Below are 72,089 nucleotides of genomic sequence, written 5' to 3'. Positions count from 1 at the left end.
GGGGGAGCACATTTGGAGATTTCAGCAGGTACTCAGGGGGAGTATGTACAACAGAAGGTATACCAAAGAAGAAAATATCTTGGTCCGCCCTTTGCCCTTGATGTCAAAGGGGGAGAGTGACTTGGTGTGGTGGTTGCCATCAAGTCCAAAGGGGGAGATTGTTGGCATTATGATTCAAGTGTTGTCCTTGATGGCAACTCACTCAGAGGTTGGTACAGGTGATGGCAACTTAATCAGAGGACATATCTTAGTACAGCAGGCCAAGATAGTTCATACACGCAGGTTCATTAAGCCCAAGTCGCGTATACACGCTGGTTCACTATATACCAAGTTGCGTGTACGCAGGTTCGCTATATACCAAGTAGGGTATACACGCAGTTTCATGAACGGAAAAGAGCGTACATGTCGGAAAGCTTACTTTTGGTCTGTGGTAGTTAGTCCTTGGAATTTGTGCATATGGTTTTGGACCATGGAGTCTCGACAGACGTGTTGATCCCTAGTATTGAGTTGATGGTATTGGGTTACTATGTTTTTGGACCGTGGTATTGTGAAGGGCCTAAAGCTATATAAGGAAAAAGATCATTAGGCCAGAGGTTGGAGCAAGAGTGCGTGAGTGATGAAGATCTGAGGAAGTGTGAGATCCAAGTGCTGGTTATGGGTTGGTGATCTAAACCAAGGTTTCACTCATGTGGAGGATGATGAATGATGGAACGAGATCTCAAGGCTTGGAATGATTATCTTCATATGGTTTGACTGTGAATAGACTAGATCTATTGACGCATGTTTATTGTTATGATCTGGGTATGTTTTGATGTCTGATATAGCTGCGGAGCTTTAAGTTTGAATTTACAGATCTGTACGCGGGTTGTCTTTGGTAAAAGAGCGTATACACGCAGGTTGGGTTCGTTGAAGTAGCGTATACAATGTGAAGTATGAAGATGGAGTTGGATCTGGTTGTTGTTATGTTGTCTGTGTTCTTGACAGGGTTTCAGTGATTCAGTATTGGGTGTTTCAGTGATTGATGATGCAGGTTGTACTACAATGGTGATTGTCTTATGGATCCAGTATGAAAATGTATGAAACGTGGTCCCGGGAAGATCGTAGGCTGGCACCTACGTACTGGTAAACATATCAGCCAGTACAAGAGCCAGGGGGTTGTAGCTCCCTTCCAGGAGCAGCTGGAAAACGAGTGAAGGTTGTAGCCTTTTGTAGGGTTGGCACCTACGTACTAGTAAATGGATCGGCTAGTACAAGAGCTATGAGGGTTGTAGCCCTCTGTAGGTTGTAGCCTGCGTGCTGGTAAAGGACTGCACCAGTACATTGTAAAAGAGGTTTCTTATTAAAGGAATATAGAAACAAATAGCAGCAGGTGGTTTTCACCCACATTGGGTTTCCACCTTATATCATGGTGTTCATGTGTGTGCCTTATGTGTGATGATCTGTTATGTTATACTGCACCTGTTTACTGTTAATGTGGTTAATAATGTTCTGATGCATTTACTGAAGATAAACTAACTGAATCATAAGATTTCTGGTTATACGCTGGTTGCTTTAGACACAGTAGCGTGTACACGCAGGTTCACTTAACTGAAGTAGCATATATGTTTCTGAGTATTGAAAAAGTTTTATTGATCTGATAATACTAATTCACCCCCCCCCCCCCCGCTCAGTATTATTTCCAACACATAGTGACCGACTCTACCAAAAGCAAAGAATTTGAAAGGTAGCTTACCTTTGAACCTTCCAGAACCCCCTTGAAGCTTCTTGACAAACTTTACCTCATCTTCTTCTTCTGAAATGTGTTCTGATTCATTATGTTCTTCCTTTTCTTTTCCTTTTGCTGAAGCTTTAAATGCGGCTTCTCTCATATCTGATGGACCTCATTTTCTCATCTCAAAAGCAGTTAGGATTCTGTGAAGCTGTGTCATAGTGATATTCTGCAGGTCCTGTTTTTCTTCTATGGCAAACACTTTTAATTCAAATTTAGCAGACAAGGATCTCAAAATTTTCTCAACTAAGGTAACTCCCTTTATTTCTTCACCCAGATTCTTCATACAATGAACAACCTCATATATACGTAAGAAGTAACTAGATATACTCTCATCACTATGCATCTTAAGAGTTTCATATTGAATTCTGAGAGTTTGAAGCCTAGCACGTTTTACCTGAGAGTCTCCTTCATAGCTCTGAACGATTTTGTCCCATATCTCTTTGGCTGATTTGAGCTGCATGACTTTGACAAACTTTGATTGTGACAAACTTCCCAATAAAGTATTGATAGCTTTGGCATCGGTTTCATATTGCTTTTTACCTACCATGTCTGTAGGAATTGCTGTTGGAAATTTATATCCTTCTTCCACAATTTCCCAGACATTTGTTCCAAGAGAGTGTAGATAGGTTGTGGTTCTTATTTTCCAATAAACAAAGTTTCTGCCATCAAAGATTAGCGGTCTGATAGATCCCATGCTTTCGTGATTACTCATCTTGATGGATCTTCCTTCAAGCGATCAAGCTTCTTCTGAAGGACCTGCTCTGATACTAATTGTTGGAAATAACACTAAGAGGGGGGTGAATCAGTATTATCATATCAATAATATTATTTCTCAAACATATTTATATACGCTACTTCAATGAAGTGAACTAGCATGTACACGCAATTGTGATTAAAGAAACCAGTGTATATCAATAGAACTTGTGATTTAGACAATTTATCATGTGTTGATCTTAAACTAGTGCATCAGAACTTATTAGACAATGCAATAAAAGTAGAATAAAGCATCACACATAAGCAACACACATGAACACCAAGATTTAAGGTGGAAACCCAATGTGGGTGAAAACCACCTGTGGTTGTCGTCTCTGTCTTCTTTTAATAATAAGAAAATCTATTTACAATCTTGTACTGGTGCAGAGTCATACCAGTATGCAAGCACCCTCCTGCAGAAGGCTACAACCTTCTCTCATTTTCCAGCTTCTACTGGAAGGGAGCTGCAACCCCCTAGATTTTGTATAAGCCAATTTGTTTACTAGTACGTAGGCGCCAACCTACATAAGGCTATGACCTTCTTACTTCCTCCAGGGACCACGTTTCATGAATTTTCAAACTAGATACTCTTGGATCACAACACCACAATCTGAAGGCCACATTTCATCCAATTTTCATGTTGGACCCATCAAAAACTTAAACTGCATCAACCAACATTCAGTTAATCTGAAAAATCAGATCACTGGCACCAAAACACTATGTTGAACCTAGAAACCTGCATCATCATTCAGAAATAGTTGTAACCTCAAAAACCATGCATCAGAGTGTAGACGCTACTTGGTTGAACCCAAACTGCGTGTATACGCTACTTCTGTTAATCAAACCTGCGTATACCTTTAAAACTACTGCAAACATAAAATTTTGAATCAAATCTATACCAACCAGCAATATACTGAATATATACTGTCAACTTACAGAGATTTACATAGGCAGCGACAAAGATCACTTACTCTTGCTTATATAATCAATCAATCAAATACCAGCCTCCTTGTGCATTCAGTTTTACATTCAGATCTAAGAAGACTTCATTGACAGACAACAGTAAAACAATAGTACTGATTTGATAGATTAATCATCCTTGAACATCAAGCTTTTATTCTGCATATGCTACTTGGAAGAGTCGAACCAGCATGTATACGCGCTTTTACCAAAGCGAACCAGCGTATAGATCTGCAAATACTAACTTAAAACATCACAACTATTTCAGATTTCAGTCATATCCAGATCAGAACATTTTTTAGTGTAAATCACACATTAGCATTTAGATATAGACAATCCATGATCAAACCATATAATAATAATTCATGTCAGATCCTGATCCATCATTAGATCTCATCCCTCATCAACCGCATAGGTGCATCCTTAATTCAGATCAAGCAAAACCTCAGAAACCCATAGCCTGCATATTTTTTCTAACACTTCATAAGATATTCGATTTATTTCACCTTAGCCCTCTGATCTTCTCCTCCTTATATACTTAGATCCTTTATCAATACCTCAGACCAAAACCACTTAGGACCAATACTTTGGACCAAAACCTTGGTTTTCCAACATATACGTGCTTTTCCTCCTAAGAGAGTGTGTGTATACGTATACGCTCTTTTTGTTCTGTGGACCAGCGTGTATACGTTGTTTTGACTAAATGGACCTGTGTATACTTCTTAAATTGTTTTACATCAACCTTTTCCTTTACATTCTTTATTCTGATCAGTAGACCTAAGTTCCATCTTCTTGTTCTTCTGTACCAATGTCCTGTTACTTCTAAATATACCTATTGTACTGTGAGTTGCCTTTTACCAAAATTGAATTGACCTGTGAGTGAGTTTCCATCAAATACAACACTTGTATCATAATGCCAATAGTGAGAACTTTTGCTCAATTTTCGGATCGTTCTCCCAATTCTCTTATCCATTTCAAAAAAAATCGAAAGTTTTTTCGATTCTCATGACTAGTTTCATTGCTACATTTAGTCTTACGAGAGATATCCTCGTGAAAATTTACTAAATCTGCAAGGCTCACGAAAATTGTATGAAAATAACTTGTTTTCAAATATTTAGTTTCTTTAATCTTTGCAATGTCCTCGTCACACGTGAGCTTCCATGTTTATTATTATTATACCTGCCTATGGAAAATTATATTCTTTTATAGTCAAAATGGTTAGACTTTCAATTAGTTCTAAAAAATTTAAAAATATTTTATAAAATTTATTAAAGTTTTGAAAAAATTAACTATTAAACTCAATATTTTGAAAATTAAAAATAATTTTTGAAATTTTTGAAATTTGAATTTATATTTTCTTATTGCTTCATATAGATGAAATGACTAATTTTATGGGGTTATAAATAAAATTTATTTTAAAAATAAAAATTATATATGTCACCAAGTGCCATAATTGTACACACATCAAATCTCAATATTTATGAAAAATAATACATACATCAAATCTTAATATTTATGTAAATTTCATTATACACACACACACACATCAAATATCAATATTTATGAAAATATCATTATTTATAAAATTTTCATTTTTAAGTAAGTGTGTCAAACTCATGTTTGACTTTTATTTTTTTGTTAAAGCAAGAGACGGTTCTTCTATTATCTTAGGAAAAAGAATGATTTACACAAGTTACACAAACACACAAAGGCGCAAACTCCAACAAAGGGAGAGAGAAAATACTCAAAGTACCTAAACAACCCTCCAAAAAACAAACAAAAACAATGACAAGACAGCCCTGGAACCGAAAGCGGGCAAGTGAATCAAAGTCCACTTCCCAAACCCACCATTGATTTGACTCCTAACAAACCGGTAGTCAAAAATCACCCCACGCGGAGGCGAAGCTGCACAATCAACATTGACCGTCGATCTCTTCATTTTGATCCAACGGCTGGTGTCCATATCACGCGGCTTAAAAGCCCGCTGTTTATCACGCGATGAAGGCGGTTTTCTTTTCCATTCCTCCGCCACGTGGTGCTTCCTGAGTGGAATCGCTGGCTTTTCATAAAAACCGCCTTTGGTTTGGATGGCGCCCGATGAAGGTGGTAAACCATTAGTGGTTTTATCCTTTCAGGCCCACCAACTAGCATGCCAAATGTTGGCTATTGATCTTCCTCCTCCGGATCTGACAGCCACAGAACCAATCGGACCACACATCCACTCACTGCTTACCCAGCGATGAAGGCGGTTATCCCTGTTCATCCCCTTCCCTGCACCACTAGCTGAATGACATCTCTTGTCATCCAAGGACATCTCGAGCAGTGTTTTCCCCCGGTAATTTCTTCCTATGGCCTTCCCCGCATTGCACGAGGAAGACATAGCCGGAAGGGTGGCCTCCTGCCTGGAATGCATTAAGTGTGCCAAACTCATGTTTGACTTTTAATTAATGTGTAACTTTTGAAAATAATTTACAAAGTTTACTCAAGTTTTTGAAAAAATTTAACAATCACATTTTTATTTTATGATTTATTTTGGTAGTTTAAAAAGTATATATATAGATATATATATATATATATAGATATATATATATATATATGATATTTTAAATGTGAAATCACTTTATATATAGATTCACCTTTATATATAATATTGACATATATAATCTACTTAATATAAGAAAAACATCTAAAATTATTATGTCACTACTTAAATAAAATATTTCTAAATTATAATGTGAATCTTTAACAAAATCCTTTTTAAGCCTTACTACTAAGACTCCAATATTATTGCAACAATTACAAAAAAATCCAACAAACACATGATATTTTATCACTTCCTATATCAATATAGAGATATTTTTGAAAATGCAATCTAAGTTCTTCCTCTAAACTCTTGTTGCATTTGAGTCATTCTTACATTAATACAACCTTCATAAATTGATTTCTAATTGGAACTGATATTATAGTCTCAATTTTACATGTATTGTATGTTTAATCTATTAATAACTTAAAGTCTCTCAATACTTATAAATATTTTTCTATTGTTTTTTTCATAAAAATATAAAATGCCTATAACTTAACTATTCCTTTACTAACAACATATTTCAAAATAATATAATGTATTGATAAGAAAAAACAATGTCCCCTCCATTACAACTTTTTATAGCTCTTTAGTATGCCGCTAAGTCAACATGTCTTTTCATAATTAATTATGTGTTCCTTTAATATTATATAATGGTTTTTCTTTCAAACATTTATACCTACCTTTAATAGCTAGCTTGATTTTATGATATTAAATGTTTTTATTTTAAACATTTTTACCTGCCTTTAATAACTTGCTTGATTTTATGGGCAACTTGTGTAGGAGTCATATAAGGCCTTAAAATATTAAGTTGTCAAATAATGCAAGATAAATACTTATAAGTATTTGTAGGTGCATTAGTTATTTAAGAATATACAGAGCAAATCAAAGCTAATTGATGCCATTTGTTGTGGAAATTTTTGTTATAAATGATTTTAATGCAAAATATAAATTTTATTATTGAGTCGAGAGACTCATTCTACAACCCAGTATGAGGGGATTTATAAGTTTGTTCGTCCGTTCGTGCCCTTTTAAAATAAAAATAAAAACCAACACCAATATATTCGAAGAACCAATATAGCAAATAAGCTAATAGCCCATTGTGCAGGCCTCCTGGGGATGGAGGCCTCAATATATCCAAAATAGCAGAAGAGCAACCCTAACTGTTGTTTTTTGCCACCCCATGTCCCTGCCTAGGTGGCAACATGGGGAGGCAAATGGGAGATGGGATTCTATCAACTTGTTCTAACCTGGGATGATAAGCTCATGGTTTCACTTCACTATCGAGACCCGAAAGAATACTTCCATCTACGAGCTTGACTCAGATGTGCTTCCTTCCGGAAGCAGTGTCAAACGAAGAAGCACAAAAAGCATTAGCTCTCCCTGAAAAGGAGGTGATCCAACCGCACCTTCCAGTACGACTACCTTGTTACGACTTCACTCCAGTCATTATCCCAGCATTCGACATCCCCCTCCTTGCGGTTAAGGTAACGACTTGGGGCATGGCCAGCTCCCATAGGGTGACGGGCGGTGTGTACAAGGCTCGAGAACGGATTCACTACCGTATGGCTGACCGATGATTACTAGCGATTCTAGCTTCATGCAGGCGAGTTGCAGCCTGCAATCCCAACTGAGGTCAGGTTTGAGGTTAGCTTGCCCTCGTGGGGTCACGACCCTTTGTCCCAGTCATTGTAGCACATGTGTCACCTAAGGCATAATGGGCATGATGACTTGACGTCATCCTCACCTTCCTCTGGCTTATCTTCGGCAGTCTGTTCAGGGTTCCAAACTAAATGTTGGCAACTAAACACGAGGGTTGCGCTCGTTGCGGGACTTAACCCAACACCTTACGACACGAGCTGACGACAACCATGCACCACCTGTGTTCGTGTTCCCGAAGGCACTCCTCTCTTTTGGGAGGATTCACAGCATGTCAATCCCTGGTAACGTTCTTCACTTTGCATCGAATTGAGCCACATGCTCCACTGCTTGTGTGGGCCCCCGTCAATTCCTTTGAGTTTCATTCTTGCGAACATACTCCCCATGCGAGATACTTAATGTGTTAGCTACAACACTGCGCAGGTTGATACGCACAGCACTTAGTATCCATTGTTTACGGCTAGAACTACTGGTGTATCTAATCCCATTTGCTCCCCTAGCTTTCGTCTCTCAGTGTCAGTGTCGGCCCAATAGAGTGCTTTCGCCGTTGGTGTTCTTTCTGATCTCAACGCATTTCACCACTTCACCGAAAATTCCATCTGCCCCTAGCGTACTCTAGCTTGATAGTTTCCACTGCATGTCCAGGGTTGAGCCCTTCCTCATCTCTGGGTGTCTAGGTATCCACCGTAAGCCCTTCCTCGTTTGAACCTCGTCATTCAAGGGTATGCCATTCTAAGGTGCTACCAAATGGAAAAATATTATCAACATCCATGAACAAGAAATCATAAATCAAACCATCGATCTGAATAATATCGTGGTATCATATGCCATTTACCATTTAGGATCACAGACTGGAGATAAGCAAACTCGAACCGCTGACATCCGCCACAGGGTAAACCACTGTCTCTTAGGCCTCCCCGACTAGATTCTACCATAGAGGCCGATGATAGACAATAACTCCCCCCCCCCCCCAAACACAGCTCACAACTTTCATTGTATTGTGCTCTCCAAAGAGAAACTCTTCCAAACAGGCGCTGAGTTGAAATCCCATTTTATGGATTCTTGTAGTTTTGGGCTATCCAGCGACAAGAGAACCAGGAATCCAGAGCTCTCCCCTTTTTCCACCCGACTCTTTGGTCCTAAGAATGATTGCCCTTCTCCGACCCTTCCTGTCCAACTGGAGCAGACAGCTAATGCGTTCCATTGTGGGTATATGGTCGGTCTATGACACCTGGATGTCTTTGGCACCCTTGGGGTGATCTCGTAGTTCCTACGGGGTGGAGACGATGGGGTCGGTCCATGGAATGGATTTTCCTTTTACCACATTTTTCTCAAAGGGTTTAAGGGAGATAGTACATCAAGTTGTTCGCAAGGGCCAACTTGATCCTCTTCCCAGGGATCCCAGATGAAGTAACCCTAGAAGAGCCGCAGACTCCAACTATTGCCCATTTACGATCTATATTAGATCTAACCAACTACCCACTCTACCTTCTCTACGTTCTTGACAGCCCATCTTTCTTTGTCTCTGTAGAGATTTTCAGTGGCATGTTTGGTCCTATTCTCCGTTACTGAGAAAAACTAAGCCACATGTTCGAGTAAAAGGTACTATCATTACCACCTAGACAATTAGACATACAACCCGTAATCACAACGACCCAATTGCAAGAGCGGAGCTCTACCAACTAAGTTATATCCCCCGTACTTGGACCAAGTGGAGCATACATGAAAAAAAAATCAAATGCTTTTGCTTTTTCTTCCTATGATTTTCCCTGGCGCAGCTGACCTATCTTGGACTTGAACCAGAGACCTCGCCCGTGAAATAAATCCTCGCACCTGCGATACTATCCAATCAACTAATTGGAAGAGAATCAATAGATTCTTTTTCAGGAGTGATTCATCCTTCCCTAACACAACATACAACTTCCTCTCCGTTGTATTGCACTCTCCCCCATCCACGAAGATTTATGGGGGATAAAAGACATACAAATTCTTTGAATGTTCTCATACTTACAAGGAGAAATATCCGCTCGTTAATAGGCTCTCCAAAGTAACTTTGACTATGGAACAAGCTCTTTCACACATATAGGAGCAACGTGAAAAATCCTCCTATGGGTTCTATCATAGGCCAGAGATAGAACATAGTAATGAAGCTGAAAGGACCTAGTCTTTTTGTTGAACACTTCACATAAAATGATACACTAATCATGACAATTTATTTCAAAGAAGGGTGAAAACAATGGTTTCACCATTTTTTGTTGTATGAACAATGTGTATTTTTTGAATATCTCATGGCTCACTTGGAACATGTATTAGACATAAATATGCTAGCTTTCAACACAGACTCTCAAATCTATTTTTTCTTGGAATGCACCCAAGGGTGCATATCATTTCATAAATGAATGGAAATTAAGATTTTTTTTCCAAGAATATATATAGATATATATATATATATTGGTTAACATTTTTTTTTGTTACATTATAAGTCTTCCTCATATTCAAATATGAAAATATAATATTTTTTTACATGTAATTTTTTTTTGTAAGCAAATTTATTTACATTATATTAACATGGCAAAAAAATACATAGTTTGCATCCATAATAGCATCCTTGACCTATGTATCCATGAGAGCATCCTCGACCTATGTGCAAGGAAACCAAAGATAAGAGTTGTAAGTCTTTGCCCCTGGAAGAGGAAACGAGAGCTCAAATTGTTTGCACATGACCAAACAATTATCAAAATAGAAAACAAGAAGCTTAGAATCTGTGTGTCGTGTATCTGTTTACATGTAATTACTTTATATTTAAAGTTAATAAATTATGTTATTTCACATCAATATACCATATATCCTTCATTGTGCATTTTAAGATCAACAATGAACTTAGCTATGGAAATTCAAGTGGATTATTGAAATTTTATAATGTTTTTAATTAAAATTAACCAAACATGTATTTTTTTTATTTAGATAATATTTTATTTTTATTTTAAAAAAGACACGTGTCAACTTGCGATTGAGCCAAATGACATATCTTCCTTGTGCTATGCTGCAAAATGCACTTATTGGGACAATTTTTTTTTTAACTTTCACTATCCTTTGTAAAGCAAGCCCTGATGATGAGTCTTGGTCTAGACTCGAAACGTCGAAAAAGCAAAGATGAAAACTGTGGAATATCCGAGTTCAGATTCTAAAAAACCTAACCACAGAAATCTACAATCCATTAATATATACATAATTGACATTGAAATATCTTATTTATTATTCACATTTTCCACATTAAAATGTTAATGCATGCCCCCTCATATTCGAAAGTAGAAAACATATCCATAAGATATGATCTCTCGTATATAATTTTTAATTTAAATTATTTTATTTTTCTTTATATAAAGTTAGATATAAAATTATGTTATTTAATATTACATTAAAACATTATATTATATCAATAATATTATGTTTACATGATATCTCTCAAACCCATATTAATATATTAATATTAAGGAAAGAAGGAATTATATATATATATATATATATATATATATATATATTAAAAACTAAATTACTTTTTTCTTTTACTTTCGATATAAAAGTAGACGTAAAATTAAAGAGGAAATTGAAATATTTTATTTATGGTCAATATTGATTTTTTTTGTTATTACTATTTTTTAATTTGTTAATATAAGTATTATTTTATTATTTCTAAATATAATGTTATGGGACATCTCCCTCGTATTGTTCTGTAGAGTTTTTTTAGCACAATTTTTTTTTAAATAATGGTTGTTTTTCTGTTAACGAAACAGGATTTTGACCAAAACCAATACATTCATAAGCAACATCATGTTCAACTCCCTGCAATATTGCAATGGCCATAGGAAGAACATATTCTAAGATTTCTTACATATTTCTTCTACTACATTATTCTTACATAGTCGCCAAAAAGTCCCATTAAACATTACATACTTGCATTGCATTAAAAAACAAAATGATATCACTGACTAGTTTGCATCATTTGAAACTAATTGCCCTACTTCGTCCATCTTTGTTGCCTCAGGTTCTGCTGGCATTCCTACCTCTGCTTGGAGCTGTGATCTTTCCTCCACTACTCCACGAGGTTTCCAAGAGTACCATCCAAGTGAATATCCAGGTGTACCGTATTCTCCTTAGCAGGGGTGTCATTGTCGTTCTCATTATCACCATCTTCCCCAAGCCCAAACATCTCCTTCAAGATGGGACAACTAATGTTTCCACATTTTCCTCTGTGTTTTCTACCCTTCAATCCAGGGTCTCAATTTTGGTCATAATTACATTCGAGGCAACCTGCACAATTTCCATATCTTTCCTCATACTTTCTAATTAGCTCATTACAATAGAGAAATGGGATCTAGCTTCAGAAATGATTTTCCCTCCTATGCGTGATATCATTTTCTATATTTCACGCTTGAATGCCCTCGAAGAGTTCTCAAATGAACCTCCTGCACCATTTCCTAACAAAGAAGCCATTTCTTTGTTTTTAAGAGGATGAGCAACTAACCATAAAGTAAAGACCCTGGCCATCCACCTCCTTATAGCGGAGATCAACTCCAAGTTGGCGACCCCAATGGTCACTTCAAAATCAATGCCTCCCTTTAATGCTTTTCCTACAAACAATATCTTTTCCATTGCTTCCTTCTCCAAGAAAAATTCTTGCACATTCGACTGATAACAACCCTCCTCGGATTTTGTATGTTTATGTCATTCACCTCCCCTTCGCATTAAATCAAGGTCGCCTACCTTCCAGTTGTTTGAGATCCTATCAAACAATACCATACTTATCCACTTGGGGGATGATTTATCAATCCTTTATTTCCTTCTTCTGCATGCCATCTAAATTAGGTAGTTAAGACAACAATAATTCCCTCTGACATTTGTTTCACCCTTCTCTAGGCCACTCCTGCATATTGAGGAGATGCATTTATTTCGTATCATGGAACTTGAAATATAGTTGTGGGACCTTCATCTACCGTCAATTCGCCTTGGGTGGCGACCTTGTTGGCTTGTTCATCCACCATTTTGTTAAACTCCCTTTTTATATGGAAAAATTCAATAAATTTAAATTTTTCCAACATACGAATTGTTCTTTGCATAGTTGGACTTAGCTCAAATTCTTGATGTTTGGACCATTTGATACATTTTTGAATAGTTATAAGGGAGTCACCAAACACAGATAAGTGAGTGATGCCATCGTCAAGAGCCTGTCTCAATCCTTGCCATAAGTTGAGTTCTTCCGCTCTATTATTTGTGGCTACTCCCAACCCTCGTGCATACTTTTTCCAAAACATTTCATCAAGGCATAGAATTACCCCTCCCACTCCAGCCTCCCCTTAGCACAATTATTATTATTATAAGTTAAATATATATAAATTTAAAAGAAAAACATATTCATTCTTATTTTATTATGGAGATTCTTACTCTGGAAATAGAATTTGTTACAATACCATGGCTTAGTAATACCACATGCCCGAAAAACCATAACTCATGTTAATATGGCAATTCTTTTAAAATAATCAAATTAATTAAAATGACAGAAAAAAGATATAACTACTTCGGAAATTTTTTATTTGTTAATACTACTAAAAATATTTTAAAATAGTTTGTAGAGATTAAATGTCAAAGATCCACCTAATAAATATAATAATTATTAATAATTAAATTAGAATTATATTTCAAAACAAACACATGTCAACGTAAAAACTTAATACATACTATATTTCACTATCTTTCATTCACACACAAATATCAAAGAAAAATGCCAAATACAAAAATATATATTTATATTGATTAGAAAAAACTTATTTAATAAATCCATTATCCTTAACCCCTCGCTTAAAAAACCCCTCGCTTAAAAAAGTGCCAAATACAAAAATATATAACTATATTGATTAGAAAAAGCTTATTTAACAAGTCCATGCTTATCCTGCATCCTTAACCCCTTGCTAAAAAAAACTTATTTAATAAGTCCATGTTTATCCTTAACCCCTTCCTAAAAAAGTGCCAAAATACAAAAATATACAACTATATTAATTACTTAACCCCTTCCCCTTCCTGAAGAAAAGTGCCAAATACAAAAATATATAACTATATTGATCAGAAAAAAACCTATTTACCCAGTCCAGGCTTATCCTGCATCCTTAACCCCTTGCTAAGGGGATAAGGACCACTCAAAAGCTATAATAATAGTCCATGCTAAGAGGATAAGGACCACTCAAAATCTATAATAATAGTCTTTGCATAATGACCACTTAGAAGTTATAATAGTAATGTTTGAAATAGTTATCATAGTAATGTTTGAAATAAACCCATGTCAAGTTAGATACAAGATAAGCGCAATTGGCATTACTGTAATCAAATTGAATTTAATAAATATAAAAATAATTAAATTTCTTAACGTACAATTTTTTTCAATTTAAATGATAATAAACGATATTAATATATTATTTAAATAATTTATACCATAAAGATAAATATAACTTCAGCGAATTTAACAAATAATAACCGCAATTAAAAGAGTCGCTATACAAATTCTAAAACAACTTAAAATAAGTGATTAAATTCGTAATATAATAATCAAATCTTTTTCTTTTTACCTTCCATAAATACAAATGCAATGAATTTAACAAATAAAATGTTTTTCTTCCGAAGGTCATTTTTCCCTAGTGAATTTCACAAATAAAGTGAATAAAGTGTTCTTTCTTTCTAAAGGTCAAGTGTGATATAATAGGTATATTTTCCTAAATTTATCACTCTATATAAAGGAGTCATTTTGCAAGCAAATTTTATACACAGATTAGTGTTAGTTTAGGCTATGACTTTATTTTGGATAAAATTAAATTATTGCTATTATTTAAATTAAAATAACAAAATGCCTCATTAGGGAAATTGTTGTCAACAATTAAATAAACACTCGATGACTATACTATACATGAGTATAGTATATATAATACTCATCTGTAAATACATTTTACAAAAATTAATTCAACATAAATAATTTTTTTTATATAAATTTAATATATTGAAATTATTTGTACACACTTAAATACTCTGAAAATCATATATATTAATATTAGTCCATGGCAATTTCCCTCGTTAAAATCATATCAATATGAGTCTATGGGGATTTGCCTTGTTAAGACAAGGCTAAATTATTAATCATATATATTAATATTAGTCCAAATTATTAATCATGAGTTTATGAAGATTTGGGAATTTGTCCAATTAAAATATTATTAAAATATTAATATGAGCCTATGAAGATTTGCTTGTTAAGACAAAGCTAGATTATTAAGTACTCCTAGATTATTAAGTCATCACTTCTAGATTATTAAGTCATCAGCTCGTCCTATAGGGATGGGGATTTAGTACTCCTAGATTATAAGTCATTACTCTTAGATTATTAAGTCATCAGCTTGGCTTATTGGGATGGGGATTTGCCTCATTAAGGCAAATCTAGATTGGGTTGGGGGTTTGCGACAAATCTAGATTATTGAGTGATTAAATCATCACTCCTAGATTATTAGGTCATCAGCTCGCCCTACCAGGAGGGAGCTATTGAGATATTATTCTTAGAAATGACAAAGTCATCACTCCTAGATTATTAAGTCATTATTGGGATGGGGATTTAGTACTCCTATATTATTAAGTCATCACTCCTAGATTATTAAAGTCATCAGCTCGCCCTATTGGGATGGGGATTTGTCTTGTTAAGACAAATCTAGATTGGGATGGGGATTTGCCTGGTTAAGACAAATCTAGATTGGGATGGGGATTTGCGACAAATCTAGATTATTAAGTGATTAAGTCATCACTCCTAGATTATTAAGTCATCAGCTCGCCTTATTGGGAGGAAGCTATTGGGATATTATTCTTAGAAATGACTTTTGGAATATTATTCTTAGACATGACTGTAATGTAGTCTCACCAAACCAATGCTTAACTTACCCAAAAAAATTTAAAAAGAAAAATAATTAAACTAATATTAAGAAATAATTTTACCAAATTCTAAATACTGTTAGATTATTGAGTCAACTTGCCCTCTTCCTCTTGGGAGAGAGCTATTGGGATATTATTCTTAGAAATGACTATTGGGATATTATACCAAATTTCACACTAAATACTATCGTTAGATTATTAAGTCATCAACTCACCCTATTGGGATGGGGATTTATTACTCCTAAATTATTAAGTCGATCACTCCTATATTATTAAGTCATCAGCTCGCCCTATTGGAATGGGGATTTGCCTTGTTAAAACAAATCTAGATTGGGATGGGGATTTGCGACAAATCTAGATTATTGAGTGATTAAGTCATCGCTCTAGATTATTAAGTCATTAGCTCGCCCTATTGGGAGGGAGCTATTGGGATATTATTCTTAGAAATGACTATTGGGATATTATTCTTAGACATGAGGGTAATGTAGTCTCACCAAACCAATGCTTGACTTACCCAAAAAAAACTTAAAAAGAAAAATAAGTATACTAATATTACGAAATAATTTTACCAAATTTCACACTAAATACTTTCGTTAGATTATTAAGTCATTAGCTCACCCTATTGAGAGGGAGCTATTGGGATATTATTCTTAGAAATGACTATTGGGATATTATACCAAATTTCACACTAAGTACTCTCGTTAGATTATTAAGTCATCAGCTCGCCCTATTGGGAGGGATCTATTGAGATATGACTATTGGAATATTATTCTTAGACATGACCATAATGTAGCCTCACCAAACCAATGCCTAACTTACCCTCTAATTAAAAACAAAAACAAAAAAAAAAATTACTAATACTAAGAGATAATTTTACCAAATTTCACACTAAATACTCTCGTTTAACATGATTATTTTTATTTATTTAATAATTTTACACTAAATACTCTCGTTTAACATGATTTTTTTCTTTATTTGATAAATTATTATTAACTTATTAAATTTCAAGTGCCAATAAACAAAATCCTCCTGAAATCAGTTAATAGAAGTATGTTATTAATTGCAAAATCACAAGTAATAAGTGACCATTCTCCATGCAAAATTTGAAAGGATAAAGAGAAATCCTAACCAAATAATTTGTGAAAATTGAAATATAAAGCAAATCTAAAATCTGGCATCTAAAATCTGGCACAGTAAATCACCACCATAATTTTACCAAATTTCACACTAAATACTCTCGTTTAATATGAGTCTTTTTATTTAATTTCACACTAAATACTCTCGTTTAATATGAGTCTTTTTATTTATTTAATAACTTATTATAAGCTTATTAATTTCAAGTGCCAATTAAACAAAATCTTCCTAAAATCAGTTAATAAAAGTACGTTATTAATTGCAAAATCACAAGTACCAAGTGACTATTCTCCGTGCAAAAATTGAAAGGATAAAGAGAAATCCTAAACATATAATTTGTGAAAATTGAAATATAAAGCAAATCTAAAATCTGGCACAGTAAATCACCACCATAACAAACCCCTGCATAAAAAGCACAATCTTAAAAACACTGGAAAGCGAAGGTTTGATGTTGACCGTAACAGAACTCTATCCTACTAAAGCACAATCTTAAAAACACTGGAAAGCGAAGGTTTGATGTTGACCGTAACAGAACTCTATCCTACTAGATACCCAAATTCTTGTTATGGCTTTAGGAATATCCCTGTAAGCAAATGTTTGATTCTAACATGACGAGTTCGAATTTGTGAGGCCATGACTGAAATTACTCCATGCTTACTAGATAACTACAATATATGGGTTAGAATGTCAGTGGCCCAACTTTCAAGTAGAAGAATGTTCACAATCACGAGTTCAAATATCATTAGCACTGGCTCAATGCAAGCCATAGAATACGAACAGAATGGAAATAGTATAGACTCACAGTTTCACGTTTAAAAATGTTCACAATCATGGAGTCGAAAAGATTATAAGCGCTGGCTCATCAAAATCCTCAGTCCATCTATCTATTCATTAGCAATCAGCAAGAAAGAGTATGCTAATAGACTAACTGAACAAGACAGCCGTGACATTTTTATTTTTCTGAAGATGCAAAAATCCTTGTAAGCTGTTGGGAGCACCTTCAAATGATTAATTTTATCAGTTCCCATAAAGGAGAGACGAATAGTAGGATTATGCCAAGCGTATTACTGACACCTCTGCTCTCTGCAAACGCATTTCTGAAGCCTCCATTGTTTCGGATGTGCTCTTGGAGAAGATAAGCACCAATTATGAGACTAATAATAACACCAACCCACCAACCCCTTAATTCAACAATTAGATGTGGTGTTACAACCAACAGAAGAATTAAGGATCCTGGCATCTCCAACCAATCTGCAATAAAGAATATAAACACAATCATAACATGTACTTACCTCCATTGACAAAAAAGAAATATCAAACTAAAAGAAATAAGAAGGCAAACTCTATCTTCACTATTGAGCATTTGCAGCACCACAAAATGAACCCTGACTTCATAAATAATCATGAATAAATTGAAATATCCCATCATCAAAACCTTTGTCTGTATCGGAAAAACGACGAGAATAAGGATGCAAAAGCCATGGCTGGATCTTAAGTGGAATTAGGGAAACCTGACAATGAAACGATTGACAGGCTCTAAACAACAAAGTAGCATAATATCAGAATGTTGAGAGAACAGTAAATTAAATGGGGAATCGAAAGACTACTAAACAAATTCCTTTCCTTCTGTCTCTCATAGAGATAGACATGCCGACACAACAATAACTTGTAGCTCAGCTAAGATCATGGTCTTAAATTCTTGCAGGATCGATAGTGAAATGGAACTGAACAATTATAAAATAACATAATTAAAGATCTAGATAGAAGTTCGAACGAAGTTCGAACGATGGCCTTCTTCAGCCAAGCTCTGCTACAATCATCCCAGCTGCCTCTTTTAAACCTCAATCTCGCCAATGAACTAAACATTGTGTTGTGATTTTCCCTCATGTGATCTCTCTTTTCTCCTCTTTCTCATTCCTTCCAGAAATCTGTTATGTTCCACAAATCCAAAACATTCAGCGACTTTTTCTTCTCTCTCTTAACAATGTTTTCTCTTCTTTTTCTGCAAACTCTCCTTCTATCCGAAGCCCAACCATTACCAGATCATTTTCCTCGACACACTGTTGCTCAAAACCTTTCTCTTCCACTAACATGAAGGACTACACTTTCAAGCTTCCAACTGTGTGTAGAAATTTTCTGAATTGGAGATTTAATACAACCATTGACAGATCATTTTCCTGGACACACTGTTGCTCAAATTTTCTCTTTCCTCTGCAATTTTTTTGTCCATTTAAATAGAGTACTACCCTTTCAAGCTTCCCAACTTTGTGTAGAAAATTTCTGAATTGGAGATTTCTTAGAAAACAGAAAATGCAACCTTTAAACCAAAATGTACTACCCTTTCAAGCTTCCCAACTTTGTGTAGAAATTTTCTGAATTGGAGATTTATTACAAAACAGAAAAAGCAACCTTTAAACCAGATCTTGTTAGGTTTCCAAGATTTTCTAGACAATCCAAGGAGAAAAGATACCAAACTGTTTAGATAAGTTTCTAAACAGTTTCCAACCCTCTAAGGCAACTTATAACAGATAACCAGATTTGAAAATTCATTTTCAGAGTAGTTATAACAACAGATATAGCGGCAGCAAAACAACCCTTAAATTCCTCAATATGATGTCAGATCACTCAATAAATTTGTCCAATCATCAAGACATATAAAATGTAAGTTAAAATAAATGAAGAACATATATGGCTAAAAACTAAAACTGAAAATTCCACTAGTTTTGGACAGCTGAAAACTTCATTAATATGTGTATAATGAAGTTCATGTACACACCATAGCCTTCTCTCAGGTCTAGTACAAACCACTACTAGCTCTCCATAATGCTGGAACCTAGCTAGGAAATAATGAAAATCTTAGCTCAACTAAAAATCTCCAACAGAAAAGGATCATTCCAACAAAATCCTCCAAGGCAAGACATTCTCAACTTTTCTTCTTTACAAAATATACCTTTCAGTTTTATCACAAAACACTAATCTTAAGCATACAAGAAATAAACCCTAACCCTAGTGTTATGAACAAAAATATGTATAAAATAATAATAATAATAATTAATGTTAATCCTAGCTAGGAAATAATGAAAATCTTAGCTCAACTAAAAATCTCCAACCGACAAGAATCATTCTAACAAATCCTCCAAGGCAAGACATTCTCGACTTTTCTTCTTTACAAAATATACCTTACAGTTTCATCACAAAACACTAATCTCAAACATACAAGGAATAAACCCTAACCCTAGTGTTATGAACAAAAATATGTATAAAATAATAATAATAATTAAAAAACATTACTGTTAATGAAAGGGTGTCCCACCTAGGGACATATATAGGTCCCTCGTTTGTAACCATATCATTCATTCAAACATTTATTCAATATAATATAAATTATCCTGAATGGATTACTTTATATTCCAAGACTTTTGGATTATTTATTTCTGATCCAGGTTTGGCTATCACATTTTGAAGAATATTGATGTCAGCAAAATTAAATCTTTATGATAAAAATTCATTTTAACAATATCATTCATTCAAACATTTATTCCATATAATATAAATTATCCTGAATGGATTACTTTATATTCCAAGACTTTTGGATTATTCATCTCTGATCCAGGTTTGGCCATCACATTTTGAAGAATATTGATGTCAGCGAAATTAAATCTTTATGATAACAATTCATTTAACCATATCATTCATTCAAACATTTATTCATTATAATATAAATTATCCTGAATGGATTAACGTTATATAGCAAGACTTTTGGATTATTCATCTCTGATCCAGGTTTCGCCCTCACATTTTGAAGAATATTGATGTCAGCAAAATTAAATCTTTATGATAATAATTCATTTAACCATATAATTCATTCAAACATTTATTCAATATAATATAAATTATCCTGAATGGATTAACGTTATATACCAAGACTTTTGGATTATTCATCTCTGATCCAGGTTTCGCCATCACATTTTGAAGAATATTGATGTCAGCAAAATTAAATCTTTATGATAATAATTCATTTAACCATATAATTCATTCAAACATTTATTCAATATAATATAAATTATCCTGAATGGATTACTTTTGGATTATTCATCTCTGATCCAGGTTTGGCTATCACATTTTGAAGAATATTGATGTCAGCAAAATTAAATCTTTATGATAAAGATTTCTGATATCGAATAAGTGAAAGGTTCCACAACAGATCGAATTGGGATGGCTAAATCATTTTTCAGTTCAACAATTTTGCTATGCGTTTAGAAGTTCATATTGTCTTGTATCTTTGAAGATGACAATTCCAAGAATTTAGAAAGAATTTAAAAAAACGTGAATAGATTACAAGACACAGAAAAAGATAAATACACATTTTCATCAATATGTGTGATGGGACAAAGGGGACAAAACATTTCTAAAAGGGAGGCAATATTATGAACAAATATATGTATAAATAATAATAATAATAATAACAATAATATTTAAAACACATGACTATTAATGAAAGGGCATCCCACTTAGGCATATATATATACAAAGCCCTCATTTGTAACCATATCATTCGTTCATACATTTATTCAGTATAATATATTTTATCCTTAATAGATTACTTTATATTCCAAGTCTTCTCAATTATTCAAGTGTGAGCTAGGTTTGGCTATTAAACCCAAGCTTTCAAGATGCACCAAAATACTCCAAAAAGATAAAGAAACCCTAGCAAAAAGAGAGAGAGAGGGGTCGACGACTAATGGACACTCCTGAAGATCACATCTCTACGTGAGTGAATGATATATGAGAGGACTCTCTCCTTCCCCTATATAAATGAGAAGGAAGGATCTCGAAAAAATTAAAAATATAGCTCAAGCAGGAACTTCTTGCACAATTTAGGTGTGAATGCGTGTCGAGACAACTTCTAGGATCTTGAAAAATATAGCTCAAGCAGGAGCTTCTTGTTTAGGTGTGAATGTGTGTCAAGACACAACTTCTAGTAACCACTTATTAAAAGTGGAAAATAATACCATCTTGTAATTTGTCTCCAAAAATGTATAAAGTAAAGAGAATGAAATAAAAGATCTATAGACCAATAAGTCCCCCCTTAAGTTCTAGTAACCACTTATTAAAAGTGGAAAATAATACCATCTTGTAATTTGTCTCCAAAAATGTATAAAGTAAAGAGAATGAAATAAATTATTAAAAGTGGAAAATAATACCATCTTGCAATTTGTCTCCAAAAATGTATAAAGTAAAGAGAATGAAATAAAAGATCTATAGACCAATAAGTCGCCCCTTAAGTTCTAGTAACCACTTATTAAAAGTGGAAAATAATACCATCTTGTAATTTGTCTCCAAAAATGTATAAAGAGAATGAAATAAAAGATCTATAGACCAATACGTCCCCCCTTAAGTTTGAGTTGGGGTTTCTAAATAGTCTAAATCACAAAATCTCAATCCAAGTCAAAATAATACAAAGCAATTAACTTCTAGTAACCACTTAGTAAAACTGGAAAATAATACCATCTTGTAATTCCACTTAAATAAATAAAAGTGAAAGTCAAATTTCTTATGTTCTCTTAATCTTAGAAATCTAAATGAAATATTCAATATATTTTAAAATATTAGAGAGTAAGTTTCATCTAATTTTAGCTATATGTTGAAAATGCAACAAAAAAATCCTAATTTAATTTTATTTCTTGAATAAAATTAGGAATAAAATTGTAATTCTACATCACATGACAACTTGTATTAGTTAACTAAATTTAATTTTATTTCTTGAATTAAATTAGGAATAAAATTGTAATTCTACATCACATGACAACTTGTATTAGTTAACTAAGTCAATTTGATTTAGTTGGCTCACTTAATTCAAATTGAGGGTCTAACTTGAGTCATGTAGAGTGTCTCCTACATTATAGGAGCCTTGGTTGAACTTATTTTGAGTTGTAATTAATTAATTCAGTTTAACTGAGTTAAAATCAGTTAAACTAGTTCCAACTGATGGAGGAACTAGTAGGAGGTCAGACAGTGGGTTGTTGTTTCGTGTGTTCAACATGTTAACTGATGATTCACTCATAAACAACTCATGCATGTCAGATCTAAGAGTTACCCAGTTGAGATTGGAGTTCAGGGACAATGTACTATCAATTGTATAATCATCCGAATTGTACAAATAGTGCATGTAATCAAAGGAAGGCCTATGAGGATTGCGCAATTCCAATTGAGGAATTTCCCTAATTAATAGGGGCTAATTCCCAAGGAAACAACGCAACGAAATAGGGACTTGGGCAAGCAGAAATAGGGACTTGGGCAAGGCTTGTCTAAGAAGCAGTGACACAGATAGAGATAGTGTAGAGGTTACTCAGACTTGAGAAAAGCATTGTAATCTTCTCATATTTTTTGACTAATGCAATATACAGATAGCATGGATTTTTAGCTATGGTTTTCCCTAGCAAATCATTGTGTAATGTGTTGATTGAATTCTTTCTTGTATGCTTCGTGATCTCGCAATCGTTTAATTGTTTCCATTGATAAGTATAATAGATTCAAGTCTATTGTTTTAGTAAATTACAATTAACAGTTTGAATCTACAAGGAATTTCTACACTATACACTTCACTGTTGAGATAAAGTGGTTGTCAGGATTAAGGAAATTAGTTGCTAAGATTGGATAGATTAGTTATTTCTCTTTAAGCATAAATAGGACAAGATGGGAGAAGTTCAACACACTTTTTGTAAACCAAAATTAAGGTCAAAGAGAGATCAATTGAACAAATTCAGAGCACAAGAGAGAAGACGACGTTGAGAAGCAGGCCAAAGTATAGTTGTATGGATTCCATACAGACAAATCCATAAAATTGTACAGATAGGGTCAAATAATTTTGTACAATTGTTAAGGCAAAAGCAAACTCGAAGTTATTTGGCAAACAAATTTAGTTCACTAAGTGCGAATTTGATATTTTGTGTATGTTGTATAGTTCTTAATTTGACAACTTGTGGAGATTTCCTTGTAAGCTTGGAATATTTAAATGAGACGTCGATGGGAGAAGTTCAACACACTTTTTGTAAACCAAAATTACTTGGAGGTCAAAGAGAGATCAATTGAACAGATTCAGAGCACAAGAGAGGAGACGACGTCGAGAAGTAGGCCAAAGTATAGTTATATGGATTCCATACAGAGAAATCCATAAAATTGTATGGATAGGGTCAAACATTTTTGTAGAATTGTTAAGGCAAGCAAACTCGAAGTTATTTGGCAAACAAATTTAGCTCACTAAGTGCCAATCTGATATTTTGTGTATACTGTATAGTTGTTAATTTGACAACTTGTGGAGATTTCCTTGTAAGCTTGGAATATTTAAATGAGACACCGATTTTAAAGGATATTTATCTCTATATTGTGGTTAGGCATTCACTGTTCATTTTCCAGTTAAATTTGTGATTATTGCATGTTCATAAATATTTATTTTTATGATTATTGCATGTTCATAAATATTTATTTTTGTGGTTAAATAAGTTCAAATCAGATTTAATTAAGAAAAGCATTACTATAACATTAGATAGTAGTCACCTAAGACTTGAAAATTTTACTGGTATTAGAGCAAGGTTGATTCTAAGAGTCTGAGGGTTCAAAATTTGCAAGACTACCGTTTTCTTTTAATTTTCAGATTTGGAAGTTTGTGCTATAAATCTCAAAGGACGGCATCAACGAGCCTCAAATTTGAGGCCAAATTGGATGGCACCTCTAATTACTTGTCATGGAAAGCTAGGGTAACATTTCTATTGGAAGAAAGTGATATCTAGGATAATCATTGAGAAGATAGTTACTCCATATATAGTTCCGCAGTGGTTGGTAGCACATAAGCAAAAAGGAGTGAAGGCCAAGCCAATAATCTTAGATGTTGTGAAGAACCATTTGATTCCTCACCTATCCGAGAAGAAAACGACAAAGGAGATGTTCCATGCTTTGGTTAGCCTCTACTAGTGTAACATCTCAGCTCAACCCCAAGATTGTTGTTAGTTTTTGTAGCATTAGGTGTGTTCTAGCTACAAAATTTGGTGGAGAGGCTAGAATACATGAGATCTCCAAAATCCATAAATCGTTTCTGGAAATTTTGCCTAGAAGTGTCTCAATTAGATTATTAACTGATTTTTAAAAATTTCCTAAATCTAAACTTAGGGAATATGGTTAATTCTGGATTTTAGGCATTTGTGGTTCATTTCTTTTGAGTTTTGTCTCGGAGTATCCACAGTAGAAACCATATTTGCCAACGTTTCAAATCCCAACAGGGATCCATCATCAGGATCAATCTGAATGATGATATAAGAAGAGCTATGTGATAGGATAAATAGTTAAAGAAATAGTTTTGATTAAAGGTCAACTGATAAGTTCTAATTATATTTTATATTTTAATTTTATCATAACCATTAATAAATTGATTCTTATTTATTTCTATTTTTATTTTTAACAAATTTTATATTAGTTGAATAAGTAATTAATTGGAGGTTTTTTATAAAATGGATTTAATATTAGCTTATTTGATTAATTAGTTCCTCAATTCTTAAAAACTAATTTAAATAATAAAATAATAATCGATCCAGAAATGCTTTGAGCTATTGATTAAGATTTAATCTTGGTCATTGGAGTCTCAACGAGAAGATATAAAAAGGGATCGATGTGGTGGATGGAGAACACACCAGTGCAGATACTTAGTTTCTCAGGCAGTTCGATTTTCTTGGTGGCAGTGATTCAACAGAAAAAATAGAGCCAGAGGGTGAGTAGCAAGTGATTGAGTAGGGTAGCAGCATTCCAGGAGGAAGTTTTGCAGTCCCAAGAAGAGGCAATGAGAGGAAGGCAAAATTCCACAGAGGCTCTACGCAACCACTACATAGAAAGTGACGCAAAAGCTCCAGCGTGAGGCTAGGAAGCCAATCTCTGGAGTGAGAGAAAAATCTCACAATAATTTTGCCAGTATTTTCCTCATATTAGATTGCAAGTAGAGCATCTAAATTATTGTACTCAGATTTGTTGTTGAAGAATAATAATAAAACCCTCATCTACTGCACGAGTTTTCTCGCATTAGATTTTTCCGAGGACAATTGTCCAAAAATAATTGTGTCAAAATTCTTGTGTGCACTAGAATTTCTCATTTTCAGTATTTTTTATTTGTCGCCGTATTTTTATGGTGAAAATTGCATTTGTGATTTTATTCATTGTTTGTTGTAGCAAATACACTGCATAATTAAATTTATAGTTAAAAGAATAATTTCTAGTTGCTGCGATAGATGAAATTTTCACATGGTATCAGAGCATAAATGATAAGCCAGGAAGCTTAGAAGCGAAAGAGAGAATTTCGTTATTCAGTAAGAAGAACAAGCCGAAATTCTTGAGGCAGTGTAGATCCATGATAGACAGGCCGAAATTGCTGAGGGCAACACTTCGATTTTCAGTTGCTAGTTAGCAAAAATGTCGAGTTGCCTGGATTAGTGATTCCAACAGTTAGAGGGAGTAGCTGCAGCTCAATTTTTCGCTAAGCAAACTCCTTGGTTGGACGCAGAGGGTTTTACAGTAGTTTGAAGTTGCAGCATCAGCGTCGGGAGGAAAGAGGAGTAGCACATGGTAAATTCTTCAACATGACCATGGACAAAATTGACATTCAGGAAGCTTCAGATTTGTCTTCCAGGTTAGAGGACGAATTTTCTTGCTTATCAAGATCAGCAAACCTGGAGGATGAATTTTCTTTCTTATCAGAATCAGCTTCACAAGGTGTCTGGTACATAGACAATGGAGCATCAACTCGTATGACAGGGGTTAGAGAATATTTCTCTAGCTGCAAGGAGGAGCAGATGGACTTCTAGATTACTATGGGAAACATAACGAAATGTACTCAATAGGGAGAGGTACCATAGATTTTCAGAGGAAGTCGAGAGCCAGCACCAGAGCTACAAATGTATTGCATGTGTCAGGGTTGGGTATGAACCTAATTTCAGTGTCCCACTTAGAGGATAAGGGGTATGATATCCACTTTGTAGGGAAGAAAGTGTATGTCAAACACTCAAGCTAGAAAAGGGTAAGATAGATTGGAGTTCAAAGCAAAAAATTATACAAGTTGTAGCTTGATTCTCCAATGGCACTAATAGGTAGTGATAGTAGCCGCAGTGGGAAGGAGCTGAATGAGTTATGACATGGGCGAATGGGACATCTACACCATGGAGCACTTAAGATGCTCAATGAAACAGTAACAGGGGTTCCAGAACTTGGCATAGAACACAAAGATGTGTGCAAAGGATGTGGACTTGGGAAATATGCTAAAGCAACATTCCCAAGAAGTGACAACAGAGCAAATAGCGTGTTAGGACTTATATATTCAGATATTTGTGGCTCAATGTCCACTAGAGCTTTCAGTGGTGTCGAATACTTCATCACCTTTATTGATGACCATTCCAAGAAAACCTAGATCTACTTTTTGAAGACCAAAGATGAAGTCTTCAATCGTTTCAGAGAGTTTAAGGCTCTCATGGAGAATGCGACAGGGAAGAAGATCAAGGTGCTTCGCTCAAATAATGGTGGATAATATATTGATAAAGACTTCACAGATTTTTGCGTGAAGGAAGGCATCAAAAGAGAATGGACAACTCCATATAATCCACAGCAAAATGGGATAGCGGAGCGGAAAAACATAACCATAGTTGGGGCTGCAAAAGCTATGTTATATGACCAAGATTTGCCCAGATTTTTATGGGCAGAGGCATGTGACACGACAATGTATATCTAAAATAGGACTCCTCATAGAGCTTTGGGGAAGAAAATGCCAGAAGGGGTCTTCATAGGGATGAAGCCAGAAGTTAGTCACTTCAGGATCTTTGGCAACGTCGCTTATTGCCACATGCCAAATGAAAATCGTACCAAATTGGATCAGACGGCAAAAAAGGGGTTTCTCGTTGGGTATAGTGAAACCTCAAAGACATACAGGATCTACATTCCTAGCAGTAGGAAGATTGTGGTGAGACGAGACGTGAAGTTCATGGAGGACCGAGCTTTCAAGATGTCTCATGAGATTCCTGCAAGTGATCAAAATCAGTCTGCAAAAGCTCCTTTGGTCCAGCAACAGGGGCAACGCCGCGGGTGAGACCAACAAGAGGATTGTCACAGTGATCAAGTACAATGACTAGTACCAATATTTCTCAGGTGTAGGAGATCCAGAAAGTTCTCAACAAATAAAGCAGCAGAGGCAGGATGAGGAGGAGTTGGTTGAACGTCCGACCACTAGTGGTCGAGCCAGCAGAGAGGTTCGTCAGACATTGACAGATGCAACGGAGTTTATTGGAACTCCTAAGACGAACACAAAATAGCGCAGACAGCCTAACAAGTACCAAGCATTGGTGGCTCAGGTTGCAGAACCTTCTAGCTTTCAGGAGGCCACACAGCATTAGATGTGGGTAGATGCCATGGTAGAAGAGTATAGCTCTATCATGACGAATGATGTTTGGGAGTTAGTACCAAGGCTTGAAGACAGGTCAGTTGTAGGTTCTAGATAGATCTACAAGATTAAGTATGCTACAGATGGTTGTGTGGAAAAGTACAAGGCTAGGTTCATGGCAAAGGGGGTATGCACAGAAAGAAGGGATAGATTATGAAGAGACCTTCACCCCAATTACCAGATACACCTCTATCCAGTCAGTTATATCCCTAGCAACTCAGATGGGATGGCAAATTCACCAGATGGATGTCAAGACAACTTTCTTGAACTGGGTGATAGAGGAAGAGGTGTACATAGAACAACTAGAGGGCTTGGCGACTCATGAGAGGGGTACTCACGTGCGTAGACTGAAGACAGCTCTAATAAGGACTCAAGAAGGCTCCCAAGGCATGGTATGGTAAAAATGACAGTTACTTGCAGCAGATGGGATTTGTCAAGAGTGACGCAGATCCCAACCTTTACTATTTGGTGGTAGAGGGTGAGCCACTTATCCTAGTTTTGCATGTCGATGATATTTTTCTAACAGGATCATCAAGGCTTATAGAGGATTGCAAGAGGAACCTAGCAGCAAAGTTTGATATGAGGGACTTAGGGTTGATGCATTATTTCCTAGGATTGGAAGTGTGGCAGAAGGATGGGGAGATCTTCCTTGGGCAAGGAAGATATGCTACAGATATTCTGAAGAGGTTCAGAATGCAGGATTGTAGACCCATGTCTACGCCCATGATCACCAACTGGAAGAAGATAGATACATCAAATGACAAAGATGTCGATCCCACCTTGTATAGACAGCTTATTGGGTCTCTCATGTATTTGGTCAACACTAGGCCAAATATTTGCTTTGCAGTTAATACTCTCAGTCAGTTCATGGTAGAGTCGAAGAGGGTACATTGGGCAGCAGTGAGGCATATTCTAAGGTATGTGCGCGACATAGTGGAGTATGGGTTGAGATATACCCGAGGGGATGACGTCAGACTCTGTGGGTTCATAGATGCAGATTGGGCAGGTAGTTCAGTAGACAGGAAAAATACCTTCAGGTATTGCTTCAACGTTGGATCAGGGATGGTTTCATAGTGTAGTAGGAAGCAGAGGTAGGTAGCTTTGAACTCTACAGAAGCAAAGTACATGGCCGCAAGCACAACTACACGCGAAGTTATATGGTTTTGGAAGCTGCTAGTAAGCTTGTTTAAGCAGAGAAAGCAGGCGACCAGAGTCTACCGTGATAATCAGAGTTGCATCAAGCTCTCTGAGAATCCAATGTTTCATGATAGGTAAAACACATAGATATACGGTGTCATTTCATCATAGATTGTGTATAGCGTGGGGTGGTCCAGCTACAATATGTTCCCACAGAAGAGCAGGTTGCAGACATACTCACAAAAGCTCTAGGGAGAGCTAAGTTCGTCTATTTCAAAGAACAAATGGGTATAGTGGAGAACTCACTCTAGTAGTAGGGACAAATTTTCAGTTGCAGATGTTGCAGTTGCAACAACAACAGATGAGAGGGAGTCGCAGTATAGATGCAGTGTTGGCAGCGATACAACAGGGTTAGCAGCAACACAGATGCAACGTATATCAAAGTTGCGCAGCAGTAGCCAGACATCAGCAGCATGACAAGAGACGATACAGAGACAAAGTGTTGTGGCAGGGTTGCGGCATTAGAACACATTCCTCGCTAAGAGGGAGTGTTAGTTTTTGTAGCACCGGGTGTGTTCTCGCCACGAAATTTGGTTGGTAGGCTAGAATACATGAGTTCTCCAAAAGCCAGAAATTATTTCTGGAAATTCCGCCTACAAGTGTCTCAATTAGATTATGAACCAATTTTTAAATATTTCCTAAGTCTAAACTTAGGGAATGTGATTAATTAAGCAAAATTAATTGAAATAAGGTGAGAATCATCTAGAAAATCACACTAATCGATTCAGAAATGATCTGAGCCATTGATTAAGATTTAATCTTTGCCGTTGGAGTCCCAATAGGAGGATATAAGAAGGGGTCAATGTGGTGATGGAGAACACACCAATGCAGATACTCAATTGCTTAGGCAGTTCGATTTTCTCAGTGGCAGTGATTAAGCAGAGAAGATAGAGCCAAAGGGTGAGTAGCATGTGGTTGATGAAGGTAGCAACATTCTAGGGGGAAGTTTTCCAGTCCCAAGAATAGGCAATGAGAGGAAGGTCGAATTCCACAGAGGCTCTGCGCAGTGGCTAGGAAGCCAATCTCGGGGGCAGAAAGTGATGCAGAAGCTCCAACCTGAGGCTAGGAAGCCAATCTCGGGGGCAGAAAGTGATGCAGAAGCTCCAACGTGAGGCTAGGAAGCCAATCTCGGGGACAGAAATTAGAGGAGGAGTGAGAGAAAAATCTCATAATAATTTCGCCAATATTTTCCTCAGATTAGATTGCCAGTAGAGGATCTAAATTATTGTACTCAGATTTGCTGCTGAAGTATAATAATAAAACCCTCATCTATAGCATCAGTTTTCCTGCATTGGGCTTTTCGAGGACAATTGTCCAAAAATAACTGTGTTAAAATTCTTGTGTGTGCACTAGAATTTCTCATTTTCCAATAATTTTTATTTTCCACTGTATTTTTATGGTGAAAATTGTTGTTGTGATTTTATTTGTTGTTTGTCATAGAAAATAAATTGCATAGTTAAATTTACAATTAGAAGAATAATTTCCAGTTGTTGCAATAGATGAAATTTTCACAATTATAAATAACATGTACATACAAAACTTACACTAGTGAGCCAGTCCATATTGATTTGGTTGGTGAACCAAGAATTGCTTTTGGGGCAGTGTGCCTATATGCATGTGTATTTATATATTTTTGGGTTGGTATGCCCGTGTTTATATGCTTTTATATGTTTTGAGGCTAGATGCACGCTAATAAATACATTACTATTGTAGACCATATAAGACAAAAAGCGTATAGGGGGCTAAAACTCCATACGCATTAAAAGGGGGCCTCATATGACTTAATAATTATATTAAAAGTGTAGTGGCTTTTAACTAAAGTCCGTGAAATAACTTGAGGGGTGCAAAGTGTAAAAAAAAAGAGACATGCACATAAAAGTAGGGGTGTGCGCACACTACTAAGGGGGTCCTGAAGGATCTGATAGAAGGGGAGAGGTAGCAGGAACTCCTTGAGCAACAGTGCTTTGGACATCCTTGTCCAACTAAGTCAAACACCTTGGAGGTAGTGGCACAACCAAGGAACTGCAACTGTAGAGAAGTGGGCGCACTACTTGGGTGTGGGTTGATGGGGGATGTGAGCCTTGTCACCCACCACCTGTGGGTGACACCCATAGGAGAAAATTTTCTCCTAGATTGCCTTAAGGCAAGTAGCTAGCAGCCCATTGCAGCCACCAAATAGCTCGATGTGCCACCATCTCCACCACCTAAGCTGGCTGTTATGTACCCTTGCCCATATGTTATGATCATATGTTTGAAGTTGGACCTTCCAACCCCGAAGGTGTGGCTTTCATTATGTAGCTAGGTATCTTTACTTGCTTATCATGGACACTTTTGGGCATAGATTAATGAAGGGATTTGGCGAAAAGAATGGGCTTGGTTTGTACTCTTGTCCCCTTGTCCAAATTGGTGGTTAACCTTGTACCCTAGTCTTGTGGGATCTCCTTTATTGGTTGCTAGCTTTAGGAGTGGCATTACATGGGAAATCTTGATTTTGGTTGTGTGGTCCCACTTCCTGACACCAAATACATCACTTCCCTCCGCTCATTATAAACCCTTTCCACACATTTCCCATCTAGGTCCACATTTGTCCTTTGGGTCCACAAGGAGTTAGCCTCCCCCTCCCCTTGTCCACACTTTGGGTCAGGCCTGGAACAATACCCTGGAGGTTAATGTCACTAAAAAAAACGTTGAAAGCATAATTGGCCGCTTACAATAGGAAATGTACCATAAAATGCAAAAGATAGTCGATAAATACAAATTTAGCACTTGGACAAAAGCCAACATGAGTTCCACCCCATATCATTATGGCCATCACCCTGGTTCCTAGGCCCCCTTATATGAACCCCCTGCATCATTAAGGAACCCATGATTGTCCTAACCCCTAGTGGGCGATGAACTGCCCTACCCTAAGGGGTATCCACTGATATATCATTCACATCATGCTCTCATTCCCTAGAGCCTTGATCAGTTAAAAAAAAGAAAAATCAATAAAAAGCAAAATGCATATGAAGAAGAAGGGTGGAAAGACAAAGGTCGGGGTCACTCATGTACCACAATTGCTCCCTCCTACATCTATACACCCAAGTGTGGGCTTCCCTCATCATAGCTACCCTTGTACCATGGCATGTCGCTAGGATCCTTCCCTGATGATCCACTCCATTCCATCAATATTTCATGTGACACCTACCATTTGACAGATGTACCATGGACATGTCACTCCCTTAGAAGTTAAAACCACCTAATAGGGTCCTTGATTAACCTCCTTACTAAACCTGGAGACACTTGTACATTCTAAAGTCCATTATGAAAGGGCATGCCACTATGAAGTGCCCACTTGGTTTCATGATTTGTAAGCTCATTCGCTCAATTGCACTAATGCAATGTTGTACTGGAAGGTGAGGAGACATATTGGATCTTATACAAGATTGCAAGTGAGTCTTCATCTTGGGGTTTGGTCTCCCTATACGAGGTGTAAGCCCTCCATAGGGTCTTAATGGCACTTGTAGGGTGAGTGTTGAGAACCATGGGCCTCCACTATAGCAAAGAGCAAATAGCCACGCCATGGGATCCTTCAACACCATTTATTGCTCGCTAATGCCCCATTTATTCGATGATGATGATGATGCACTTGGACCACATTGCCTAACTGAATACACACTTGCACCACACACTTGGCGCAGTTGATCCAAGGACCATATATGGAGTTTTTTCTCACCTAGGGAGACAAGGGAGGGCTTGCATCATTGTTCCAGCCCTTATAAATGGAGCACATGCTTGTTCGATCCAATTGGAGACCCATGACGATGTTTTATGTGCCCCCACAGCCACTTGGGAACACCACAGGGCATTTTCTTGGTAATTAAGGGGCCAACCCCTTCATCAATGTTATTAGAGCCCTCCTATTCATTATGGCACGTGAGAGACTTCATTTGGCCTTCCAACGGCCCTTCTAATTACTCTTCTACCATTTTTGCCCTCTTGAGAGGCTAATTATGTTAAGTTTTTGGTAGCATCGAAAGTGCTCTAGCCTTGAAAATTGGTGGAGAGGCTAAGGCACATGAGTTCTAAAGAACCCATAAACCGTTTGGTGAAATTCCACCCAGATTGTATTTTATTAAAATAATTGACATTTTTAACGGGGTCCCTAAGTCTAAACTTAGGGAAATTAAAATATTAATGGGTATTAATCAAAATATGGGTGAAAATGATCTAGAAGGCGGATCAAGTCATGTTTTAATCTTAGTCATTTATTAGAGACGTAATCTCGGCCATTGAAGACTCAACAAGAAAAGTATAAAATGGAGACTTGGGGTTCATTTGGAAACAGAGAGAGAGAGAGAGAATTGATCTAGAGTTCGATTTCTGGGGCTAGGAAGCTGAGAAAATTGAACCAAGTGATCCTCTGCAGGAGAGGGGCAGTGAGAATCCGGAAGGATGACTTTTCGCAGAATACTGACAGAGAGGCAGAGAGAGCTTGCAGAGAGGCAGCGCAGTGGCTGGGAGAGCTAACGCTGGCCCAGACTGGGCCCATGCAGCCTTGACGCAGAGCTAGAAGGGCCAGCGTAGAGCAGAAAAGCTGCCTGTCACCGAGAAGCCAAAATTGTAGAAAACAGCAAGAACTGCCAAAACAGTCAGGATAGCTGACGCAGAGGGCAAAGGAGCTGATGCAGAGCCTGAAAGGCTGATGCAGGGCCTACCCAAGGGCAGCACAGAAATAGCCGGGGTTAGCCAGTCTTGTGCCGGATCAGCCAGAATTATGCCAAGTGAAGTGAAGTAAAACTCACTCAAATTTTCCGCCAGTATTCTCTATAAAGGATTGCTAGATGAGCATCCTAGATTTGTATTCAGATATCTCTCTTGCATAATAACAAACCCTCAGAGCTGCTACACTGGTTTTTTCGCATTAGGTTTTTTCGGGGACTACTGTGTCCAAAAATAAGCGAGTCCTATGTATCTTGTTCTTTGCTCTGTTTTTTGTTTCATGAGATCAAATATTTAAAATTAGTGTAGGTTGCAGACGTAGTTTTCTTTAGTATTCAGAATAATAACTTGATGAATGTAATTTAAAAATCAAGTAGGTGAAGCAGATTCAGATTTGTTGCAGTAGGGGTTCCTTCGAGTCTAGGAATTTTCACATGGTATCAGAGCATTGATTTTGAAACGGGAAGAGCAGATCCAGTGCTAAGCAGTGAGGCCAAAAGCTGCACTTGGTAGCAATTCGAATCCCCTTGAAGGGATTGGGCACTCCTTGTCAGGAAGTAGATCCGAGGAAAACTCCCTCTGAGTGAGACGACAGAGAGGTACAATTTCCAGTTTGTGAGTTTGTGGAGGCAGAGGGAGTGACACAGAGCCTAGCGCAGTGCTTGAAGGGCGCAGTTTTGTCAGGGCAGAAATCCACTAGAAGAGAACGAAGACACGGAGAAGGGGAATTTTCTCCTCAGAGAATTTTCTGCTAGAAAGTTCGAATTTCTCACTTGCTGAGCAGCGGAGCAGTGCTAAGCAGTGACTAGAGGAATCAGTTCGACAGTTTGGTGAGATGGCATTGCATGGGCTCAGAGATCAAGATAGGTTGGAAGGTGCTTCCAACTATGTCATATGGAAGACCATAATCTTAGTTGTTTTGGAGGAATATGATCTTGAGGCCTACGCCAATAGTGTTTAGTTGTTCCTACTGACAATAATCAAAAGAAGAAGTACAAAGCCGAGGAGGGGAAGGCAACGAGGCTCATTCTCGATGGAGTTCGAGATCATGTGGTCTCACACTTGCAAGGCAAAGATACAGCCCAAGAGATGTGGGAAGCCTTGTCTTCTCTGTATAAAGGCTCTTCCGAACTGCAGAAGATGTATTTGGAGCAGAAGTTGCAGCAGACTTTGATGCAGAAAGGAGAAGGGGTGAACCTCTATCTTCAACATCTTCAGGACACTAGAGACCAACTTGCTGCAATGGGGTCCGCTCCTCCACGAGCCGCGATGGTGAGGATAGCCCTCAATGGAGTCTCAAATGAATGGCAGGTTTTCGTCCAAGGCATATTGGGCAGAGAAAGACTACCTTCATGGGAGGAGATACGGGTGGCTCTTCAACAGGAGGAGATACGGGTGGCTCTTCAACAGGAGGAGTTAAGGAGGGACTTATTGAAGGTCAACCTTAATGGCAGCAATGGGAACGGCATAAAGACCACGGAGGAGGAGGAAAACGCAACTCTAGCATCGCAAGTACAACAAAAGTAGAAGCGGAAGAAGGACATTTCGAAGGTGAAATGTTTCAGATGTGTCAAGATGGGTCACTTTGCATCTCAGTGTCCTTTGAAGCAAAAGGATAAGGACGAGAAGCATGATCCAAAGGTTGTCGTCGGGAAGATAAACGAGGAAGAGTGTGACATGAGTGCCCACGCATCTCTAGAAGGGAGATGGGGCGATATTGAGCTGTAGTCGAGAGGACTACATGTGGGCAGGATCCTTGAGGAGTCCACCTCTTGGATCAATTCCTTGCTACCGGTGCCCAAGATTCAGCAGTAGCGAGATGGACTTAGTGCAAGATGATGTAGTGGAGTGTTTGGAAGACATATACAGTGGCTTGGAACCAGAAACTGATCAACGCAGAGCAAGGTTGGCAGCAATGTAAATGGCACAGTGCAGAGGTCAATAGCAGTGTAGAAGATTCAGAGGGTCAACAGTAGTCAGATTCTGACATTCATTGTATGATGCTGAACACAGTTAAGTTCAGCTAATTTTGGATTTTTTTCAGTTGCTTCTCTCAGCAACTGAGTTGCAGTGCGGATGCAGTGTTAGCAGTGGCAATGCTAGCAACATAGCACATGCAGTGTTTGAGAGGGAGTTGTAGTACAGATGCAGCAGTGGCAGTGTGATGGGCAATAGCACAGTGTTGGTCGCAGCGGCAGTGCAGAAAGGAAGTGCTTCAGAAACAAAGCAGCATGCAGGGCGACATTGTTGCTAAAGCCTTTCCTCACTAAGATGGAGCGTTAGTTTTTGGTAGCATCCGAAGTGCTCTAGCCTTGAAAATTGGTGGAGAGGCTAAGGCACATGAATTCTAAAGAACCCAGAAACTGTTTGGTGAAATTCCACCTGGATTGTATTTTATTAAAATAACTAATATTTTTAATGGGGTCCCTAAGTCCAAACTTAGGTAAATTAAAATATTAATGGATATTAATCAAAATATGGGTGAGAATGATCTAGAAGGAGGATCAAGTCATGTTTTAATCTTAGCCATTTATTAGAGACATAATCTCAGCCATTGAAGACTCAACAGGAAAAGTATAAAATGGAGGTTGGGGTTCATTTGGAAACACACACACACACACACACACAGAATTGATCTGGAGTTTGATTTTTTGGGTTAGGAAGCTGAGAAATTTGAACTAAGTGATCATTCTGCAGCAGAGGGGCAGTGAGAATCTGGAAGGACGACTTTCCGGAGAATACTGACAAAGAGGTGGAGAGAGCTTGTAGAGAGGAAACGCAGTAGCCGGGAGAGCTGACGCAGGGCCAGTCTGGGCCCACTCAGCCCTGACACAAAGCCAGAAGGGCCAACGCAAAGCAGAAAAGCTGCTCGTCACGCAGAAGCCAAAACTGCAGGAAACAACTGGCACTGCCAAAACAGTTGGGATAGCAGACGCAGGGCCAACGCAGAAATAGTCGAGGTTAGCTAGTCTTGTGCCAGATCAGCTGGAATTCTGCCAACTGAAGTGAAGTAAAACTCACTCAGATTTTCCGCCAGTGTTTTCTCTGTAAAGGATTACTAGATGAGCATCCTAGATTTCTATTCATATATTTCTCTTGCATAATAATAAACTCTCAGAGCTGCTGCACCAATTTTCCCACATTGGGTTTTTCCGGGGACTATTGTGTCCAAAAAAAGTGTGTCCTATGTATCTTGTTCTTTGCTCTGTTTTGTGTTTCATGAGATCAAATATTTAAAATTAGTGTAGGTTGCAAAAGTAATTTGCTTCAATGTTCAAAAGAATAACTTGATGAATGCAATTTAAAAATCAAGTAGGTGAAGTAGATTCATATTTGCTGCAGTAGGGGTTCCTTCGAGTCTAGGAATTTTCACAATTTGTTCTTATTGTGGAGCTATTTGGTGGGCTTGTCACCAAAAGTATTGTTATTTTGCACATTATTTTATTTTAAGGGCATCATTAGGCTAAATTAGGCCATTTGAATCCCTTAGAGGATTGTATAAACATAAGAGAGGCATTCTCTCTCATTCATCATCACTTGGATTTGTATCTCTTTGGAAAAAATAACTCGGACATTTTATTTTAGGGGCATCATTAGGCTAAATTAGGCCATTTGAATCCCTTAGAGTATTGGATTTGTATAAATATAAGAGAGGCATTCTCTCTCATTCATCATCACTTGGATTTGTATCTCTTTGGAAAAAATAACTTGGACCTGCTAATGATGGATGAATTGGAGTTTTATTGATGCATTTTGATGTTCGGATAAATGTTATCTTATCTTGGAGCTTCATTATTCCAAATATGATGGATGGATATACTCTTTATTCCATGTAAGTACTCTTTTGTGCGAAAAATTTGATGTTTTATGTCTAATGTATGGAATGATATGCTTTGATTATGCTTGTGCCCTAATAATAAATGTGGAATTCATGAAACACTTGTAATTTTGGCTCGTTGCATATGTTACTCATTTTGGCAAGAAGAAAAAAAAAATTCCTAAGGGGGGTTTAATGCCTTTCACCTTGAAACTCCACCAATTTGTAAAACGAAGTATAAAATTCTCTTGTGGCCTAGTTGTTGCCTCTTTAGGGTTAGCAAAGTTGCAGGAGAACTCCTTGGTAGAGCAAGAGTCTCAAAATCAATTTCTCTTTTGACTCCATTCTCCACAATTGGCTAGGCACTAGTCTCAATCCTTGGTGATCACCCTAAATTATTTTCCTTTCAACAATTTTCTGCCCTGGCCTAGCTAAGGCATCCAACGAATTCCATTTGAGACATCAACTTGTAGAGCAAGTTGGTAAGGAACTACGTTGGGGTGTCTCCCACTGGACCTCCAAGTTTGAAGCCAATCTCATAGTCGATTAGTGAGAAACACCAAGCCCTATCTCCAAAATCATTTGGGTTTAGTTCTTTCTAGGTTAGCCGGCTTTCTAGGGGTCTAGCATGCTTGAAAACTCATCGGAGGTTCATATATAATTGATCCCCCTTTCACCCCTACTTACCTAGACATTTGGTTGAAGATTAACCCCAAACCCTAGGTCTTGTTTGGGTGCCCTTGGGCTTCTTTGTGGTGGCCACTTAGAAACCTTGTTTCTAAAGTACTCTTAGGTCTAGGACATCCTTCATTAAGGAATACCTCTAATCCCTAAGTCAACCTTTCTTAGAGAGCCCCTTACCTTGCCCTTAAGGCAAGCAAACCTATTGTTTGAGTCTCTCTTGCGAATGGGCCTTAAGAATCAATATATATCCTATCATTGACTTACCCCTCCTCGTGATTTCTTTATTACCGAGACTCCTCCCATCAGTGAAAGTCCGTAAAGAGAAGGGGGCATTTACTGTGGTGACAATGGGTCCTTGTCCAATTTTTGCCACTTGGTCTAGTAGTTGTCCCTTTGGAACCCCTCCTAGGACCCCTGCTAGACGGAGGGGCAACAAGTCTGTACGTTAGAAGTAATTGGTCCTCGATGGAAAATGAGAGATGACCCTGTGACAGGCGAGATAGGATTCCCCATGTGAGGGCTTGGAGGGTGCCTAAAGACCCCGGAGGGCAGCACAAACTCTTAGAGCCACAGGACCATGAGAACATCTTTTTTTGGTCAAGTCAGACACCCTAGAGTTAGTGGCATGCATAGTACCCATACAACAAGTATAATAAAGGAAAAAATACTAGGAAAACAGGTTACAAAGATAACATTCACAGTAATATGCTCCAACAAGTGGTTGAGGGCATTACAACTAGAGTGAGAACATAAACAAAAGGATGATATTGAGAAACAAGCTAAGATCCATAGAGATGACCAAATTCGATACCGTTTCTAGTTACCTTATGAACATCATGCAGATTCATGATCAACTTGCAGTAGTTGGGGAGAAGGTATTCATGATCACCTTCATGGGAACCATCTGTCGAGTGTTTGTGCAACCGTTTGTCAAGGGAGTTTGTACTTGTGAAAATCTTCCTAATTTTGAAAAATTGTGGCATGACTGTATCCATAAGGAGACTCAGATGGAGTCAAAGGCCCCCAAGAATGGTGGTGACGAGAACCTAACCATATTCGATCAGAGAAACAAGGACAATGAAAAGCAACCAATAAGGGTAAGAGAAAGAGTGAGTCAACTTCACAACTAGAAAAGAAATAAATCAAGTACTTCATTTGTCATAAGTTTGGACATTATGCATCACAATGTCCAAACAAGAAGAAGCGCAAAGGAAAGTAGTAGCCTCTGTGAAAATTTCTGAATCTACACATCAAAAACCCAACTGCAATTACTGGTTTAATATCTCCTATTTGTTCTTTGCATTAACAAGTTATTTAATTACATAAATATCGATGTAAAACACTATTGCAGCCTACACATACATACATATCATGAACTGAAATACATTGAGACAATCACATAAGGGACATCGTTATTTTTGGACAATCGTCCCCAGAAAAAATCAATTTGGGAAAGCCGGTGCAACATATAGAGGGTTTGTATTATTAAGCAGATTCTTGAATACAACTAGGGTGTCAGATATGGCTCACCCAATAGAGCAAAATCCTAGCATAAGTACCTCTATCCGGAGACAGATATTCTAGCAAATTCAGCAACTGCATGATCAACCCCCACAGATGACCCCGCTGTTCCCAGTGCTGGGCAGCGATGGCTGCTCCAAGATCTGCGTTGGAACTGTGTCACCTCCTCTAGGACTGTGTCACCCCCACAGTGAGCCTCCCTTGCTTAGAAAGTCGATTTTCTGAACTGCTCCCTCTCTGCCCCACAGAATCTCCCCAACGCTGCCTCTAAGGGCTTGCGTCAGCCTCTACGGCCTCTGCGTCAGCGCCTATGGCCTCTGTGTCACCCTCTCTGGGACTGCGTTGTCTCTCCCGGTGTTGCTCTGCCTCTCTTCTATGTATTCTTCGACCTCGGACTGAAGTTCCCTTGCCACACTGCCTCTCGCTGCAGCTCAGCTCACTAGCTCGATTTTCTCAGCAAACCTTGCGCCAAAAAAATCGAACTCTTTGATCTCTTCGGTGTGTCTCCAACTGACCCTCAAACCTCCTCTTATACTTTTCCTATTGACGATACAACAACCGAGATTAAGTCCCTAATCAATGGGTAAGATTAGAACTAGCTTGATTCTCGTCACTTAGAACTTTCTCACCCATTTTATATTAATATACATTAATATTTTTATTTTCCGAAGTTTAGACTTAGGGAGCCATTAGAAATATTAATTATTTTAATATCTCTTCATCCGGATGGAATTTCTCCAAACGATTTATGGGTCTTGGATATCTCATGTGCCTTAGCCTTTCCACCAAATTTCATGGCTAGAGCACATCCGATGCTACCAAAAAATCAACAGCCTCTATAGAAACTAAAATGAACAAGTTTGTTGTAAGTTTGCAAAAGATTTTTCAACAGCGTCTTGCTTCTCTACCAATACAGTATTGAGGAATGCATGGCATGTGGAGAGTGGAGCATCACATCATATGACATCAATTCAACAGTTGTTTCTAGTCTAACAAAGCAAAGATTCAGGAATACAAGTTGAGCTTGGTGATAATGTCAAGTACTTCGTAGCGGGAGTTGGTACTATTCTGTTCCAACTTAAGTCAAGTAACTCTTTAGACTTTGATGATGTTCTATTTGTTCCAAGTCTCTAGAAAAATTTGCTTTCATTTTTGTTTATGGCGGAAACGGTTATGTAGTAGAGTTCAAGAATAGACAAGTCCTTACAAGGCTGGAGGAATCTAGCCCAAAAGTAGCACAAGTGATAGGGGTTAGGGAAATAAATTTGTACAGGTTACAGGGTGAACCTATTGAAGCCTTACTTCATAAGGGTAACAACTTGTGTGAGTTATGGCACAAGATGATGAGGCACCAACATTAAAGAGCATTGCCCATTATGAGGAAGATAGTCACAAATCTTCCAAGTTTATCATTGAGCAACATGGAGTATGAAAATGGCACATGCTTGGCAAGCATGCCAAGGTTTCCTTCCCAAGCAGTGAGCATAGATCTAAGGAGATTACAGATCTGATTCATTCAAATGTTTATGGACCGATGTTTGTAGCATCAAATTTGGGAGGTATGCAGTATAAAAGTTAGCTCAATCTAGCCAATAAGATAAACTAACATAAATAGCTGATTTCAATTTAACTTCAATGCGAAGCCACAGTATTCCAGAAAAAACTCTCAACATCAAAATGTTAACTGTGAAATTCTTCATGCGAAAATAGAACGAACTTCCAAGGCTTCAAAATATTGGAAAGGTTTCTCTATAGTTAACAGTCAGCAAACCACAATTTTGCTGTCCGGTACTTCAAGCATGAGTTAACCAAATGCAAAATTCTAACAAAGCAAGTATCAAGTTGGCATATAGCCATAACCAAGGAAATTGTAATTATGTAGCCAAAACCAAATGTCAATGTTTTTTTGCATTTCAAGTCCATCAGCTAGGTTTTAGTCACCTCTTCTCGTTCCTCTCACATTATAAATTCTTGCTCCCTACTCTGAAATTTTACATCTCAAAACAAGGTGTTGATAAAAAATTTACAAACTGTGAAATGCCATACCTGGAAAATGTCTTGGAAAAAATAGCCTTAATACCACAGCAACAAAAGCAATCCACTTTCCTACTTCACCACTGTAACAGGCAAACAAATAAAATTACATGGAATTACCATTCAGGACCTTTGAATGAAACATGATCAATGCCAATAATCAAAAACATGTCTTGGTGGCAAAACACTCACCGAAAGAAGTTGAAAACTATTGATGGTAAGTTCAAAAAGAGATAAGGTACTAGGAGTGAAGTCAGCATATTTGTCTTCCAGTTTGTCCGGTCCAGCACTAACAAGTATCTGCATTGCTCATTAATGTGAAAGTAAGATTTTGTATCTATACATAAATGCCAGGTATCTGTACATAAATGTCAGACTTGCCTTTAATTCAAGATTAAACATGAAGCATAATATTACCAAGGTGTGTACTTTGTAAATGATAACATGGGTTTATTTCTAGATGTTTTTTCAGCAAGAAATGTCAAGTAAAGAATGTTTGACACTATATACAGGAAGACTGAAAAAGAGCAGTGAATAGAGGAGAGAACAAGGAACACAAATTCTGACCCTTTTTAAGTAGTCAAACTTTCAGTTATTTCAGCTCCAATAAAGATACCATGGAATCTCAGTTTATTTCCATTGCAAGAGAGTGAAGAAGCATTAATATGTGAAAACTGATTTCACTCTAAAAAATTAAAATCATTGTAGTGAGATCCCTTAGTCATGTAGATGCCAGCAATGAAACCATTTCATCATTATACTTCTAATTTCAACATTGTTAAACATGTATAGAGTTATTGAATCAGTCAGAAGGGGGCGACAGGGGTGCGTGTTTAACCCTAGCTGCTCTGCCCCTGTTTTTGCCCCTCTTCTAATTTCAACATTGTTAAACATGTATAGAGTTATTGAATCAGTCAGAAGGGGGCGACAGGGGTGCATGGCTAACCCTAGCTGCTCTGCCCCTTTTTTTGCCCCTCTTTCTCCTCCTCCGCCATTTCTTCTTCCCTTGCAGGTGTGCGTGCTGGATATGCTGTTGCAGCTGTGTCTCCAGGCTCGGTTTGGTGGAGTTTAAGAGGGGATGGAGCTTCACTCGCTCTATTTCGTGTCTTTACCTCTTTGTTTGGTCCCCACACATGGAATGGGCATCTTGTAGTGGTTTTGTCTGTCTCGCAGCTTTTTCCACCACCATTCTATCTGCTCTGGGCACCTGCTCCACTTCTGCAAGGATTCACGGGGGTTTTGCTGGGCTCGGCGGCCCTTCCATGCTGCTGCAGGGGTTATTTGCAGGGCTCTCTGGTTCATGGACCACACGCGCTCATGCTGGGGCCGTGTTTCTCTCCAGTTTTGCTGTGCCGTTCTCCTGGGATGAGTTGAGTGGATGGGGTTTTTAACCCCTTTTTGTGCCTTATCTCATCAGCTTCCTGCATAGCCTCTGCACCGGTTTCATTTGGGTTTGTGGCTTGCTGTTTGAGGTTTTCGTGGCCTCTTGGATGTGGGTTTCGGGCCCTTTTTTTGTTTCTTTTGCAGTCACACTGCATGTTGACTGACTATTTTTCTTTTCATTTCTATCCCTTCTGGGACTTGGGGGGGCTGCACGCCTTATTTTTTGTCTTTGTTTTTTCAACAGACTATGGCCTGCGTGCCAGTTATTATGCCGTATGGATCTGCGTGTGTTGGTTGTTATTGCATAGGGCCAGGGACTCTGATAATGGGACTTGATTCTCTGCTCATATTGTAATAGATGCTTTGTATCAGACAAGGATGCCCTTTCATAGCTTTTTCAGCATACACACTTTCGTGTGTTTACAAAGTGTAATTTTTATTTTTATTAATGAAAGTCACGGTTTTTTTTCTGTGGACAAAAAATAGTGTTATTGAATCACAGAAATGAGACTATTGGGGGTACATTTGAACATCAAAGTGTAAAAATTATCAATATCTCCTCATAGATATAAATGGTCAAATCGATTGTAGTTTCTGAAAAGACGAAACAAATGTTGTATTGAACTGGAAACCATGGGGCGAGGGGATTCAGAGAGAAAGGAAAGGGATTATATCTACTTAGTTGCCTCAGTGAAACTTCTGGCAAGAATTATGGGTCAAACAGATCTCGTCAATAAGGTTTTTACAAACCAGTGGATCTAGAGAAATTCACAACATTACAAAAATATATATTATTCTACAGTAATAGGAATAGAACAAGGAGATATTATGAGGATTGTAGCCTGCAGGATGTTATCATGACTATATGTTATCAAGTAGTGAGAAGAAACAGGATCAAGTAAATTTTGAGGTTCCTCATCTCTGCAACCACCTTATTTGTATTTCTAAGTGTTTTACAGAAACACGCTAATATGAAAGGGACATAAATGTTCAAGACAGAAAAAGGAAACAGCGCAACTCTAATTTGTCAAGAATGCATTTCCCAAAAGAATACTTGGTTAAGTGGAAGGTATCTCATACACAGTTCCTGAAAACACTAAAGGATGAGAAAAAAGGAACAAAAAATGGTTTTCTGATATAAATAGCTTGGACTCAAGAAAGACTTCATTTTATGTCACAGAATTGTCATGGTTTTCCAACTGGGAGGAAGAGTTACTAGGGCGCCCAAGTATTCAGCTAAATCATCTATATTTGATTTCAAATTTGATTCTTGTGGAGATTTCGTATTTGAATAAGATTTAATCCAGAGATTTTATCCCTGAGTGAATTTTGTTCAAGTCCCTGAGAGAATTGCCAATTCTATCAGCAGATTTATATTCTGTCAAAGAAATCTATAAGTTTGCAGCTATGATGACCTTCACCAGAATCTACGTTGATATTGATCTTAGCAAGGGTTTCCCAGAAGAAATACACCACTAAGACAAACTTTGGATATGGAATCAGATTCTGAATTGAAAAAATATTATATTTAGGGGCTTTGTGAGGACAGTGGGCATGCGTTAAGACACTGTTCAAGGAAGATAAATAGGAAAAAAGCGCAGAGCATTGGTAATGTTTTCAAAAGGTTAGTAGAGCAAATAAAGGCCTTGCACAGGGTGTCAAAATCAAAGAAAGCTTAGTAACCATTATCTACGATAAATGACAGTGAAGAAGTTATAAAGAATGTATATTGTAAATCAACATTGTCAGAATCTGACACTTTCAAGACTCAGCTGGCATGTGATTTGGTGAGACTCGCGGGCTTTTTTAGACTCAGGAAAAAGAGAAAAAAGACTCAAAATATGCACTGGCAAGTTTCACAGGAGTCTGCTGAGTTTCAGAGGAATCTGGAGAGTTTCAAAGGAGTCCCATGAGTGGGGAGTGTGATAGAAGAGTCTCTAGGAGTTACTCTTTTCAGTGGTGACTCATCAAAACTCGGGAGTCCAAAAAGAGTCTGACAATGCTGTTGGGAATAACAATCCAGTAAAGAACCAGAAAGTAAGTCCATGCATTCATTAATAAGTGAAAGGAATTAACTGGGGTAAATAAAAGTCTCAAGGTAAAACTGAAAGGCGAAGGGTCTCACAAAAATGATAATTAAAGGCCAAGCATGAAAGTAGACACGATAGCTCATCACATTGAGCATTGTTGTTTGAGAACTTTGTGAGAGAAGTGGTATCAAGCTAGATAAAAGAGCAAGGGAGGTGGAGAACGTATAATAAGAAACAAGTCCACCTCTGGTGGAACACAATCATTGGGCAGTGAAAATCATGACTGGACAAAATATGTCTTAAAATTTCAAATAAGAACAAGAAGAATAATAAGGAGACTAGATATGGAAAGGCTTATGGAGAAACTGGATAATATCTGTGTTGGTTTTAAAGGCCAGGTTATATGTGTTGGCTCCTTAGGGCCTGACCCAGGTTCAGAAGTGAGTTAGCCAAGCAAATCCCGGTACTATTGGCCCTTTCGGCAACAGTCCGCGGAGCGCGGACTGAGGTCTAACCCGAAGTAGTATGGGAGGGTGCTAGAACCAAGTTTCCACACCCTGTGGATGTCTGATATGGGGCGATAGGGATGCGATTCAACCTTCGCGCCTATTGAGCTACGCGCACCAGCGAGCCCTTTGCATTTTGGTACTGCCTTCGCGCAGCTCTAGCTGCAGCGCGACCCGTGTTAATTACCCAAGTATTCCTTAATTAGGTTCTGTTCGCTAATTACTTAGAATGTTTTCATACATAAGCATTCATACCAGTGTTTATCAAGTGCGCCCATATAAATAACCAGATAAAAATAACGCATAACATCAAAATATAGATCCACGAACAGATGCACAGTACTCTGAATCAAACTTATCTTTATTAATAACCCTTTTTCAAGTTCAACCCAATTACAGACCCGACTCTGCCCTACGCACTCAGCTGCGGACTCTACTAGGTCTCTGCACACTCAGCTGCAGAGCCTCTTCCTACTACTACAACCCAATACACTTTAGATCCACTTCTATCCTTTGACCATGCCTTTCATCTATCTATTACTTCTTACCTAAAAAAAACTATCTTTACCCTTAGAGCCTCGCTCTATTTACAATCCCATGGTCCGCGGACCATAGATAGGCCGACACAACTTTACATTATTTTACAATTCTTAGGGCGGACAACCCTATGACTCATCCTAGACTTTCGCACTCCGCGTCCGTACTTCGTGGAGTCTTTACATTACATTGACCAAAACTTGGGCTTTAAGCCCCAAAAACATGTTGTGGGGGGATCCGCTGCCCAACAGGCCCCCAACACAATCATCGTGACTCGTCTCGAGTCACTCTGCTGGTGCGGCGATCTTTGCGCGAAGTCCATCTAGCAGGTCTCACGCAGCTTGGGTGTCCGAAGAACACTGTTCGGTCGTCTGCTGGATCTGCTCCATTTTTGCTCCTGAATCATCTGTGTCTGACTCGATTCTCTTCTTTGGTACCGGCTGCTAGTGCTTGTGTTTATAGTCCCGCAACCCTGTCCGGCTTCTCGAATCACAAAGACTGTGTTGTGGTCAGTCAGTCAGATAGCCAGCCCACCCATGTAGGGCTTCAGGCGACTGCCGTTTACATTTCCTGGGAAGGGTTCTCCATTGAGTTTGACTAGCTGGACCGCGCCTCCGTCTGTGACCTCTTTTACCACATATGGTCCCAACCAGTGCATTTTGAACTTTCCCGGGAATTTGTCGAATTTACTGTCGTACAGCAGTACTAAGTCGTTGACCTTGAAGGTGCGCAACTTGATATGATGATCGTGCCAAGCCTTTTCACGCTATTTTTGTACCTGCTGATGAAATCCTACCAGAAATCATTCTTCCTCGAGTTCTTCTAATTACGCGAGCCTCTCTTCCAAGGCTTCGCGGTCCGACATGCCTGTAAGTGCTGCTATTCGCAAACTGGGTACGATGTATTCCATCGGCATGACAGCTTCCGCGCCATAGACTAACCTGAAAGGTGTCTGACCCGTCAATTTTTTGCACGTGGTTTTGTATGCCCATAATACGGCAGGTATGCGCAGGTCCCAGTCGTTTCGCTATGCATTACATACTTTGGTCAGCACAGTCTCCAGTATTTTGTTGAATGCCTCTACTGTCCCATTAGCTTGCGGGTGGTATGGTGTACTTTACTGATGATACACCTGGAACTCCTCGATGAGTGCACTAATGGTTTCGTTTAGGAAGTGCGTTCCGTAGTCACTCATTAAGATTTTTGGGCACCCAAATCGTGTCAACACGTTGTCGAATAAAAACTTTGCAGCCGTAGGCGCTGTGCAGTGCTTAACTGGTTGTGCTTCCACCCACCGCGTTAAGTAATCCGTCGCGGTGATTATGTAGCACACACCCATCTTTCCCTGTGGTTTGATCGGTCCCACAAGGTTGATTGCCCATTTTTCGAACGGCTGCAATGTCATTTGTGGATTGAGTGGCATCTCATCCCTTCGTGATGGTTTTCCAGTCCTTTGACAGATATCGCAGACCCGACAGTGTGCTTTCAAATCTTGGTGCAAGGTTGGCCACCACAACCTAGCGCGAAGAATCTTTTGCGCAGTCGCACGTCCTGCATAGTGTCCTCCTGCAGCACCTCCATGTGCTTCCGCGAGGATCTGTCCTTGTTCAAACTCAGGTACATGTCTTCGCAATATCTCATCGTTTCCCATTTTGTAGAGGTACCCTGCGATGACAAAAAAGTCCGCCGCGCGTACCACCAATTCCTTCTTCTGTTGGACAGAGTATTCCTTCGGCGTAGTCCTTGTGGTTAAAAAATGGATTATATCTTCGAAATGGTCGTCCGCGACGCACACTGCGAAGAGTTGTGGATCCGATAGTCCCTCCCCCAAATTTGTTGGTTCCTCGCCTGTCTCTATTCGTGACAAGTGATTGGGTCCTGCATTTAGGCGTCCCGGCTTGACTATGACTTCAAAATCATATTCTTGAAACAATAGAAGCCATCTACATATGTGCCCCCCCCCAGCACATGCTTGTTCACCAGTTATTTCAACGCGGAATGGTCGGTATACATCTTGAAATGTCCGCCAAGTAAATAGTGTCGGAGTTTTTGGAGCGCGTACACCATTTCAAGCCCTTTGCACTCAGTAGTAGAGTAGTTCTTTTCAGCTTTGGACAGTCCCCGACTTGCGAACACGATCGGGTGATCCACGCCTTCCGCGTACACCATTTCAAGCCCTTTGCCCTCAGTAGTAGAGTAGTTCTTTTCAGCTTTGGACAGTCCCTAACTTGCGAACACGATCGGGTGATCCACGCCTTCCGCACCCTCCTGCATGAGTACGGCTCCTAACGCAATACACGACGCATCAACATGTACATGAAATTCCACGTCCCATTTTGGAAAGACCAGAATGGGAGCGGATGCCAGTTTCTCCTTGAGGACATCCAAACTTTTCATGCAATCATCATTCCAACAATATGTAGCATCCTTCTTCAATAGTTTCTCCATCGGCGTTGTTATTTGAGCGTAGCTTTTGATAAACTTCCTATAGTAGCCAGTGTGCCCCAAAGTAGTGCGTAATTTTTTGACATTGCGCAATGCTTCCAAATTCAGAATAACAACAATCTTCGCGGGGTCCACCATTAGACCTTGTTTGCAGACCACATGGCCTAGCAAGTTTCCAAAGGGAACAAGGAAGGTGCACTTTGTAAAGTTCAGCGCAATCTGGTGTCAGCAGCAAGTATCCAACATCAGGCGTAGGCTCGCAACATGGTGTTTAACTAATCCAAAGACAGTCCAATCGTCCAGATAGACTTCCAAGAACTTGTGGATGTATTCTTTGAACGTCGCTACCACTATGCGCGAGAATATGGCAAGCGCGTTCTTCAGTCCAAAGGGCATTATGGTGTACTGAAAGCAGCCCCATTCGGTTGCAAAGGTTGTTTTGCTCCTGTCTTCCGACGCGATCTTGATCTGATGGTACCCTGAGAAGCTGTCCGTGAATGAGTAAGCTTCCTGACCGCCAACGTTCTCCAATACTTCATCTGTAAATGGTGTCGGGAATGGATCATGAACACAGGCGTCGTTAAGCTTCTTGAGGTCCACGCATATTCTTATTTCGCCTTTCTGTTTTTTCTCTTGCACTACCATAGGACTCACCCAATCGGATTCTTCTACTGGTTCAATAATTCTGGCTGCGAGCATTTTGTCTAACTCGTCGCAGACCTTTTCTTTATACTTTGGGTTCAAGTGGTAAGGTCGCTGCTTAACTAGCTTCGTGTCTGGTTTCAAAGTGATCTTCATCATCCCTAAGTCGCCAATGATCCCTTTTAAGTCTATGATTTTGGTCAGGAACAAATCTTGATATTCGCAGAGTAACTCAGCGACCTTATCTACTGTAGCATCGTCCCAATAATCCCCAAGTGTCGCATACTTCGGCTCCGCTTCTGTGCCAATGTTTACCTGCTTTGTTTTTAGCGGCGCGGTGATGTCGGGATCCTCAATTGGTGGTCCCCAAACCTCGCGACAGCCTTCGGTTTCTGGAATATTAATATTTCGGGGGTCGTCATCATCCTCCTCTACCTGCACATTATAACATTCTAGGGCGCTGCTTAATTGGGTCGCCCATACTGGTTGAAGCATTTCCAGTGGCTCCTGAGGTATTTTGAAGATGGCAGCTTTTACTGCTTGCAGCGCATCATCAACAGTATCCGACCACCGGTCTTCAAATGTGAATGTTAGTAAAAATCCCTCGCACAAGACATCCCATTCACCCGTACCATGCCGGAGTTTTGTCTCAGTATACCAGTTCATGGGTATGACATCCAGGGTATGGTAGAATAAGTGTACCCATTCAGGTTGTCGCTCTTCCCCGTAGACCTTGGTCCATTTCACGAAGTGCGTGCGTGGGTCATCTCGTCAATCGTATTTGTCTTCCAACCAGAGTTTCGGTTTCCCAAATCGTAGGCTCATCATCCTTCTGCATCCGCTCCAGTCCTCAAAATTGCCTTGATGTGTACCCCACCATCGTGCGGGTGTTGCACGCAGTGCCCATTTCAACACGTCGAACCGTTGTTATTCGGGTACCGCGCTTTCAAATTTGCCCAGGAATTCATCCACCGCTGTCAATCCATCATATGTCAATAGCTCTCGTGTCTCTGTTGTCACGCAACACAGAGATCTGATCATCATGTTGCAATTTAGCATTGTCATTTCGTGTAACTGATTCTGCCAGCGCTCTACTTCTTCGTCTGAATCCGAAGTGCACGAGCTTTCGCGCTCCTATGAGATTCTCCCATCTGCAGTCAAATTCACCCAATCCTGGTCTCCCGCAGTTATCTTCTATATACAATCCAGCTCATCGTCGCGCACTAGTTTAGTGTAACGCACTCCTTCGGCTAGGTCTAGCGAGACTACTACGCGTAGTGACTTCTTCTCAAATATCATCTTCCGCTTCTTCAGGTTGATGACTCCATTCATATCGGTGGCCCAGTGTATTCCTAACAACGCGGGATGGGGATGTTGTCATCGACAATCTCTATTACCTCAAAATCCATCTGTGTGCTCGCGCCTTCAATATCAATTGTTACTCCTTGTAACCTTCCCATGGGCAAAATCTTTTGTTGGTTCGCCATTCGTAATTGAATAAGGGACTACTGCAATGCAGGCCTACCCATACGTTCCCATGTTTGCTTCGATAATACATTCGCGTCCGAACCCAGATCTAGGATTACCAGATCCATTTCATATTCCCCAATCTGTGCAGTCAACCTCATTTCTCTTCCATTGCGCAATGCATGCTTCCCCAACTTCCGACGACGTGCAGTTCCCCTGACCCCACGCACCTGGTGATCAGTTCTTGCAGTCCTTTCACTGCCTTGTTGTCGCGCCACAGTTTCATGCATGTCTCCAGAAAGGTAGTAAGCATTGAAGGATCCATCCCTGGCTCTGGTTGATCCTTACTACCTGAAGTGGAGGCCTCCGTGAAGCTCTTCTTAACTTCCATGAACGTCTCCTTTGCGTGTTCTAAGTCAAACTCAAGTTCCTTTGCAGGAGCCTTGCGAGCCCATGTATCTTCCTCTGGCTGCTTTCCCTTATCCTCCCTCGCAGTCGCACCGCTTTTGAGCACCATATTCACATTCGGGTCCTCTTCGCGCGGTTTAGACCTCATCATTTGTATATTCTAAGTCAGAGGAGGCTGGAATATCCATTTTTCGTGCATCTGTGTGATCAACGTAAGACAATCTATTGTTTCATGATCAAACTAACCACAATACAAACAAGATATCCTCATCGGGTTGGTACAATCACAGGCATAGTGCCCTGGTCCTCCGCAATTGTAACAAATTAACTGTTTTGCAGCCCCTTCCTGGTCCATTCCTTCTTGCCCTTGAAATCCAGAGCGTGCCATCCCCGCAGCTGGTTTGAGGGCTCACGTTTTTGTCTGCATCCTATAGGCTGGGGTCAGAGCCATCATTAGCTCATAGCTACGACAAGTGCACTCATCGTGGCCTACCGACCTGCAGATATTACAAAACAACTACTGGGGAGTCTGTGTATACTTCTGTAACAAATGACAATTATCCGTCGTGTGTTTTCCTCCTATCTGACAGATCGCGCACAATAACGCGACTGTCGTACTCGGCCCTGCCTGTGCCTCTGGTCTCAACGGCATTGGCCCCCCTCCTGCCAAGTAGTTCACGAACACTAAACAGTGATCCTTGTCACGGCCCTAGCCTTTGCATTTTATGCACCATACTTCCTCGCGCGCCTCTGGCTACGGTGCCCTATCCTGCTTCAAACTTTGCATTTCCAAGCATAGGTTCTGTAGTTGCGTGTGGATTTGTTGAACTCCCAACCCAAGGTCTTGTATCGGGGTCTCATGCAACCTCATCGCCATTTCCAATGCTTCGGCCTAGGTGGAAAGTTTCTGTTGTGACAGCGTCGTCCTCAAGTGCGGTGTCAAAGATGCCACAAACCATGCGCGATGTTGTCCATCTGTCAGCGTCATATTGGCTTCGCGAATCATACTCTTCAGTCGCTCATCCAGATCCCAGGGAGTCTCACCCGAGAGCATCGCGATCTCTTTAAACCAGATGATTGACTATGTCTCTGATTTCGGCCGGCTAGATTCTTTGTTCAACGCATTCTAGATCTCTGTTATCCTTGATATACCAGATCAAGGCGCAATCCTGCAGCACGCTCACCAATGTAGCCTTCTTAATTGTCGTTCGTGACACCTTGCACTTCCTATAGCTCTTACCACAAACAAGAATTGGTTTGGATCTTCATTCCCTACCCCTCTGAATACTGGTAGTTTGATCGTGCTCGCCATATTGAACTGTGGAGGCGGTAGAGGTGGAGTGGGTGGAGATGGAGGTGAGGGAGGTGAAGCGGGTGGTGGCGTGGGTGGAGGTGGTAACCGCGGAATGCGCTGCCTTATCAAACTGACCGCGCTTCTTGGAGAGACCTTAGCGAGCTCTTCCTTGCTCTCTCGTGAAGGTGAAATTAAGGGACTGTTTTCTAATTCTTTGCTATTTTTGTAGATCTTTCCGCTCCGCGTCATCCCAAACATTAATGTATTCGCATGACCCTCTTTTCACACAAGAGCATCTTAATCCAAATATTCAAAGACTTAATATACTTACTTCGCGGTCTTTTGAGAAAGCGTCGTTCTGCTTCGTTGTAGCTCACGATCGTGTCTACCGCAAACTCAATGATAAATCCCTTGATCTAAAAATGAGATCTTAGATTACTTTTAAGGTATTACAGACTCATGTGCAGGATTTGCCTATATTACTTAGTGCAACGGATCGATAAGATTGAATAATATAGACAAGGAGCAGTTAGAGAAACATAATAAACATACACACATAACACAGCAAAACAATCAAGAAGTTCACCCAGAACTCCTGGGCTACGTCTCCTGGTCCAGCCTTCAGTGGTGACCTCTCTATTATGTCTTCAAGAGCAGAGTTTTACAAAGTGAGCTCAATTTGAGTCTCAACACAATAGATACAAAACAACAAGGCTTTACTTGGATTCCCCAAGTATTTCTGAGTACACAGACTCTTCTCCCTGACTCTCTGTCTTTGTTTTCCTCTCTGTCTCAGCTCTTCTACACTCTTGCCCTGTCTCTGTCATCCAGTGGCTTTTTAAGCCAATCAGCGCTTGTCTGTTTGTTTTTCCCTTTCGGGGTCTCTGGCTTCCGACCTCTGTCTGCTCAAATCCCCTCTGAGCATTAAGCAAGCATTTGTTAACGCCTTCAGGGAAGGTGGCCACCTGTTCTGCAACGGAAGGGACCATCGGCGCATTGAAATCCCAAGATATCGTGTTCTCTGTTTACACATAGAAATACACATAAAACGTTGTAAAACGCTTCCTATCAGACTTGAAATCACATCGAATCCACCCTATAATCCATCGGGTCCGCCCTTATATCGCTATTGCAAATCACTTGGTCGGGGTTTCCTTTGTATTTGGGTTTATTATGAAAAATCCCAAATACACAGAAAACCCGCAAAAAATGCTCCATATCGGACTTGAAATGTTATAATATCACATCCATAAACCCTTTCGGGTCCGATTTTATCGCATTAACGCATTTTCCTTTGTAATTCGTTTATTTATCAAAAACATGAAATACAAAGAAAAGCCCATTTACCTGAACTCAAAATTTATTAAATTTCATTAATAACCCCGTCGGGTTCGGCTATGGCAAGTCGCAAGTGTATCGGCCCCCACTCCTTTGTATCGCTCTGATGCAATAATGCGATGCGACATGTCACAATCGCATATCGCATAGTCCCTGGGCCGTTTGGTAAGTGCTCCTTTGTATTCTGCCTATGCGATATCGCGAATTAACCTGGGCCATTGATCTGCGCGCTTGATCGACTGTCCTTGTTGACCCGCGCTGATCGCTATCGCAACTGTCATATGGCCGCCTCCGATAACCCCCGCTTGCCACCGCTGATTGTGATATGCCGACGGTCCAGATCCAACGGCTCCTGTGCAAAGTTATTCAAGCCGCCGATAGCTCTGTTTTCATCATTTTCTTCATTAGCTCTGTTTTCATCATTTTCTTCATGTTTTTTATCTCCCGATAGTGTTTTACAACATTTTTAAAGGTTCATCCCTTGCGATAGTTTTTTATTATATGAAGACTTAGAAAGTTTTAGGATCCATTTTGGATCACGCCTTCCCACTGAAAAAGTATTGGACCACCAAAAGTTGGTTTTTAAGCATCGATCAAGTGAGGATACAGCTTCCTCACTTGTCCAATCTCTATCCATCGTGCATTGCTTGGTTTTGAACCTTTGAGTCCGATTCTCAGGTACTCAACATCCCCTCTGCGCGTAGTTCTCACCTTCCTGTCCAGAACTGTGTCTTCCTGCAACTCATTGAGATATTCAGGTAACAGATCATCAATAAAAGGCAACTAACTTTGCTCTTTGGGATCTTCAATCAATGAAGGTTCATACAGTCTCAAGTTCTCTGCATTAATGACTGAATAGATATGCATATAAGCTGACAAATCAAGGCGAAAAGCATTTTCACCAATTTTCTCAAGTATCCTGAAAGGCCCATACTTTACTGGCTTCAGCTTCTTACCTTCACCTTGCATTCTGTCTTTGCTAATGTACAGCCAGACTTGATCACCAACTTGGAAGCTATGCTCAATTCGATGCTTATCATGCCTTGCCTTGTACTTGGCCTAGCTTTTTTCCAGTTGTTCCTGTACTGCCTGGTGAATTTCTTGGATCTGTTCAATGAATTTGGTTTTTGTTCACATCATTGTGTCCATCAACTGCTATGTCTTTTCCAAAGACAAAATCCAAGGGAGACATTGGTGTAAAACCAAAACAAGTCTCAAAAGGAGATCTTTGAGTAGAAAAGTGTTTGGCACGGTTGTAAGCATGTTCCACATAACATAAATGTTCATCCCAAAGCTTGGGATGCTTGCTGCAATAGCCCTTGAGCAACTGGATCACTGTCTTGTTGACTACCTCTGTTTGGCCATCTATTTCTGGATGAAATGTTGTGCTCTTCTTCAATCTGGTGTCTATCAATTCCCACAGACTTAACCAAAACTTCCCAACAAATCGGGAATCTCAATCAGATACAATGGAAGTGGGTAATCCAAAATGAACCTAGACATGCTGAACGAACAACTTCGTTGTTTGTTCAGCTATAATCTTCTTGTTACAAGGTATTAAAATACACATTTTGCTGATCCTGTCCACAATAACATATAAATAATCATGACCATTTCTAGATTTTGGCAATCCCCCAACAAAGTCCATGGAAACACTTTCCCAAGGACAAGAAAGAACTGGAAGTGGAGTGTATAAGCCTAATTTTCTATTACTGGGCTTGCTTTTAACACACGTGGTACACCATTTTATATATCTAGAAACTGTTTCATGCATCCCTTGCTAGGCCCCTATACTACTAGTGTAACCCCTTATTGTTATTAGTACAACCCCCTTATTATATTGTTGTACCCATGTAGTACCCATATTGTTACTATTGTGCCCCATAAAAGGCCACTATTGTTATTATTGTACCCTTACATTATTATTGTTATGTCGACTCTGATTATATTATGACCCCTTAGACTCCTATATATAGAAAGGAGGTCTTTTCATTTGTATCATCCAAGAATTGTTCATTTGTGTAATGTACAGGAGGTTGCCCCCTCGAAGAGACTGAATTCTAAGGCGTTGATCTATGCTTTCTATCTTTTGTGAGTTGGTTTCATAACATCTGGTATCAGAGCTTTGGATCCTAGGGTTTCGCTTCTCCAAACAGGTCATCGTGACATTTTCACTATAACTTTTTTCTGCACCGTTTCAGACACTAAAAAAAACCCCATTTGGGTTGAAATCGTTCTGAACCTCGGGTCCGAATTTCAGAGCTTTTCGTGCTATATTTGTGGAGATATGATCTAAGGAAGTTGGCCTTTTTGCAAACTCCCGAATTACATTCCAAATAGGTGACCTGGGGAAAATAGTCATAACTTTTGTTTTGAGCATCAGATTGAAATTTCGTAAGAAGTTACAGAAAGAGGACAAACTGTAGTTTCCTGTGTATATTTTTCAGATCCTAAGGTCAAAATAGTGACACGTGGCACTTCATACAAGTTCGCTCTTCTTAAAAGGTATATAATCAGGTCATCTTGGGAGATTGTGCATAACTCTTTCTTGGAGAATCTAAATTCGATCAGACTGGTGGCATTGGAAAGAGGACGCAGAGGGCTACTGCAGGTCGCAATTTCAGAACTTAAAGATCCGAAAGTACAGAGTTACAGTCATTTCAAGATCGAGCTCCTAAAATCAAGAAAAAGCGAGATGAGGAAGTTTGATGGCAAGGATCTAGTAAATTGGATACTACAGATGGAGAAATATTTTGATCTACATGGTGTACCACTATTACAAAAGGTATGTATTGCATCTTCATATTTAGAACAAGATCAATTTTTATGGTATAAAAGGCTTTGTTCTCGTAAACAACTTGTTACGTGGTCAATTTTCACGGAAGAAATTATAGCACATTATGAGAATGCAAAGAGCAACACCTACTTTAGAGCAACACCACAACAATTGGAAGAAAAAAAAGAAAAAGGGCTTTGTTCAAATTGGAAAGCAAAATTATGGCAACAAGGAATTCTACGCGTCACAAGTATAAAGATGGAAGTGTTGTTTTTCCTAGCCTTCCACAACCTACAAGGGTTACACCACAACAATTGAAAGAAAAAGAAAAAGGGCTTTGTTACACTTGTGATAGCAAATGCACTAAAGGTCATAAATGTGCTGAGAAGAAATTATTTTACGTAGAGTATGAAGAGGAGGAAGAAAAGGATCAAGAAATGTCAAAAGAAGAGGACATACGCCAAGACCCAACCCCAGAGAAAGAAGAAATGAATCTGACCATATCTTGTAAAGCATTGGCAAGAATTACCACTCCTCAAACTCTCAAGATAGAAGGACATATCAAGAAGAAAAAGGTTCAAGAAGTGAAAGATCACATCAAGAAAGAAGAAATGAATCCAACCATATCTTGTAATGCATTGGCCGAAATTACCACTCCTCAAACTATCCAGATAGAAGGACATATCAAGAAAAAAATGTTCAAGAAGTGAAAGATCACATCGAGCATCAAGAAATGAATTCGACCATATCTTGTAAAGCATTCAAAAAAATTACCACTCTTCAAACTCTCAAGATAGAAGGACATATCAAGAAGAAAAAGGTCCAAGCAGTGAAAGATCACATCAAGCATCAACAACAAGTTCTCCAACTTTTAAAGGATAATGCCACTTTGGTGCAAAATTGAATGAAACAATAGGTAGATCAACATCGTAGTGAAAAATGTTTTGATGTAGGTGATTGGGTATTTTTAATGCTACATCTCAAGCAAGCTATATATGAGAAATAAATGTTGGCAATACTACATGCACTTAAGAAATGGCGACCTTACCGAATGGAAAGACACTTCAAGGTAAAATTGGATCATGATAGTCTTAAATACTTTTTAGAACAACTATTATCTTTAGAAGAACAGAAAAATGGGTCACAAATATGTTGGGTTGTGACTTTGACATCATCTATAGAAAAGAGAAGCAAAATTTTGTTGCAGATGCACTCTCAAGAAAGGATGAGGATGTGAAAGCATTGTTTTGTGCTATTTCTATTATCCAACCAGATTGGATAAACGAAGCAAGGGATGAAAAGGACGAAGAAGTATGGCCACTCATACAAAAGTTGCAGAAGATCCCAATTCAAACAATATTGCCAGAACTTGAAGAGAAAGGAAAAATCATATTGGAACTTGTAGTAGTCACAGAAACAAAAACCCGACAGCTACGAAATCGATCAATTTCAAAGTATCTCATCAAGTGGAAGAACTTACCCGCTGAAGATTCCACATGGGAGGACAAGAATTTTATACAAAAGTATCAAGAACTACTCAAGCGTTGAGGACAACACTTTTCGAAGGAGAGAGGCATGTTAGGCCCCTATACTACTAGTGTAACCCCTTATTGTTATTAGTACAACCCCCTTATTATATTGCTGTACCCATGTAGTACCCATATTGTTACTATTGTGCCCCATAGAAGCCCACTATTGTTACTATTGTGCCCTTACATCATTATTGTTATGTCAGCTCTGATTATATTATGACCCCTTAGACTCCTATATATAGAAAGAAGGTCTTTTCTTTTGTATCATCCAAGAATTGTTCAATTGTGTAATGTAAAGGAAGTTGCCCCTCGAAGACGCTGAATTCTAAGGCGGTGAGCTATGTTTTCTAGCTTTTGTGAGCTGGTTTCATAACATTCTTAGCCAATAGCAGAATCTTTGCAGCTATGCAACTGTTTTACTTACACCAAAATGACCTGATATAAGAGAAATATGTGCTTCTCGGATTATGTTAACTCTTTCAGTTTGTGGAATGCATAACTTTCCCAAATGATACAAGAGTTGGTCCTTAACATAATAATCCAATTCTTCTACTTGTTTGCCATGACTTAAGGTTGCATATACATCTTTAAAATCTACATCTTGAGCATATTTTTCAATGTAGCTTTCATTCATTACCGAGTTATGCTTAAGTATAGTAGATGCATTTATGATTGGTCTTGATAGCATATCTGCAACCTTATTGTGTATGCCTTTCTTATATCTGATGACAAGATGAAATTGCTGTAGGAAACCCATCCACCTATAATGTCTTGATTGTTGCAATTTAGTTTGTGAGTGCAAATATTGAAGTGGTCGATGATCTGCATGTATAATTGTTTCTTTGCCCATTAAGTAATGTTTCCACTTTTTCACACTCTGCACTAATGCATACAATTCTTTATCATATGTGGGATAATTAACTACTGCAGAATCAAATGTCTCATAATGGTAGCATATGGGTTTACCGTGTTGCATCAACACTGCTCCCATGGCATGGTCACTAGCATCTGTTTCAATCTCAAATGGATGTTGAAGATCTGGCAGTGCTAGTACTGGTGCTGTACTATTTTTTTCTTTTAACGTGTCGAAGGCTTTCTGCCGTTTGCCTCCCCACTGCAACACCTTGTTCAATCCTGTTAAAGCATGTAAGGGAGCTACAATCAAGGAAAAGTTAGCAATAAACTTTCTCCAATATTGTGCTACTCCCAGGAAACTCCTAACTTCTGTAGCATATTTGGGTTTAGGCCAGTGCACAATGACTTCGACCTTAGAGGGATCTATCTTCAATTCACCGCCCCCTACAATATGACCCAAATAATTTAAAGATGTTTTGCCAAATTCACATTTTGATAACTTCACATAGAGATTTCTTCTTTTCTAAACATCTAAAGTTTGCTTTACATGCTTCAAATGTTCTTCCCATGTTTTACTAAAAACAAGAATGTCATCTGAATATACAATTACAAAATCATTAATAAAAGGCCCATTCATAACTCTCATGAAAGTGGCAGGAGCATTAGTCAAGCGACTAATGCCAAAAGGCATAACCAGCCATTCATACAGCCCTTGCTTTGTTTTGAAAGCAGTCTTCTATGCATCTTGTTCTACTACTCTGACCTGATGATAGCCACTACGCAATTCTAACTTGGCAAAGTAAACTTCTTCTTTCAGCTGATCTAATAGATCATCAATGCGAGGAAGAGGATAACGATTCTTGATCATTATTTTATTCAGTGCTCTATAATCAATGGACATCCTCCACGAACCATCTTTCTTTCTCACCAACACGATTGGAGATCCACATGGTGATGTGCTTGGTCTTATGAACCCTTCCATGCATCTTGTTCTACTACTCTGACCTGATGATAGCCACTACGCAAGTCTAACTTGGCAAAGTAAACTTCTTCTTTCAGCTGATCTAATAGATCATCAATGCGAGGAAGAGGATAACGATTCTTGATCGTTATTTTATTCAGTGCTCTATAATCAATGCACATCCTCCACGAACCATCTTTCTTTCTCACCAACACGATTGGAGATCCACATGGTGATGTGCTTGGTCTTATGAACCCTTTATCGAGCAGCTCTTGTACCTGCTTCTTGATCTCTACATTCTCTAAAGCGGATAACATTTTATACCTGTGGCTATGACTATTGTTTCATCACCTGAGTCTGACCCCAAGTCCTTCTGAATAGTAGCAGAAGTCTTCTTCTTTTTACCACCAAACTTCTTGGGTTTCAACTCCGGATGCAAAGACCAGCAGTGTTCATCATCGTGCCCATCCTTCTTGCAGTGAGTGCATGAAGGTTTGTCTTTCTATACAATGTTTGTCTTCCTCTCCTTCCATTTCCGCTTCTTCTTTTCCTTCTTTTTTCTTGCAGAGGGTTTTGATGATCCCCCATTCTCTGAGTTCACATTCTTGCCTCTAACCTCTAGATGTGTAGCCTGAATTGATACATCATCTAGGTTAGTAGGATTAAACATGAGAATGTTGTGCTTCAAATAGCTATGCAGACCACCTATATACTTCAACAAAGTTTCAGGTGAGTCTAGAGAAATGCCTAGAGTTAAAGCTCTTTTTCTAAATTCCTGGGTCTCGCTTTGTACACTTTGGCCCTTTAATTGGCGAAGAGTTTGCCAACTCATCATTGCTTGTTGCATATAAGCTAGTGGATAGAATTGTTTTTTAATGGCAAAAACAAATTCATTCCAGGTAGAAAAAATTTTACCATGCTTCTTCAAATTAGCTTGTGTCATGCCTTCCCACCACACTAGTGCAGTTCCTCCAAGGCGAAGGCTAGCCAGCTGAATCTTTCTCCTCTCTGAATCAATGTTCTGCACCCTGCAATATACATCAATATGTCTAATCCAGTTATCTAGCTTTTATGCATTTAATTCTCCATCATAAATTGGCAAATCAAACTTTACATCTAATTTAATCAAAGATGTTTTCTTCTTTTTCTTTTCAGGGCTAGTTTTATGTGAAGAAGATGATGAGGATGGTGATGATGGAGTAGATGGTGGAGAAGGTCTCTCTTCTTTTCCTTTGCCTTCTGGATGGGCAACTAGAAGAGGTTCCTCTGCTCCTTTATCTGGTTGAGGTGTTGAAGTGCTTTCACCTCGACCTTTCTTAAACTCCCGATACATCTCTTCCACCATGGCTCGCATGGCCATAAAACTTTCCATGAATTGGGCTTCTGATTCTCGTGGAGTTTCTTCTGCCATTCTCCTCTAAGAATAGACTCTCCCAATCTCTAGATTAGCGTCGAAAAGTTTTCCTTTTCTCAGTTTGAGCTTTGACCTAGTTAGCATACAAAAAAAATCCAGTACAAGCTTGTCTAACCTTAGCAAACCTAAAGCTCTGATACCACTTGATCTGAAAATGAGATATTAGATTACTTTTAAGGTATTACAGACTCATGTGCAGGATTTGCCTATATTACTTAGTGCAACGGATCGATAAGATTACGAATAATATAGAAAAGGAGCAGTTAGAGAAACATAATAGACATACACACATAACACAGCAAAATAATCAAGGAGTTCACCCAAAACTCCTGGGCTACGTCTCCTAGTCCAGCCTTCAGTAGTGACCTTTCTATTATGTCTTCAAGAGCACTGTTTTACAAAGTGAGCTCAATTTGAGTCCCAACACAACAGATACAAAACAACAAGGCTTTACTTGGATTCCTCAAGTCTTTCTGAGTACACAGACTCTCCTCCCTAACTCTCTGTCTCTATTTTCCTCTTTGTCTTAGCTCTTCTGCTCTCTTGTCGTGTCTCTATCATTTAGTGGCTTTTTAAGCCAATCGGCACTTGTCTGTTTGTTTTCCCTTTCAGGCTCTCTGGCTTCCGACCTCTGTCCACTCAAATCCCCTCTAAGCGTTAAGCAATCATTTGTTAACGCCTTCAGGGAAGATGGCCCCCTGTTTTGCAACGGAAGGGACCATCGGTGCATTAAAATCCCAAGATATCGTGTTCTCTGTTTACACAGAGAAATACACGTAAAACGTTGTAAAACGCTTCCTATCGAACTTGAAATCACATCGAATCCACCCTATAATCCATTGGGTCCGCCCTTATATCGTTATCGCAAATCGCTTGGTCGGGGTTTCCTTTGTATTTGGGTTTATTATGAAAAATCCCAAATACACAGAAAACCTACAAAAAATGCTCCATATCGGACTTGAAATGTTATAATATCACATTCATAAACCCTTTCGGGTCCGATTTTATCGCATCAGCGCATTTTCCTTTGTAATTCGTTTATTTATCGAAAACGTGAAATACAAAGAAAAACCCATTTACTAGAACTCAAAATTTATTAAATTTCATTCATAACCCTGTCGGGTCCGACTATCGCAAGTCGCAAGTGTATCGGCCCCCGCTCCTTTGTATTGCTCCGATGCGGTAATGCGATGCGACATGTCACAATCGCATACCGCATAGTCCCTGGGCCGTTTAGTAAGCGCTCCTTTGTATTCGGCCAATGCGATATCGTGAGTTAACATGGGCCGTCGATCTGCGCGCTTGATCGACGGTCCTTGTTGACCCGCGCTAATCGCTATCGCAACTGTCATATGGCCGCCTCCGATAACCCCCGCTTGCCACAGCCGATTGCGATATGCCGTTTGGATCTAGATCGTTGATCAGCCAGATCCGACGGCTCCTATGCAAAGTTATTGAAGCCCCCGATAGCTCTGTTATCATCATTTTCTTCATGTTTTTTATCACCCGATAGTGTTTTCTGCCATTTTTAAAGGTTCATCCCTTGCAATCGTTTTTTATTATATGAAGACTTAGAGGGTTTTAGGATCCATTTTGGATCATCCCCCTACTATCTGATCGAGCCAATGGTCCACTGCTCACGTGAGCTTATATTCTAATGCCTCTAGTCTGCGCACCAATTCCGGAGTCCACACTATCGGTTGGTCAAGCCTACACCTTCCCTAGCTATCGGCTAACCTCGCGATCCACTCATACAGTTCAAAAGGAAAGGATGCAAAGAAAATCTCGTGGATTTCCGTATATATGTAGCGGTCCAACCACTTTTTCTCAGGTACTTGCGGAGTTCTGTTTTCTTGTGTCGCGAACTCGTGAATCTTCTTGTCCAACCAATTTTCAATTTCCTTCTTTGTTGGGTTCCAGTGGCACGACATCAAACATCCCTTAGGCAAATCCCAGTCCCGGCAACGGAACCATTTGTTGGCTACATGGGGCCTAACCCAAGTTCAGAAGTGAGTTAGCCAAGCAAATCCCGGTACTACTGGCCCTTTCGGCAACAGTCCGCGGAGCGCACACTAAGGTCTCACCCGAAGTAGTATGGGAGGGTGCTAGAACAAGGTTTCCGCACCCTGGGGATGTCTGATATGGGGCGATAGGGACACGATTCAACCTTTGCGCTTATTGGGCTACGCGCACCAGCGAGCCCCTTGCGTCTTGTGGTACTACCTTCGGACCCGTGTTAGTTACCCAAGTCTTGCTTAATTAGGTTCTGTTCACTAATTACTTAAAATGTTTTCATACATAAGCATTCATACCAATGTTTATCAAGTGCGCGGATATAAATAACCAGATAAACATAACGCATAACATCAAAATATAGATCCACGAACAAATGCACAGTACTCTGAATCAAACTTATCTTTATTAATAAATCTTTTTCAAGTTCAACCCAATTACAGACCCGACTCCGCCCTGCGCACTCAACTGCAAGGGTCCGTGCACTCCGCTGCAGACTCTACTAGGTCTCTGCGCACTCAACTGCAAAGCCTCTTCCTACTACTACGACCCAATACACTTCAGATCCACTTCTATCCTCTGACCATGTGTTTCATCTATCTATTACTTCTTACCCAAAAAAACTATCTTTACCCTTAGAGACTCGCTCTATTTATACAATCCCATGATTCGTGGACCGTGGGTAGGCCGACACAACTCTACATTATTTTACAATTCTTAGGGCCGACAACCCTATGACTCATCCTAGACTTTTGCGCTCCGCGCCCATACTTCGCGGAGTCTTTACATTACATTGACCAAAACTCGGGCTTTAAGCCCCAAAAGCATGTTGTGGGGGAATCCGCTGCCCAACAATATGTGTGTGTGTATTTTCCAAGGAAGACCTCATGGAAAAACCCCAAGGGATGCTTCCCCGCATTCATAGATAGCATCCCTAGTAAACCTGTTGGCATAGATTAGTGCAACCCACCCAAGGGAATTCAAACTAAGCACACGCTAGCTTGGAACTAGCCAAATGCCCAGCAACATTGGCAACAACTAGTCTTCTTCAATTATGGCTACATATTAAATTATGTTAATAGTTATTTATATTTTATTTCATGTCATATAGCCTCTATGGCATAGTTGCTTTGGTGACATATGATGCAATTGAGGCCAAGTGAAAGTCTTGATTCATTTTGTTGGAATAGATATCCCTCACTTGTAGCTTCCAAACCGAATCCATCTTCATTGGTCTTTTGAGCAGTGACGCAGGTAACAATAGATATCCTTTTAATTAGAACAATGGTAATTTTCCATAGTGGATTTGGAGGCATTTCCTAGCAGATAAACACTCTTGTTGCAGATCCTAAGTAAAACTAGGGGGTTCGGCACAAAAATAAATAAGTAAAACAAACGAAGGGAACATAAAAATACCCCGCTTCTTCCCACCTCACCTCCTCGACCTCTCATCCCTAAATGGATTTCCCCCTTCTTAGTTTTCTCTCCACAAAGCCTTGTTTGTAAGTAGACCAAAATATTTGCAGCAATTTTTGGAGTATACAAGATAAATGACAACAATGAATGAACATATATCAATTATGATTTTAAGGGAGGCTAATATTTTTGTAAGTTTGTAGGTGGGTGGCAATACAAACTTAAATATGAATGCAACAACTTACAGATATAATCATAAACACAGAGATACAACAGAAAAAACACTTCATTTCATTAATAGAAAAAGACTGAACTATGCTTACAAACAAAATGGATATAAGATAGCTCGAGCGATGGTAGCTTATCTCTGAGAAGAGATGTCGCGGCTACATCTCTCTGAACTGAGTTACAATGAGGCTCAAGGGATTTCTTATTATTGAACAACAAGGGAAAACCCTAACCCAAAGAGATGTAACACCAAAAGAGTTTATGGGCCCTATTGGGGTTAGCTGGGTAGCCAACTTCCCGAGGTCGTAACTTGGTCATATTATCTCTATTTGACGTGCATGATACCTCGTTGGAAAGATCTCTCCGAGGAATACAAATGTTGATGTCATTGCCTTGGCAATCATTGATTGAATTTTGCCAAAAAAACATCGTTTAGGGCCTCAAAACAACTCCGGAAGTTCAGGACCCGAAAAACTGCCAAAAATAGTAAATTGTGCTACAATTAAGGAAACAGATGAAACTGACTGGGGGGTCTAGGTGGAATAGGCGAGTGGCCACCAATATCCACCTGGATCATTCCTCCCCCCTTAGGAAGCAATGGTCCCCATTGCGTGTAGAGCCTCCATGAGGTGAGGAAATTTTTGTTGAACCTGGTCCCTGGTGAACCACTTGCCCTGGTGACGGAGTTGGCCTGCTTTGACAACTCGATATAGTTGTATCCTCTGTTGCCGAGTGTTCTTGATTTGTGTGTCCATGATCTGATCAGTTGTGGCTTGTTCCATGCAGTCCGGGTTGAGCTTTGTTGGTGTGAGTTGTTCTGCAATGTCAGATGTGTCCAACAATGGTGGGAAGTATGGCCGAAGGCGATCTACATTGAACACTGGGTGCAGACCAAGGAACGGTGGGATGCTGAGCTCAAAGGCATTGTCACTGACGACCTTAGTGATGGTGTATGGCCCATATCAGAGCGGGCGAAGCTTGTGGTGGGGTCCAGCAAGGCGCTCTTTTTGAAAACGAAGCCAAAATTTGTCGCCCACCTGGAACTTGTGCGGCACTTGATGCTAATCATGACACTGCTTGTACTTAGCATTGGATTTGTCCAATATATCATGGACCTATTGTCAAATGTGTTGAATGCGCTCAATGAAGTTGTTAGCCCTTTCAGCTTCGGACTGCGCGTGAGCTGAATCTTCCTGAGTGGCTGCAAATGATATGGCCACATCAATGGGGCATAATGGCTGAAATCCCAACCCTACCTGAAAGGGGTTGTGGCCTGTTGAGTTGTGGAGAGCTCTATTGTAGCTGTGTTGGACATAGGGGAGACTTTCACCCATATGCGTGGATGTTTCGAGTTGTACATGCGCAAAATGTGTACGATCATCTTGTTGACAACCTCTGTTTGACCATCAGTTTGGGGATGGAGAGTCGTGGACTTAGTAAGTTTTGTATCCAGCCTCGACCAGAGACTTGACCAAACTGCACTCAGGAATCCGTTGTCCCGATCTGAGATAATGGACTATGGGATCCCAAAGTGTACCCACACTCATTCAAAGAAGAGCTTAAGCTTAGCAGTGGCCTCTGTTGTGATACTCTTCTTGCAGGCCGTCATGATGGCCATTTTATAGAATATGTTGACGACCACAAAAACGCAATCGTTGTCGTGCTTAGTAGAAAGAAGGCCTGACATATAATCCATGGAGACAAATTCCCAAGGCCGAGGGCTTCCTCGAGCAACATTTTGAAAGGATCTCCTACCCGCTCGTCATTCTTTTCTTCCATCATGGGAGGTCATCGGGTTTCGCGAGGTTGATCTTGCAATGGTTCAACCAGATCGAGCCCTAACTCCTTATACCCTGACCTCATTGGGGACATGCAAAGAAAAACAAAGAAAGAGCAGACCGTTCTGATACCACTGATCCGAACTTAAACAGGAACGCAACAACTTACAGATATAATCATAAACACAGAGATGCAGCAGAAAAACACTTCATTTCATTAATAGAAAAATACTAAACTATGCTTACAAACAAAATGGAAATAAGATAGCTCAGGTGATGGTAAGCTTATCACTGAGAAGAGATGTGGCGGCTACATGCCTCTAAACTGAGTTACAATGAGGCTCAGGGCCTTTTTATTATTGAACAATAAGGGAAAACCTAATCAACTAAAACCCTAACTCGAGGGGATGTAACACCAAGAGTTTATGGAACCCATTGGGGTTAGTTGGGTAGCCAACTTACCGGGGTCGTGACTTGGTCATATTATCTCTATTTGACGTATTTGATACCTTGTTGGAAAGATCTCTCTGAGAGCTACAGCTGTTGATATGATCACTAACACAATCACTATAGGAATTTTGCCAAAAAAACGTCATTTAGGGCCTCAAAATGGCTCCAAAAGTTCAAGACCCGAAAAAACTGCCAAAAATAGTAAATTGTGCTACAATTAAAGAAATAGGTAAAATTGACTGGGGTCTAGGTGGAATAGGCAGGTGGGCACCAATATCCACCTAGAGGCTGGATCAGGTGGGTACCAGTATTCAAATTGCTCAAGAGGAGGGGCAACCTATTCTACTTCTAATTTTAGGTCTCATTCTTCCAAATGACCTCATGTTATTCAGTTGGTAATAGTGCTCATGACCATGGGTCACATGGTAGGGGGAATGTTAGTCTTGACCATGGCCATGGAGGGAAAAAACTCAAAGACAATCCCATCGACTTACCAATATGGATGTATTACAAAACATTGGACCATACAATGGTAATATTACAAAACATTGGACCATACAATGGTAAGGGAATGGGAGAGAGTTGCAAATGGCAATCTCAAATTTACCACATTGTTGTTACTAGGCCATATATCAAACCACAATCCCATTCTCTCAATGAAAGTGGGTTGGAGTTAAAAATGCCAAGCCATAGGACAAAAATATGTTGATAAATCTCAGATGATCAAAAGAATATGAATGCAGCCAAGATCTCAAGAAGCAATCCTCTTCTAGACAAGGAAGACCAACTTCGTCACAAATGTGTCTTCTTGTTGAAGGGCCTTATGAATTTAAACATGGAGACATTATGTGCACAGTTGCCTTGCATGTTATATATTTGTTTACATCATTCCAATTAATGTTGTTCACTCAACAAATTGGCATGATAATGATGTGCACAAGCAAGGAAGCTTCCAAGGGCATCAAGAGCCCTTGTTTCATAAAGTCTGCATCACACCACCATCTTAAGCAAAGAGGAGCAAAGTATTGAGATATTTTTGGAATTCGTTTGTTCCAAATGGAGTACTACTAATCTTTATCTGTTATGATGGTTGGACCGGCATAGTTAATGAGCCATTAATCAAAGTGCTTGTATGTCTACTTCAAGGCCATATTTCTTGAGGGCATTTGATGCCCCCCTCGCAAGGAAAACACTTAATGGATGACAAATACTCAATGTTACCAGGCTTGATTTGGAGAATGACTTTGTAAGGAAGAAGACTTAATTTGGAGAATGATTATGTAAGTAAGGAGAGTAAGAATAGACTCAAATTCATGATTCGACTTCGGAATTAAAATAAAATCAAATACATTAAATGCCAATTTAAAATATAATTTTCATTAGCATGAAAGTTTGTAAATTCCATATGATGCAAATTTTCAATAATAGATGATACTACATACAACAAAATGGCATGGCCTCTGGAGAGGGGACAAATCTATTAGTTGTGTCTTGTGAAATCAGATCAGAAAAACAAGCAAAATGAGTGCTCATGTTTTTCCGTATCCTTCAGAGACAGACGAACAAGTCTGATTCGTGAGTCACCATGTCAATCTGCCCTGGCATTTGACATGCAAATCGAAATTGGGAGAATGACTACGGACCAAGTTAGCCACGGAAGAGGTGTGTAACTTTGTTTCCTCAAAAGAATAGAGTCAAACTTGTGGGTCAACTTGGACTCAGAAGAGTCTGGTAACTGACACAACCATTACAAATTAGCAAGATCCTGTGAGGCTTGCAGTCTAAATCTTGCTTTAAGACAAATAGGCATCTAAGTTAAATGGATGCATGACCTTAGTGAAAGAGAGAAGAAATGTAGCCATTTGATATAGATAGTGACTATAATCGGAGATATTAAACTGTGACATCAACAGGGAATGTTGTTGAAAACTGATTTGCAGTTCACGCAGAAATCTTAAAAACGTTGGTATCTGACTGTGTAGATTACTCCACAATTTGCCTGCATGGATATAGCATTTGAATAGTGAGAAACAAATCTTTCCCTAAACATATTTATCACATGGAATCAATATTTAATTACTTATCTGACCCCTTATATTCATTTTGTTTTTCAGAATCTAAGGAAACCCACATCTCAAATACCGTGATAGGTAGTCAATACCCACTTTGCATTTCAAATCACAGGAATCATCAGATGAGGAAACTAATAAACAGGGGTACACAGGTAATCCCATGAAACCCAAGTTGTTTAGACCGATAATATGGACAGCTCTCATCCCTAGATGCAACTTTGAAACCAAGCCCTTAAGAATTGGAAAAATGCAGTATCATTTTCGAGATAAGCAGGGATGATCTAACTCTGCCTAACAGATGTAAAGATATCCCATCTAAAGATCTGCCCATAAGTACTAATTGCCACATTGATATACACTGCAGTGGAAAGACAAAATGCTAAGCACACAAGTAGAGTTACAGCAAGCAGGTTGTGGTCCAGTGGCTAAATCAAAGTCCTTTCAGTTGTCAGACCCTGGACATGTCGCCGTGTTAATGTTGCCTATAAAACTGATCATTGCAGTGGGCTACACCTATACCTGATAAAAGTCAACTTTGACAGCCAATGGATACAAAGAGTCTTCACAATTAAGGTAGTGCAAGTCTTGGGTGTATTTGAAGGTGGTCTAGGTCTAGTGCAAGTCTTGGGTGTATTTGACAGAAGAGAATACCCGTCAATCAAATACAAGAATGGAGTAAATTTGACAAAAGAGATATCTATACTGCTGGATCTTGGCATTCAGACCTAAGAAAGGAATAACCCACTTGCTTAACAAAATGTCATTTGCCAAAGAATAAACAAAACTGATAAAAGTAAATACTCACATGGCGGCAATAGTGGCAAGCCATTGCAGCAAGCTAGTGATGATTCCTGTTCCAAGCAACCCCACAGAGTGCTTTGCCACTTTGCGCATAGCCACCCAAATTTCCTGGAAATCGGACCTGAGATCATCTGTGCTCACTTCATCACTTGTCTTCATTTCCAGCAACCCAAATTTCCCCATTCTGATTGTCAATGGATCCGTCCCTTCTCACACTTAGCTAAACAATCCCTGATGCTTATGGATTCTCCCAATTTAAATTCAGTAATCACTCATGTATCAGCCCTCGAAATTCGTGACATAAGTCAGACATGAAATTATGACGTGCCATGTGTCGACTAAATATGAACTTTGGGTCTGATCTGGCAGATTGATGAGGCGCTGACAGCTCACTGGCCATGTGGCTAACCACGAGGGAGCCAGACAACGGAATTTGTAATTATCCTAAACCGAATCTAGATGGCGCGCAATGAGGGGCACACTAATCGAGATCTCTATGTGGAATTTTGAAAGTGATTCATGGACTTAGTTGGTTGATTTATTGCAGTCAGTGGTACTTTTTCAGTGATGTTGACGTCCATGGCTATCAAGCTAATGAATTTGCGCTACACTGGATAGGACCTTTCTCGACATTATCTGAAACGCATTTTCCAAGTTACTGTTTCAATGGATTCCGTGTGTTTCAAGTTTTCTTGATTTTCTACGTGCATCCAAAATTATGAGGAGTAATGAGTGTCAATATGATAAGTCGGTAGAACAACTGTGGGAGGAATAATTCTAAATACCAAAACTCCAGAAGCAAATTCCAGAAGCTAGAGTTAAAAATTATATATTATACTTAAATTTTATTTTATAATAAAGGGAAAAAAATCATTTTATATCTTTCATCAATTTGTTAACATTTTTTGAATGAGGTGACAACAAAAAGAAAGTTTCTATTGATTCAGATTTTCAATGTTAGATAAGCATTAGATTTATTCGATTTCTAAAAAAACTTATTTTTGGCAAGTTTCATTTAAAATAATTATTTAAAATAATTGTTTAAAGGTAAAAACAGGATAAGAGATTCTATTAAGATATTTAAGAAATTTTTACTTTTTTTGAAACAGTAGAATTATTTTCATACCAACGTTTCAAATCCCAAGTGGGATCCATCATCAGGGTAGAAGAATGATGATAAAAGAAGAGCAAACAGGGGAATAAATACTAAGGAGAAAGAAAATTCAAAGGAAAAACAAACAGTCGGCTAGAACCCTAAATTTAATGTAATATTTGTTATTAATAATTTTATTTCATATTAAATATTATTAATAAATATCAATTAAAATAAAATAATTTAATATAATAATAACTTATAATAATAACCCTAATTTAATATATTTATTAATTCTATTTATTTAATTATATTTATTTAATATGTTTATTTCATATATTTAATTATATTTATATAATATATTAAAAAATTATATTTATTTAATTATATTATATTTATTTAATATATTTTT

General features: G+C 38.9%; 1 protein-coding gene across 1 annotated transcript; it reads right to left on the bottom strand.

Annotated features, from left to right (window-relative positions):
• Positions 1-17,583: 17,583 nt before the first annotated feature.
• Positions 17,584-70,896, bottom strand: LOC149156210 (cold-regulated 413 plasma membrane protein 2-like). The gene is made up of 4 exons (XM_089437993.1): positions 70,589-70,896; positions 42,431-42,538; positions 42,251-42,321; positions 17,584-18,068 (listed from the first exon to the last, which is right to left on the bottom strand). Exons 1-4 carry the CDS (start codon positions 70,765-70,767, stop codon positions 17,818-17,820), a joined length of 609 nt encoding a protein of 202 aa, XP_089294119.1. The 5' UTR covers positions 70,768-70,896; the 3' UTR covers positions 17,584-17,817.
• Positions 70,897-72,089: the final 1,193 nt, after the last annotated feature.

The sequence above is a fragment of the Pinus tabuliformis genome, chromosome 9, assembly GCF_031772625.1.
Source record: "Pinus tabuliformis cultivar Carrire ecotype Pingquan chromosome 9, CPIR1, whole genome shotgun sequence".
In the NCBI taxonomy this organism is placed as follows: domain Eukaryota; kingdom Viridiplantae; phylum Streptophyta; class Pinopsida; order Pinales; family Pinaceae; genus Pinus; species Pinus tabuliformis.
This window is presented reverse-complemented; position numbering and strand designations above follow the sequence as displayed.

Bases quoted from the DNA above. Each gene is read 5' to 3' on its own strand.
- LOC149156210 (XM_089437993.1), bottom strand. From the start codon at position 70,767: ATGGGGAAATTTGGGTTGCTGGAAATGAAGACAAGTGATGAAGTGAGC. The intron at 42,322-42,430 runs GTGAGTGTTTTG...TGCCTGTTACAG, and splicing joins ATAGTTTTCAACTTCTTTCG to TGGTGAAGTAGGAAAGTGGA. The intron at 18,069-42,250 runs GTATGGCATTTC...TCTTTATTGCAG, and splicing joins TTTTCCAAGACATTTTCCAG to ATTGGTTGGAGATGCCAGGA.